Source organism: Nicotiana attenuata, chromosome 7 (assembly GCF_001879085.1).
Source record: "Nicotiana attenuata strain UT chromosome 7, NIATTr2, whole genome shotgun sequence".
In the NCBI taxonomy this organism is placed as follows: Eukaryota; Viridiplantae; Streptophyta; class Magnoliopsida; order Solanales; family Solanaceae; genus Nicotiana; species Nicotiana attenuata.
In genome coordinates this window covers 39,061,016-39,113,819 of record NC_031995.1, presented here as the reverse complement: position 1 = coordinate 39,113,819, position 52,804 = coordinate 39,061,016, and the positions used below count along the sequence as shown (strand labels likewise).

The 52,804-nt window shown below is 41.2% G+C and overlaps 1 protein-coding gene across 2 annotated transcripts; it reads right to left on the bottom strand.

The window, feature by feature from the left end:
• LOC109228961 (1,4-alpha-glucan-branching enzyme 3, chloroplastic/amyloplastic) lies at positions 4,617-34,190 on the bottom strand. Of its 2 annotated transcripts, XM_019394238.1 has the most exons (22): positions 33,799-34,190; positions 33,010-33,081; positions 32,814-32,878; positions 31,607-32,284; positions 29,632-29,804; positions 29,228-29,317; positions 26,953-27,028; positions 17,362-17,469; positions 15,494-15,584; positions 12,598-12,699; positions 12,172-12,274; positions 11,738-11,875; positions 11,569-11,640; positions 11,328-11,432; positions 10,671-10,748; positions 10,470-10,577; positions 8,234-8,314; positions 7,583-7,687; positions 5,832-5,917; positions 5,595-5,649; positions 5,271-5,349; positions 4,617-5,187 (listed from the first exon to the last, which is right to left on the bottom strand). In XM_019394238.1, exons 1-21 carry the CDS (start codon positions 34,095-34,097, stop codon positions 5,317-5,319), a joined length of 2,718 nt encoding a protein of 905 aa, XP_019249783.1. In that variant the 5' UTR covers positions 34,098-34,190; the 3' UTR covers positions 4,617-5,187; positions 5,271-5,316. The 2 variants fall into 2 exon arrangements, with proteins under 2 accessions (XP_019249783.1, XP_019249784.1); XM_019394239.1 differs by lacking the exons at positions 33,010-33,081; positions 33,799-34,190 and having other exon boundaries at positions 31,607-32,120; positions 32,195-32,284.

Genomic DNA, 52,804 nt, shown 5'->3' with positions numbered 1-52,804 from the left:
GGCTACGCGCCGTAGCGGTCATCGTGCATTGCATTGCATCTTTACATTATACTTGACTGATAGTATTTGAAGTTGTTTTGCTGTTAGTTCGTAGTTAGGTGTTGGACTGTTAGTTTTAGCTTTGCTTTGTGGCATTTCGTGGATTTCTTATCTTCAGACATTTTATATGCTTATTACTCACTGAGTCGGTAGTACTCACCCCTACTCCCTGCACCTTGTGTGCAGATTCAGGTGCACCGGAGGCTTAGCTGAGCAGTCTTTGTTTCCCAGAGCTTATCAGAGTTGTTGAGGTAGTTGCTTGACGTTCGCAGGACCTGACTACTATTCCTATTTCAGTTTTATTTATATAAACATTTCCAGACTTGAGTATTTTCATTCAGTTATTGTTATTCAGATTGTTTTAGAGGCTCTAGACTAGTGACCCCAGGTCTTTGGGAGCGTTTTTATCAGACTTCTTGTTTTTCTCAGTATTATTCTATTATAAATATTGGATTATTATTCTAAAACCATTATAATCTCTTTAGATTGTCGGTTTGAGGTTTACGGTTAATTTGGGAACGATTGTGGTCTGGCTTGCCTAGCAATATTGTTGGGCGCCATCACGATCGGGTTTGGGGTCGTGACAGACGACAGTCGAAGCAACGTCCTAACGGCTAAGGCCATCGACATTAGCTCGACCTCGTTCGAACCACGACGGATGCTACTTCGACGACAGTCGAAGCAACCTCCTAACGGCGAAGGCCATCGACATTGGTTCGACCTCGTTCGAACCATGACGAATACTACTTCGACGATAGTCGAAGCAACATCCTAACGGCTAAAGGCCATCGACATCAGTTCGATCTCGTTCGAACCACGACATCTTCTGAAAGGCAATATCCTCGAAGATTAAGTGTAAAACAAACAACAAAAAAGGAGAAACAACAAACAGACGAAGCGACAAAAACAAAAGTTTATATTACAACAAAAATTATTTACATTCGTCCACATGGACAGATTTTGGTACACCCCACAGCCAAAGAAGATGCGGAAGCAAAAATATACAAGCTTAAACTAACTACCACCCCCTGTGGGATAAGCGTCCTCATACCACGAGTCTGAGTCAAGGCGATCGACATCCTCGGAAGCAACATCCTCCCCATCGGGAGAGTCGGGGTAATACCACACGATTCACGAGCTGTGCGTGATTCATTTCGCACCACCTGACCTCTGCCTCCGTCGCTCAACCCTCTGCGTGTAAAGCTCTGTATATATCAAGTCGTGCCTCTGCATAGACCCACATCTCATGGGCACTATGATGCGGGCCCCGGCCAGATGGGGGACGAGACAAGGAGGGCCGAGAATGGCATTCCGCTTCCTCATTCCTCGGAGGGGCGACTTGCCTCTGCAACGCGGTCAATTTGTCGGCATTAGCACTCAGCTCGCCCTTAAGTCTGTCGATTTCCGCCATTCTAACACCAAGCTCGGCGATCCGACTAGCTACCCTCTGCTGCAAGTCGGCATTCTCCGCAGCTACCCCTCGATTCAATTCAAGTTCATCATCCTTCGCCCTGAGGAGAGCCTCCACCTCACTATTACGAGCAACGGCCCTCACTAGCTCCTTATCCGTCTCCTCCAGTTCCGCCCCCTACGTTCCAATTGGGCCTCCCTCTCCTTAAGCCCCTCGCGGAACACTTGGAACTCGGGGTCCTGTCGGTAGAGATCAGCCACTGCTTGATGCTTAGCACGACATTTTTGATACTTCCTCAACATCTTTTTATAGAGGTCCGTCCTCTTCCGCTCATGACGGTCCCTCTCCACCTCCAGGACGAGGGTCTGGGAAGAAAAAAACAAGAGTAAGCATATTTCCATACCCATCCTACAATAAGCAAAGAGAAAAGTAGTAAGGTGATGAAACCTACCTGTAAAGCCATGCCGGCAACCTTCCGAGACAACTCCATATCGTTCATCGCCCTGAGCATCCCACTCTCGGGGGCGGCGCACAACAGGGTAAGCTACGATGCGACCTGCTCGCTATTCAGCAGCAAATTGCAATCCCTAGGGATTGTTATATGACGGTCAGATCCATCCGTCGCCGCCTCCACACAGGTGTGACAACCCAAAAACTCGTTTACGTCCTCAGGGGCAACATCGGAACCCGACTCATTGGCTTCCACGTCAGGCACACCGACGTTAGTCGACGAACCCCCCTCAGCGGGGCGCACCGAACTAACCCCTGGGCTGACTCTTTCCTCACGTGTCGGCCTCCCCGATCGGATAGCATCGGCCATAAACATGGGCGTCGGGGCCGCCCGAGATGTTCCACCATCGTCGGCTTCAGTAGCCACCCTTTTTCCCATCTTTAGTCTTCTCCTTTTTCTTTCGGCGGCTCCTCACCATGAGAAGATTCGTCGGCGGGTTGTGGGGCCGATGTCGACAAAGTCGGCTCCCCTATAGCCACAGCCGTGGGCGTAGCTCCCTGATGGGGTGTAACAGAACGACCCTCCCGAACAGACTCGCATAGAATATCTCGAGCATCTGCGGCGGTAGTAGGACGCATGGAAGTAGGGATTGTCGCCTTCTTCCTAGAAGCACCTCGACCTATGACCACAAAATCACGGTTAGGTAAGGTCGTCTAACCGACAAAGCAAAATCGGAAGTTTACCTGAAGAAACTTGAGGGCCGTAACGTTGCATGAATGCAGGCCAAGTTCGGGTTTCCTCCGCGTGAGGAAGCAGGCCGGCGACCCAGCTCCTTAGACCGGCAACGGGCTGGGGCGGACGGGCCATAGCTGTAATATAAAAGTTAGAACTGCGATAACAACATGCAACAGAGAACTTGATGAACTACAGCACCTACATGTTTTGTTCCATCTTTCTGGAAATCCGGTAGGGTTGGAGACCATATGCTCGGTCCTGACAAAGAAATATTTGTGCCAGAATTTACGGCTCGGCCGGTCGTCGGTTCCAACCACCAACCCCTTTGTACCACGAATCCTTAAGTGCACCATGGTCCCTCTAAGGAAACCGGCTGTAAATAAGTGCAAGAGATGATGAACGGAGATGTCACATCCGGCTAACGCTGCATATTTAGTCAGTAGCAGAAGCACCTTAAGCGTGTACGGCGTGAGCTGAGCCGGGCAGATGTGATAGAATCTGCAGAATTCCTCCGCCAAAGGAAAAAGGGGAAGACCGTAGCCTATCAAGAAGGGGTACTCGTAGAAGGCACAATAGCCCGGCCTGTGAACGTCAACGTGATCCTCCCCCGCCGGGATCATTCTACATAAGCTGGAATGCCGTATTTTGCGCGGAGGTCGTCCAAGTGGTTCTGTCCCGTCTCAGAACGCACCGGAACCGGAATTGCGGAATCCTTGTTGAAATCACATCGAGGCGAAGAGTGCCTCGGCAACAAAGCTTCTACCGTCAGAGGACTGACATCCTCTTCCACTTCCACCTCCCCACCATCGGAGGAGGGCGGCGCATTCGACGGAGCTACCTCAGGAACCCTTTCTTTGGTACGGCGAGATTTGGGCATATTTTCGTTCGAAAAAGATCACGCGAAAAGAAATGAGGAAGAAGAAAAATCCCTGGACAAGAACGAAATGTGCAGGAACGCGAAAATCAATAGAGGAGGGCTGGGAAAGTTCTCAGGAATGACCAAAGTTCTTCAACGAAATTAAACCCATCCCCTATTTATAAGGTTGGGTGGCGCCAGAATTGAGGCGTCAGATTTCAAATCGGCGCGGGAAACCAAGTGCCAAAGCGTCAGTTCTCTTCCGCCTCGAGAATACGCATAATGATGACACATGCGGACGCTGACGTCACCCAAGGTAGAGTGTTTTACTTCAACGTTCTGACAGGAATGATTGCCGTCTCCCACCAGTCACGTCGTATCAAGTCAACAAGTCAAACTCTCCCTGACGAAAACGTTGATTCCGCCCATCGAGGACGCATCTCGTTGCCACCCCGACGAGCGGAGGGACTAACTGTATGGGATCGAATTTGACCCATCACGTCCTACCGTCAACATGACCAACCACTAAATGTTTACGATACGATACGAAGGAACGACCCAGGGGTAAGAGAAGGAACGACCTCGACCTGTCATCGGCTCCGCCATAGAGTACACTGATTTTTTCATTCTCATGACTCGGCTTAGATCCCCCATTATATAAAGGGGTTCCGGGTCTTGTAATAGGGAGATAACTGGTAATAGAAAAACTGATTCTCTCTCCGATCTTTATCTCTGTATCATTCTCTCTCTCTCTTTTATCATTATTATTGTTCCGATTATTGAAACAATCTTAGGGTTTATTATCTTCGACTACGATTTACCCCTTCATCTCTTTGATTGATTTGCTTAAAAAGAGTTTAACATCTTTTGAGTCAAACAATAACAGAATTGAAACAAATGATAAATATAGGCAATATAAAATCGTTGAAATTAAACTTTGTTTTCCATGTAGAGATAGAGAAAGATATAAAAACCCTTAACAATCTTAAAAGACAACTTTTTAGTACTAAAAAAAATTAGAGCAGAATGAATATAAATTGTTCATGTGGTCAATTTCTACTTGATTTGGAATTGACGCATAGTTGATAAAATTTAGTTCAGCCCTACTCTGATCATCTACAACAGATCAAAAGATGCCAATTTAGACATATACATAGCAAATCGATGGGACAGAACAGTACCAGTTCCTTTCTGGCCCTTCATCCTCTATCACATACACTTCTGTAAATATACATTAACAAGAAAAACATGATTTACAAACACCTTCCAGAGATCTTGAATCAATTACTTGGCAGACACAATGTTTAAAGGGATGACTAAATATCCGATGTCAAATTGAAGTTTCTCATCGATTTGAATGCTCTTATATACACTGTTAACTCCAAAAGATCTTATTGGCTACTTCCTCATACAGTGATGATCACCTTTCTCATTCAAAACTTGACTTTGTGGCCCTCATAACCCTAAACTGACTAATGGTTTCGCTCAAGACCTATGAAATCTTAATCTGGTTTGCGATTGTCACTAGATGCTTTTGGCCCCTATGGCAGAGCCAAAATTTTCTTCCACGCCCCATTTGCACGTCCAGATGTCGAAGGCAAAAAGTTCATGATAACTGACTTGCCAACAGCTTGTTCTCAAGAATCACATCTTGGAAGAGGCGCTGACTGATAAGTATAATGGGCAAAGCTCATCCTGTTAGAGGAGAAAAAACTGAATAAACTATACAAGCTAATGTACGCCTAGCATCTGAGTCAAATTGACATATCATAACCTACCTTTCGTTCACCTCATAGTACGAAGCCACTTTGACAACTAGAGCAATCATACTCTAAGAATTCGAGTCAACTTGTAGACCTGCAGGAGTAAAAGCAAGTAAAAAAACATTTGTACATCATGCCCACCGGTAAACAGAGGATGTAAGAGAGCCTGTTTTAGCAAATATATACTATTGACAAGCGCTTTACAAAAAGAAAACTCCCTTTTACAAAACTAGTATCTCTTGTAATACCTTTTAATAACATCGAGATACTTCATAAAAATGTTGCAAGTTTACAGAATCCTACACAATCAGAAGCCTAAATAGGGGGGAAAATTCAAACCTGAGCACTTCTACTTGGTAGAGGCACTTCCAAGCAAAATCTCATTCCATCAGCTCTGAAATGGAAAAATTAAGACATGCCTAATATAAAAGCTGATATGGATATCATGTAGAAAATTCAGAATTTCTTCCCAATATAATTAGAGAATGCAAGTAAGCTACTAGATATTTGTCATGTAGAAACATGGAAACTTCATCTTCCCAGTAGATGTAAAACGTAAATCAAGCGACTAGTTACCTTCTACTAATGGTTCTTTGAACAATATGATCATGTCCAATCAGTCCTCTACCACCATACTTCTTTTCATCTGTATTTAATGTGACCTAAAACAATTTAAGGAACAATAGGGTAAGAAATACCAACACATTATAGTCAGAGAAGTTACAAAATTCATAGATCATGTACGCCAATGAAGATGTCAGCTGTGTTCCTCAATAGATGTACTATTCTCTGAAATTTCAAATCTGTAACTGATGGAAAGATTAAAGTGAGTTGTTTAATTGGAGGAAGGTGTTCGTGAGAGCCCACCACTTCTTTTTTGCTTTTATTTTTCCCAAGTATGAAAGAATTAGAAATGTTTTAAGAGTCACTGTTAAGAATGTTAGCGTTAGGGAACTGTAAATATGACAACAATTTGTTCCTTGTAAATAGAGAAAGGTTTTTCCCACTACTTAAGGTTAAAGTCTTGGCATGAAACGGGCGGCACAGCTGAAGCTGAGCCTCCGTGCCATTAGAGAAATACTGAGATGAGACGATCTTCGCCATGCGCACAGACGTGCCAAGTGAACTGGGATAAGAATAGGCTAGCTTTTGTTCAGTAGGACTGAGTGTCAGACAAGTTATTTGTGTACCACTGTCGGTATGGTCGCTATGGGGGAATTAACCCATGACAGTTAATATCAGAGCAAGGAAAGAGCAAAGTAATGCCGAGGTGATACCAAGCACAGCTGGTGTCACTGCTTGGGTTTGAGCTTACTTGTTCGAGCATAGATGGATTATCAGTTTTGAGATAGTATTAGAGCATAGTGGCAGTTCACATTTTGCTAGGGCCATAGCCTTTATATCAGGTCAAGGAACATGAGATCAAGGGAGAGAATAACTACTTAATATATACATGGTAAGCAGGTATTCTCTACTCTAACTACACCAGTAAACATTCGAAATACTACTAGATACAGATATTCACAAGCCTGGGCAAAATTGAAATAGAACTAGTCACATGTGTAAAAATACAGTCTGCCACATCGGGAACAATTCTGTAAAAAGTATCTACAAAAATCATAGGTGTAAGACAATTGTCTTCATGCATTTCTCATTTTTTTCTCTACTATCTTACATCATAATACTGGGTTGTTGTATCTTACATCATAATACATAGTATATAAATTCAATTTGGTTCTAACAGTTACTTTAATCAATGGGGATAGAGAAACAGCTACACAGATTTGTTCTGGATAGAGAAACAGCACAGATCTGTTCAACTTGCAGAACCCTTTTTTCATATTTGTATTTATCTTAATGTGGAAGTGAGAGATGAAAATTGGAAAAAATGCTCATATCCTCACTCAAGCTAGTGCTTATTCTGATTTACTATGGAGGCTGGCCTAGAAGTAGGGACAGAAACAAACAGCTACATAAATCCTTTTCAACTAGCAAACCCGCTCCATATTGATGGGGGATTGAGAGAGATGAAGATGGGAGAAAATGTATATCTCATACAAGCTAGTGCTTGTTTTAATTTACCATGAAGGTCGGCTTAGATACTTCTCATCTCTGTAAGAACAAAGTGAAAGATGCACAAACATTTACCTCATTATTTATATATAAATGGCGGGGTGACCATATGACAGTAAATACCTATGAGATACCTTTATGCCCGACTGAAATAAGCTCTCATAAACTTGGCCACAAGGAACAGCAAATGCGGAACAAAAACTTCAAAATCTTGATTGAGGCAGAAAATAAAAAAAAGGATAAACGACACTTACTTGATACTCTCCAGCTTCTTCCACACCTATAGTGTATCTTTCATATGCATTGACAGGATGAAAGTTGAACACAAAGAGATTGGGGCCTCTCAAGTAAGAAATCACCTGTTCCAAAGACAATTTTACTCTTTATCTTCGAAAAAGATACTGACGAATGATAACAGTAAGCAGGAGGGTTGATTTAGAGAGAACACAAATGAAATTGGGAACTCATATACTCTGCCAGTTTGTTGAAAAAACTACGGAAGAAGATGCTACGAAGCATGAAAACTTGGGTTTGCAACCCTAAGAGTTCATTTCAAGCAAATGCACCAACGTGCCAACTGATCCATCACTACTATGACATCAAATGTTACTACTGGCATCGACCAAATGTTCGTCATACAACTCATTCGTTCCAGCAACAGGCAATTATTGTGATCCTTTTTTCTCTTGGGGGGCCACAGCCCACAGATAGAGCTATAATATGAAAATCCATCCCTAGTCAGGACCCACCAATAAAGCGCCATGTAACAGCAGCATCATTTTATAATACTCATCAATCAGGCACAACCGATAAAAAAAATCTCGTCAATCAGGCACACCAGAAAAACCAGATAGAGAAAAAATTCATAATGGAAAAATATCAAATGAAAGAGAAATTCTTTGTACCATGGTAGTATCATTGACATGGTGAATGTTGGCAAGACCTCGCAACAAAATTCTCCCATTTTCATCCAAGTCCATCATATCCTGAAAAATGGAAGGAGTGAGAATTCTCTTCTGTCTTTTTTCCTCTGGTTGCAGAACAACTATTATAATTCACAGTGGAATAAACCTCCAGTTCCAAGTTATCTTATCAACCAACTAATTAAGATTATGGAGAGGTGTTATTTTCCACTTCGTAATCACGGTATGCAAAACAGCACAAGTGAGCCAAGTCTCATTCAAGTATAACAGACAATAATAAAGAAGGGAGTAGCCCTAGAACCTCATTTATTATTGCACAATTACGAGGACTGCCTTCATTGCCCATACTGTATATCTTTTCTATACAGGAAGGTTGCTAACGTGTTTATTAACCTAGAGAAGGCATATGACAAGGTCCCTAGAGACGTCCTTTGAAGGTGTCTGGAGGTGAAAGGTGTGTCCGTGGCTTACATTAGGGCGATAAAGGATATGTATGATGGAGCTATGACTCGGGTTAGGACTGTGGGAGATGACTCAGAGCCTTTTCCGGTGGTTATGGGGTTACACCAAGGATCTGCGCTCAGCCCGTTCTTATTTGCTCTGGCGATGGACGCACTGACACATCATATCCAAGGAGAGGTGCCATAGTGTATGTTGTTCGATGATGATATAGTTCCAATTGATGAGACGCGAGGCGGCGTTAACGGGAGACTGGAGGTATGGAGGCAGGCCCTGGAGTCTAAAGGTTTCAAGTTGAGTAGGACTAAGACGGAATATGTGGAATGTAAGTTCAGCGACGTGACGGGTGAAGCGGATGTGGAAGTCAGGCTTGACTCACAGGTTATCCTCAATAGAGAAAGTTTTAAGTACTTAGGGTCAATAATCCAGGGAGATGGGGAGATCGACGGGGATGTTACGCACCGTATTGGGGTGGGGTGGATGAAACGGAGGTTAGCGTCTGGAGTCCTGTGTGACAAGAATGTGCCACCGAAACTCAAAGGTAAGTTCTATAGAGCGGTGGTTACACCGTCCATGTTGGATGGAGCTGAGTGTTGGCCAGTCAAGAATTCACATCCAGAAGATGAAAGCAACAGAAATGAGGATGTTGAGATGGATGTGTGGGCACACTAGGATGGATAAGATTCGGAATGAAGATATTAGGGAGAGGGTGGGCGTGGCTCCCGTGGATGACAAGATGCGGGAAGCGCGGCTTAGATGGTTCGGACACGTGCGGAGGAGAAGCCTAGATGCACCGGTTAGGAGGTGTGAGCGGTTGACTTTGGCAGGTACGAGAAGAGGCAGAGGGCGGCCTAAGAAGTATTGGGGCGAGGTGATCAAGCAGGACATGGTGCGGCTTCAGATTTCCGAAGACATGGCTCTTGATAGGAACATGTGGAGATCGAGCATTAGGGTGGTAGGCTAGGGGGTAGTCGAGAGTTCTTCCCTCTTTGTACCGGGTAGTCTGATAGAGTTTTGTTTAGGTTTGTTAGCGGTCTATGTTGTGTTCACATTGTTGTTTTGCATAGTTTTGTGTTATTGTCCTTTCACTTATTCGTGTTGTTATTTTCTTTCTTGCATCTTTTGTTGTTACATGCCTTTTCTCTTGTTTCTTTTCTGATATTATTGTCTCTTATGTTGAGCCGAGAGTCTCCCGGAAACAGCCTCTCTACCCTTTTCGGGGTAGGGGTAAGGTCTACATACACTCTACTCTCCCCAAACCCCACTAGTGGGATTTTACTGGGTATGTTGTTGTTGTTGTTGTTGAAGGTTGCTAATGAGTGGAAGCCGAACTATATTACTCCTTGATGGAAAACAAGGGGGAAAAGCACTATGTGGCATCCAACAAAATATCTCTTAAAGAGTACACGCAAAGGGAAGATAAATTTAGTGACAGTCATTTGCTAAAGCCCAACTACTAGAGTTGCCTTGCATTACTCTAGATCAGATAAATTTAGTGACAGTCATTACTCATATGGTCTATTTTTTCCACACAGAATATTGGAAAAAGTCTGTCAGAATTAGTAAAAACCAACAATGATGTATCAAAGCGGAACAAATTTACTCCTTGAGGGGGAAAAGGGAGAAAAAGCAACAAATAGAATACAACAGAATATCTAACAAAAAGTTGACCTCAATTGCAATATACGTTTAGTGACAGTCGTATAAGGGGAGAGAGGGGGGGGAGCACATTTTGCATAGTTAAAAGTTCAGCAGTTACCTTATCAAATGAGAACAATTGATTATTTACGTCATTTTCCAACAGATCCCACTGACGGTTAGCTAGTGAAAATGAGAAATTGTTGTTTGGCATGGGAAACTCAACCCTCTGTTGCAGGATACAAATGACATTTGTTACTAAATATACAGTATCATTTCTGCACCTGCATAAGTCACAAGTGCAGGAAATAAATATTCTCACCTTTGGGTGACCAAATTCATTGCCCATGAAGTTGAGGTATGCATGACCACCAATTGTAGATGTAATTAATCTGATCATCTATTTAATAAAAGAAAATCCAACTCATAATTAGACATGCTCAAATGCATGGAATATCACACAACCATAAGCAGGTAAGTAATCTAAACTTGTGCTGAAAGGAGGAAAAATAGCATAGTGTATACTTTAGATAAATCCATCCTCTTGTTCATTAAGGAGTTTATCCGAAGGACTACTCTGCTAACCAGAGAATCAAAAATATCAAATTCATAAGCTGATTATTTTTTCCAGAGGTTTAAAGACTAGTTTCTTCCAAGCACATTTAAGTTTTACATGAGTGCAATCCTTATCAACCACAAAATCAAGAAAAGACAAGAATTATACAGAGATTATTTTGACCTCAAGTAGGAGGTAAGCATGTAAGTTCATTAAAGATACTCATTTTGGCTGGATTACCAAAATAGAGTGAAAACAACATAATTAAGAGACGAGTGTAGGGTGGCTGATCATCATAAAAGATCTGATCACTAGAGGAGAACCAAGAAATGTCAAGTAATTAGCTTTGTCTAACAAGCAGCCTCTAGGTAGTACCAGATATTGACTTTCTACATGGACCGTAACCACAAATCAGGAAATTACCTTGTGCAACGAGCAGCCTCTAAGGAATGACTCTTGTGATATAGGAGATTTCTTCGAGGAGTTACCAATCAGTATTTCTGCAAATGAGCGACCTCCAGAAATGGACTAGAAGAGAAGGAGAATTACAACCAATAAGATAATTTTGATTATAGATTCAGAAATTTACAGTATGAAATAAAAGAAAGGAAATAAGAGATAAGTCATAAATTCTACATGATAAAAAGAGACAGATAGTAGCTACCTGGTTGTGATTTTCAGCATACAAAAGCATCTTATCAACATTTTGTCGGCCGCCCACTAATGTGCTAACAATCTAAATTAAGACAACCAAATTAAATACCACCAACTACCATGGCATTCAAAGCTTGAAAAGGAGAAAAATCTTGTTAACCAATAATGCAAGGTTCAACCTTACTCATGGACCATTCATGATCAGGAGTATTTTCAAGTAATGCAAGCCACATCTCCGAGGCAGAAAGATTCACAAAATAATCAAAGCCCAGTCCACCTTGAGAAGTTGGGTCACAAAGTCCCGGATACAGTGTTGCCTACATAACAGAAAGAGAACTTGTCACAAGACAGTACAGGTCTCAAACTAGCCATAAAGACAAAGGAGTAGACTTGGACAAGTAGAAAACTAAACAATGAATTCTCTTATAAAAAATTTAGAGTTCTCTTTTCAAGAGATATCTTCATTTTTAGATAAATTCTTTTCAGGAGATATCTTAAAACATCAAAGGTATACTCCACGCAACAAAATTCAATAACAAAGGATTTCTACCTCCTAGAAACCATCTGATTAAAGCAATGAACAATTTCAAGATAATTGAAAAGGAGCACTTACATCCTCGGCAATCGTGATCACATTTGGGTGAAGAGCATGCAATACTTCATTTGCTAATATGAGGTACAATAAGGCCTCCTTGTCAACATACTGGTTACAGTACCTGCAATGACAAAGCTTTATGATTGTCAAAGAAAGACTGCTCAAGAATGAAATATGCTCATAATCCATCCACCAATGCACATCCTAGTCACATATATTTTTTGGATTTGAGGTCCTTCTATAGCTTTCTTCTTTAATCCACATTACAGTCTCTAGCACTTCCTTATCAAAATAGAACGAGAAAATGCTTGTAAAGATTGTAAATATATGAACTCATATATATCTCACTAGTGAACACACAAAAACTATTAACATGAGACAACTGGCCTGCATAGGCAAGTCGACAACGTAAGTGACTGATAGGATGTAACTTGTGATTCTTACTCATCCATGTCACCAGTAAATGAAGCAAATCCATTGTGTGTATACAGCATGGATGAGAGTGAATGAAAATGGAATCCATCAACATGATACTCCTCCACCCACCTGAAAAAATGTCACAGTATAAGCAAAACGCCAAGAAAATAATTTATTGCGCAATCATGTCAAAAAGCATTTGGTTTTGCACTGACCAGGGAAAAAAAAGAGAGTTTTGTGAAAAATTGAGTTCGAGCATGAACGTAATAAAAAGAAGGATGGTGGTCTGTACTTATTGTACCTTGGGTACATTTATCAGGTCCAAAATACAACAAACCTTGACTTCTAACACTTCACCATACAAAGTGAGAAACCAAGATGAGCTTGTATTGTAATAAACTAATGCTATAAACTGAACGCTATTTCTTTTTCCATTTGAATAATGCCAACAGAATAGTACATGATGAATAATGCCCAAGGAATTATATCACTTGAACATGTTAGAATAAAACTAAATAATTAAACGTGTGTACTCTCTCTAACAGCTTAACATGGTCTTAAAGACACACTCATCCCTATTCTTGGTTTACCCCATCTTGAGCCACCACATGTTATACTGTCCAGTGTCCATGCTCTAGATGTCCAACGCTGAACGTATATGGGGAAGAGAGGGGGTGTTACAGATCCACATTTGTAGAGGATATGAGTTGTAGTCTTGTTATATGGCCTTAGGCATTTGTAGTCTTGTTATATGGCCTTAGGCATTCTCTTCACTTTGAGCCGAGGGTCTATCAAAAACAACCTCTCTACCTTCACACGGTAGGCGTAAGCATCTGTGTACACACTACCCTCCCCAGACCCTACACTGGATATGTTGTTGTTGTAGGCATTCTCTCTACGTCACGAGCTAACGCTTACAGTTGAATTAGAACCAAGACCATTTGCTTAACATAGTATCATGCAGAGGTTCTAGATTGAAGTCTTAACACCACTCATTTATTAAAAAAAAAAAGTGCCATAAAAGAAAAAAATTGGTCCACACGTGAGGGGAGTGTGATAAATTGAAAGTGTGTTCTCACTAGCAGCTTAAGCTTAAGCTTTTACTCCCTCTATTTCATTTTATATATGAGAAGTTAAAGTTAAAGATTACAACATAGAAAGGTGTCATTCTTTTTGGAACATACTAAAAAGGAAATAGTGTCATGCAAAATGAAATAGTGGAATAGATGAGATGCCCAAACTTCAACCAAACTGAATCGCCTTCATAGTACCACTTAGTTACCTATCACAACAAAAAAAAAGTACCACTTGGATAGTACCTCCACAAGAAAAACTAACACGTTGCTACCCTAAGAAAAACTTGATAAAGAAAAGGAAGAAATGTTGACACTGTGGCGCTGCCCTGAGATTGATTTGGTGCTCCCATGAGCCAATAACATATTGGGCACAATCGTGAGACAAACTGTGGACTCATGAGACAAGTTGATATAGAGTACATGTATGTTGCCACCTTGATCAGTTCAGTGGAAATCCATGGTTGTACTATTGCTGTGGATCTATGAGACTTGACTAAAAAGAGGTCATATATGCTATCAGCTTGACCAGAACACTAGCAATTCCACATGAAATTAATAAAGTGATGATGTGTCTCTAATTGAGGATGACAATGCTGACTTGGCGGCTGAGTTATCACTGACATGTTGATTGTCATGACACAATTCTTCAACCAAACCTTTTTAACCTCGCTCTTTTCTTTTCCTTTTTCCTTCACTAGTACTATACTCTTAGAAAATGTGCAAAACAATAATAAATGCATCAACTTCCCCCAAAAATTCAGATAGGACCAAAAGCTTATTTTACCTACTCTATTTTTTTTTTTTTTTGTCCTTTCTGCTTTGCGCCATATGTTCTCATCATTGTACAAAAATTTCCTGCAAAAGCTTTATAAAACTAACTTTACCCATCTTAACCTTACCAATTATAACAAAAGTTAACCCAATTTCGACTACTATTGATAAAAAAGAGCCCCACTCACAATTTCTTTAATCCTGGCCCAAATTAAACATTTGATATCCCAAACCCAGGTGCCTTTTATACCTACTCTTTATCATATTTTTCCCATTCTTTAAGTTTCCTGCTTTCATAAAACTAACTTTTCTCATCTTAAACTTTTACCAGTTATGGCAAAAGTTAACCAATTTCCACTACTATCGAAATAAATAAAGAGAGCACCACTTACAATTTCTTTAAAACTGGCCCAACTTAAGAATAGCTAGTCGGTAGTTATTCATATTCCTCCCCCTCATCTCCTCTAACAATTCAACCTCATACGCTGTTTTTTTTAATGTATTCCTGTCCAAAGCCTGGAAATGAATTCTCAGATTACAGATTTGCTTCATGAGCTGCCAAGTCTATCATCTCTGCTTAATTAAAGCAGAATTTTCTTTTTTCTTTTTTCTGAATACGAGTAGCAGGAGCAGTTTCTTTGAGAGGAGTGGTACCTTTTCTAGCTTCATGTGACACGATGGAGGATCTTTGTATCGCAAACCATAGGTAAGGGATAGAGAGGGACAATTGGATACAATCTGACTTTGAGCAAAAACGATGAAATTTTGTCTGGGAAGCGGCAAGAGGCCGTTTGCAGGTAAGCAGAAGCAATTTAGGATTCTACAAAGAATTAATATGCTAAGAAACCGTTGTGATAATTGACCGAGAACTTTTTTTTCTATTTCCCACCTGATAAAAATAAACTACAATATGAACAAATATCCTATATACAGGATCGTGGATGGCGGTGCATTTGTTGCACCTCATGATACATTTATTAGGTGGCAAAACCTTAATTTCCAACAGATCTTAAAGCTAGCTATGAAACTGAGAGAGGAGCATACATAGGATAGAAACCAGATAACTTTATACTCACCAGTTCAGATTTGAAAGAAGAAAGTGTAGAACATCAAGATCTCCATATTTGAACATCCGTGTGCCCCAGAATTTGTGATTTCCACGTTTACCTAGTTATGCAGTAAATATGGAACTCAGGATCGAAAAAGACATTCAAATATATCAAAAGTATTTAAAAAATAATCATATGTAGACCTTTAATCAAGCTAGTGAAGAGAAACTCCAACTAATTAGAACTTCCATAACATAATGGAGACAACAAAAATAGTATTTGTTAGACAAACTAATTTGGAATAAACAGTGAATATGGCATCACAGTTGTGATGTCAATTTTTGTTCGTTCAAGTTAGAATTTCAAATAAATCCCCAACACTCCTCTTGTTCTGTTCTGTCGTGACCAAGCTTGAGATGAAGTTCAAATTTTTTATGGCCTTATGCAATAAAAGTGTACTTGTTTTTTGCATAAATATAAAAAAGGTAAAGGTAAATGATGGAAACAAATAGAAAAGGAACAAGGTTACAACTTTTTATGGAAGATCCCGTTTCTACTTTTTATTTTATATACATTAATGGTTTACTTTCTTTTTATGGTAAATTTATATATACACACAAAATATATATGCACATTAATACGTGTGTGTGTGTGCGCGCGCGCGCGAGTGCCCACAGCTTTGTTTATGAAGAGTGGAAACATAAATCTAGTTTGGAGGAAACTAAAAGTAGCCAAGCTATACACACCTAGGCACTGAGCGTAGCCTAGGTACCTAGGTGGCCATCCGTGACAGCAGTGACTCAATATATAACCCCCAATGCATATACAACATGAGTAAATAGGTTCTCATAGCCTAGGTATGTCAGGAATTTAGGATATTAAATCACTCGAAGTGAAATTTTCATATAGTTAACCAGACACGTATAGAGATTGTTTATGTTCTATTGCCACGCGGTACACGTGTGAATGACAAGTTTAGGTGAACGAAAGCAAGAAAATAGAAGTTTTCAAACAACTAATAGTCAATCGCAAAAGAGTACAAGGTGAACACAAAAACACATATGTGAGCTATTCCTTAGCTACTGCACATAATAGGGCAAATGAATACCTAACAGTACTCTAACTACACCAAAATTCTTGAAGATCAACGACAATGCGAATGGCCACTACATGCTCTTGCATGGTGCATGATGAACACATGTCACCTAACTACACATTTGATTAAGCATGCCAATGCTGCAGATGCCTGAACTGCACATGGCCAGTTGAACAATTAGCACGCGGTCACATGTGTATATACACAAGCCACAACCAACTGTTTTCCCATTTAACCACAACCAGCTATTCATGGTCTTATGGGCAACAATGATGGATCGAATTACAGGTTTTCAGCATATCTATTTTCAGATCAGCCATAGGATCTTCATAGCAATAAAAGAGGGTATGAGAAGATTGTGACTAGAACAGATTCTAAATTGGGTGACCAATTTAATCTCCTATACAAATACCAAGTTTCACTTAATCACTCCCTTATTGGATCTAAGATGTTGTTATTGAAGACCATGAAATCTTCTTCAATGCACACTTACGTATACCACCAAAGAGGACAGTAATTATGCAACAAATATTTTGAGCTAGTTATGGATCCCCTCTGTAGAGCTCAATCCTTCTTATATTGATATAGCAGGTGTCGGCCTAGCCAGCAATCTTTCATGGAGTAGTTTCAAATAAATACTAGTATTACAATTAAGTAAACCTTAAACAAAAGACACATGCATAGTTTGGATTAGATAAGATAATCCTCCCCAGAATGATGTCAAATTTGTAAAGTAACCAATAAAGAAAAACCAAGGTTCGTCAAGTACTTCTAAACATTTTCAATTCTAAGACTTTACCAGTATGGAAATAGCAGTCATTTGTTCCATCAAAAAGAGATAATCCAACCATTTCGTCTGCTGCTGCATAAGAGTGCACAATCTCCAAAAAGACAAGCAGTCCAAGCCCTGCGCCCACACAAAAAAAAAGGAACACAATTAGAAGGACCCTGAATACAAAGTAAAGAGAAATCATAACAAGGAGGTGGGTCCCAATGTTATCTGAAATATCCATTGACGTAAACAGACATCATCTATAATCATTATCAGCACACACAAGCTAAAATCAAGGAGAGGCATAAGCTGGATAGGACAATATTTGAACCAAGATTTTTAACCAATTTAAGTTCCCATAAAAAAATTATTTTTGGAAAACCAGAGTGGACAACTGCATCACTACTTTGAACTGGGGAAGGGAAAAATCTTAATAAGAGAACTTGTCTTTGATAATCCAATGTGATAAAATTTAAAAAGGTAGTTAAATAAAGTCAAATCTTAAATATCAGTCCCTGTATTAGGTTTGACTAACCTATGAGACAATATAATAATGTAAGTGCACCTCCACTTAACTTTGGTACAATTGTTATTCGTAATTAAAGTGAAGAAAGGTACCTACCACAACTATGTCCTCTTAATTTAACCCTTCTAAAGCTCTATTTCAAAAAAGTTGTTTAATAAGAAGCCAACACTAATCCCAGAAAAATAGACTTCGACAAGAAATGGGTAACCACTCTCTACATCTAGATGGTAAGTAAGTATTTTATAGCTAAATAGATAAACCTAATAGGATTTATCCTATAGAATACATTCCATAATATTTTCCTTACTCAAGTTCAATTAATCTAGAGACATTTTCTCTTTATATTAAACCTGCCCCTCAAAATAAAAAGTGAGAAAACCAACTTAAATTCGTTTATTTTGGAAACATAGAAAGTTGTCGCTAAAACTGACAGGAATAGAGCACAACCAAATATAGAAGTGGTGCTGGATTCTTCTTCCGAAAAAGCCGAAGGGAATAGCACAGTGAAAGAAAGTGCTTCTAGCATACAAACGGAAAGGAATCTACTCTCAACCACGGGAAAAAAAGTATGGTATTGGTAATCCCCTACATCATAAATGTAGCTTGAATTGGGAGAACAATGACAAGAAAAAGTATAGAGGAGGGCATTGATCACTTTATAGAGGAGGGTTTCGACTGCATAAAGAGAGACAAGGCGCCGGTGACAGAAAGAGGAGTCGCATCATCAGAGACAAAAGAGTTTGAAAAATAATATTGGTTGGCGAGTGGTCTTAGGCAGAAGCTACTTGAGACTCTACCAAGATCGTAAAGGCTCTTTATACCATGTTAAATTACGTGACAACCTCATCTAAAATCCCAAACTATTAGAGTGGGAAGGACCTTTATTTATTTAATTATATCTTTATACCTTTCCCTAAAAAAATATTAAAAAAAGTACTATTTTGGACTCTTCTCTCTCTTTCTCTCTCTGCGCTCCCCCCCCCCCCAACGGTCACAACGAGACCCCGCCCCAGCCCAACGGTAAGAAGCAGTCAGCGTCCACCACCACCCCACACCGACGACGACCACCACCACCCCACGCCGGCGACCACCCCCACCAGCTGGTAAGCCCCCCCTCCTTATCTCTCACCTCTACCCACCCCATCTCTGTCGCCCCATCCCCCCCCCTCCCCCGCCTTCTCCCTCTCTATACGCTATCTCTCTCCCATACCTCCCCCACACCGGCCACGACCACCGCCGGGCAGCAACATCGATCCCCTTTCCCCTCTTTCTTTTCTTCTTCATTTATAAATCTTAGCTGCGTGTAAGCCCTCCCACCCCCCAACCCCCCCACACCCCACACACACACTGTTTCCTCTGCCCCTTTCCCCTTCGTGTCCCCTTTCTCTTCGTTTTCTTTTTCGTGCTTCTTTGCTACGGCTGGGGCTTCACCAGTGGTAGCGGTGACAACCCCTCCCCCTTTGTTTGGCTCCGTGGTGTTTTGCGTGTATTTCAGGTTAGGGCCGGTGGTTATTGGCAGCGAGCAGGACGTGCTTGTGCAAACAGTAAAGAGCAGCCCGGGCAAGTGTCAACAAGAGGCGGCGGGAGTCGGACGTGAACGCGCCCAGGTGGCCACAACACCGTCGTGTATACCGAGACAATTCCCAGGTTCTACTCGCGGGAGTTGGTACCTCCCGCTTTCCTGTTTTCCTCCCTTGTGCTAGTTAAATTGATGCCATCTTAGTTTGTATTAGTTTAATCACCGTATTAGTGTGCCTGTAGTTGCATCTTGTCTTCTTCTAGTTTAGTCTGTTGCCTAGTGTGTGTTAGTGATTTCCCTTATTCTGCCGTAGGTATAATGGCTGTGGTCAGGGATGGTCAAGTGAGGTCATGTCCTCGGGGGGAGCGGGAGGTGGGGCAGTGGTTAGGGGGTGGGTCAGGAAGCAAGGGAGGTAAGGGGAACAAGGGTGCCTATATGTCGAGAATTGGGTCATGGAATGTAGGTACATTGATGGGTAAGTCTATAGAGTTGGCGAAGATCCTCCGAAAGAGGAGGGTCAATATAGCGTGTCCAGGAGACTAGGTGAGTAGGGTCGAGGGCGAGGGATGCGGACAGATATAAGCTTTAGTACTCCGGAGTCCGGAAGGGTAAGAATGGAGTGGGTCTCTTAGTGGATGGGGATCTTAGAGTCTGTGGTTGAGGTTAAACGGGTGAATGATAGATTGATGGCTATTAAGTTGGTGGTTGGAGATTGCACCCTTAACGTCGTTTGCGCTTACGCGCCGCATGCGGGCCTGGATGAGGAGGTTAAACGGTGATTCTGGGAGGGATTAGATGAGATTGTGCGCTAGGTCCCGCCTGATGAGAGGCTGTTCATAGGAGGGGATTTCAATGGTCATATTGGGTCGACCGCTAGGGGCTATGGTGAGGTGCATGGAGGCTTCGGTTTTGGGGAGAGGAACGGATGAGGTACTTCGCTGTTGGACTTCGCTAAGGCATTTGGGTTGGTGATTGCGAACTCTATGGCTGTCCAACAGGACGGGACGGCCCGTCCCTTCCCGCGTCCCGTCCCGTCCCGTCCCACTTCAAGTTAAAGGGGATGGGCCAATGTTAAACGGGGCACGGGATGGGACGGGGCGGCCATTTCGTCCCGTTTGTTCCGTCCCGTTTCATCTTGTTTCGTCCCGTCCCGTCCCACCTGGATTTTTTTTTTTAAAAATCTAGCCGTTGGGCAACGGCTTAAATTGCAAAAATAGCCGTTGCCAACTGCCAAAAACGGGCAAAACACCCCCTATCCCCCCTCAAACTTTTAATATAACTCCTAAGTTTATTAAATTACACTTTGGCCCTATTTTCTACTATAAATACCCCCATTCTTCTTCATTGGTTCCCACAAAAAATCAATCTTCTCTCTCAAATCTCTGACATTCTAATATTCTATCTATATTATTCTCTCAATTTTGTTACTATCAACTATCAAGTATCAACTATCAAGTGATAACTTTCAAGTTTCAAGTATTTGGGCAAATTTTTGGAGCAACTTTCAAGCTTTAAATTAATTCGTCAAGTATTTGGAGCAATATTTTGGGCAATTTCTTCAAGTTTCAATATTTAATCACGGTGCACTCGTTCCATCTCCTAATTTTAATATATAATTTTTGCGTATCATTTTAGTGCTTAATTTTTGTGTTTATTTACGTGTTCTATTTTCGTATTTCATTTGTGTGTTTAATTTTTGTGTTAGCTTTTTTTAATTTAAATTCGTATTTAAATTATGGCACCTAAAAATGTATTTGGCATTTTAAAAAAAAGTAGTAAAAAAAATAGTAAAGGTGAAAGTAGTATTAATCCTAATCCTAGTCCTAATCCTAACCCTTCTCCTAGAATTAGAAAACATATAGATGAAATGACTCATGTTGATGAAACTTCATTTTCCCAACCCCCCGCAATTTATGATGTTAATGTCGGAGAACAACTAGATCATGAAACTTTACAAAGACAATTTGGCAATGATATTTTTTTTGAGGATGAAGAAAATGAGGAAGAAGAATTAGATGAAACACCCACTAGTCCCGCAACACAAGCTCCAACTCAGAGTCAATCTCGGTCTGGAGCTTTACCCCTGTACCCCCTATAAGAGGTAAGCCTAAGGCTGAACGTCCCAAAACATCACTTGTATGGAAATTTTTTAAACATGATAAAGTCAATCATCATGCTATATGTGAAAAATTTAAGCAACAATTTGCACACACAACAAGTGGTGGGACGGGGGGTTTAACTAGACACTTAAGAAAGGATCACAAATCTTTATGGATACAAGCTAACATAGAAGCCGGAAAAATTATAAATCCTACCATCGGTACTGACACTCCTAGTGGATCTAGTTCTAATCAAATTCAACAACAACTTGACCCTGCTTCTGGTCATGTTTTACGCCCCTATAACAAAGATAGACTCGTGAGAACTTAGCAAAAATGGTGGTTGTCTGTGGCTTACCATTTACTTTTCCTTCTCACCCTGCTTTTGTGCATTATATACAACAAACTTATAACCCTGATTTTCAAGGTTTTCCTAAGACCACGGTTAGAAATGATGTTTTTAAATTTCAAACCGAATATCTTCACTATATTCGTTGTGTATTTTTTCACTTAGATTGTAACGTGTCTATCACATCTGATATAGGTCGTAGTCCTAATGGTTGTGATTATTTAACTGTTACATGTCATTGGGTTGATCATCACTGGAACATGCAAAAACGTATTATTGGTTATAAATTTGTTGATTCAAAACACACTGGAGCATATATTGCAACTACTGTTCTACAAATACTTGATTTTTATGGACTCATTGATAAAGTTTTAACTATCACCTTAGATAACGCTTCTGCTAACACAACCGCAGCAAATAGCTTAAAATCTAGACTTTGTCCAATTATTCTAGCAATTTTTCATGTTAGATGTGCATGCCATATTTTTAACTTGGTTGTAAAAGATGGTCTTAATTTATTTTCTGATGCTTGTAGTAAAATACAACATGCTTGTGGCTATATTTTTCATGCTAATAAAGCGAAGTAGAATTCGTGAATTTGCTCAACANCGGAGGACAATCTAGAGATTTCCGATTATTCAGAGATCGATAATCAGAAGAAAAATCTGGTTTTGAAAAATTAACCACTAGGGAGAAGAAGAATACAATGAGATACTTAGCACTGGGAGCGATGACGGCATGGAGCTCATGGAACATCAATCAACATTGCCAATTCCAGCAGAATGTCCGAGAGATATTATTGATAAGTTACAAAGAAGCTATATAGGAGCTTAAAAATATTAGTATGATAATTTGTAATTGGCTACTAAGAGGCCTAGTTCAAACAGAACCCTTCCTAGAAGGTGGCTGCGTAGATTAGGTGCTCTTCAAAAGAATTATATTTGTATTTGAGATTTGAAAGTTCTATTAATAAAATAAAAGGCTCTAAGCGTTTTTTTTTATGAATTGTCTTAGTTACTTAATACTTTGAAATTATATTAAACAAATTATAACTCTATTATAAATTTATAATTACTAGAATATTTCATTACAAGTCTTTTTGTTTTAATATTTTATAATTCTTTACTTAGTTTTCTAATTTTCGTTTTAACATTTAAGTTAATTAAATAAGTCAAAAATCTAGTCGTTGCAAACTTTAAAAACATAGTAATTTTCAAAAAACTACACGTTTTTTTTTTAAAAAAAAAATACACTTAAGGCCCACGATTCCCGTTCCGTCCCGTCCCGTCCCATCCCGTTTGTTAGCGGGACGGGATGGGCCGACCGTTTCGTCCCGTTTGTTAGAGGGACGGGATGGGCCGATCGTTTCGTCCCGTTTGTCCCGTCCCGTTTCGTCCCGTCCCGCCACCGTCCCGCTTAATGTCGTCCCGTCCCGTCTCGTTGGACAACCATAGCGAACTCTAGCTTTCCTAAGAAGGAGGAGCATTTGGTGACTTTTCAAAACGCGGTGGCAAAGACTCACATTGACTACCTCCTCCTCAGGAAGTGTGACAGAGGGCTGTGTAAGGATTGCAAGGATATTCCGGGTGAGATACTCGCGACGCAGCACAAACTCTTGGTGATGGACGTTGGTATTATGTTAAAGAGGAGGAAAAGGTCTGTCCGAGGACGACTGAGAGTCAGGTGGTGAGTCTTGACAAAGGATAAAGCCTAGGAGCTGGAGGGGCGGTTGTCGGCTATGGGAGCCTGGAGGAGTAGTGGGGATGTAAGCACTATGTGGTCGACGACAGCAGACTGTATAAGGGAGGTTGCGAGAGAGGTGTTAGGGGTCTCGGCGGGCATCTCTGGCGGGCACAAAGGAGACTGGTGGTGGAATGAAGTGGTCCAAGGTAAAGTGAAGGCGAAGAAGGTGGCGTACCTAAAGTTAGTAGGGAGCATAGGTGAGGAGGAGAGGCGAGCGTGCATGGAGAGGTATAAGGTAGCTAGGAAGGAAGTTAAGCTGGCGGTCACGGAGGCTAAGACTACGGCTTATGGTCGTATGTACGAGGAACTGGGGGAGAATGGCGGGGAGAAGTTATTCCGGCTGGCCAAGACGAGAGAGAGGAAGGCTCGAGATTTGGACCAAGTGAGATGCATCAAGGACGAAGATGGTAGAGTACTGATGGAAGATGCCCAGATTAAGAGGAGATGGCAGAATTACTTTCATAAACTTCTTAATGAAGAGGGGATCGAGATATTATGCTAGGTGAACTAGAGCATTCCAAGAGTCACCGTGACTTTGGGTACTGCAGGCGCGTCAAGGTTGAGGAGGTTGTGGGAGCTATGCGTAAGATGAGCAGGGGCAGAGCGACCGGCCCGGACGAAATTCCGGTTGAATTTTGGAAGTGTGTGGGTAGAGCAGGCTTGGAGTGGCTGACGGGACTGTTTAATGTTATTTTTAGGACGAATAGGATGCCAGATGAGTGGAGGTGGAGTACGGTGGTTCCATTGTATAAGAACAAAGGTGATATCCAGAGTCGTAATAATTATAGGGTATCAAATTACTGTGTCATACCAAGAAAGTTTGGGAGAGGGTGGTTGAAGCGGGGGTGAGGAGGACGGTGTCTATATCCGACAACCAGTTTTGGTTCATGCCGAGTCGTTCTACTACGGAAGCTATACACCTTATTAAGAGACTGGTGGAACAGTACAGGGAGAGGAAGAAGGATCTGCACATGGTATTTATTGATCTGGAGAAAGCGTATGACAAGGTTCCTAGAGAAGTTATCTGGAGATGCTTGGAGGCGAAAGGTGTATCGCTTGCCTACATTAGGGCGATTAAGGACATGTATGATGGGGCTAAGACTTAGGTTAGAACAGTAGGAGGCGACTCTGAGCATCTTCCGATTGTTATGGGGTTGCACCAAGGTTCTGCGCTCGGCCCGTTCTTATTTGCCCTGGTGATGGACGCGTTAACACAACATATTCAAGGGGAGGTGCCATGATGTATGTTATTCGTTGATAAATAGTCTGATTGATGAGTCGCGAGTCGGTGTTAACGAGAGGCTGGAGGTTTGGAGACATGCTCTTGAGTCTAAGGGTTTCAAGCTGAGCAAGACCAAGACGGAAAACCTGGAGTGTAAGTTCAGCGCTGAGTCGAGGGAAGTGGACGTGGATGTGAGGCTTGAATCACAGGTCATCCCAAGTAGAGGCAGTTTACCTTGGGTCGGTTATTCAAGGGGGAGGGGAGATCGACGAGGATGTCACACGCCGTATTGGTGTGGGATGGATGAAGTGGAGGTTAGCATCTGGAGTCCTGTGTGACAAGAGAGTGCCACCGATACTCAAAGGTAAGTTTTATAAAGCGGTGGTTAGACCGGCCATGATGTATGGGGCTGAGTGTTGGCCTATTAAGAACTCACATATCCAGAAGATGAAAGTAGCAGAGTTGAGAATGTTGAGGCGCATGTGCGGGCACATTAGGATGGATAAGATTAGGAATGATGATATTCGGGAGAAGGTGGGCGTGGCTCCCATTGATAACAAGATGCGGGAAGCGAGGCTCAGATGGTTAGGGCACGTTCAGAGGAGAAGCCCAGATGCTCCTGTAAGGAGGTGTGAGCGGCTGGCTTTGGAGGGCACGAGAATAGGTAGAGGGCGGCCTAAGAAGTATTGGGGAGAGGTGATCAGGCAGGACATGGCGAGGCTTCATATTTCCAAGGACATGGCCCTTGATAGGAAGTTGTGGAGGTCGAGTATTAGGGTTGTAGGTTAGGAGGTAGTTGAGTCTTTCCTTAGTTCGTACCTTTGTGAGGCTAGTTTGGTAGGGTTTTTGTCTGAGACAGCTAGTGGCAATGTTGTGTCTTACTACTCTTCATAGGGACGAGTCTATTTACTGGCTAGCGCTTTTGCTTTGCACCTATTTTCTGGTTTTCATGATGTTGTTATTTTTCTTATGGTATCTGTAGGTGGTACTGATATTGTCTCTTTTCGTCTTCTTGAGCCAAGGGTTTTTCGGAAAGGGGTAAGGTCTGCGTACACACTACCCTCCCCAGACCCCACTAGTGGGATTTTACTGGGTCGTTGTTGTTGTTGTTGTTGTATACCTTTCCCTAATGTGCAGCGTTGTTCTTTTTCACGGGTTAAGCAGTGAAAGTTCTTTTTGATAATAGGTGTGTTGAGATTGAAACAAGGATCTTTGCCTGCTCAAGTAATATGTAAGAACAGAAAACTTCCTCTTGACTTGATCTATTAACAACATAGAAGAAGAATCTTAGTACAATATAGTAAATAATCATCTTATATGTCTAATAAGGTAAGTAAATGTTTTATATAACCAAATGCGTGATAGCCTTACATACAACCAGAATATTTTATAATATCATACTCAAGTTCAATGAATCTAGACACGTATTCACTTAACATTCAACAAATAGGACCATAAGTGCTACCTTCAAAGGATCTCATTCGATATGTTGAATGGCATATACACCAAAAGATGCAGAAACAAAATGTCACTTGATATTACCAACCAGCCAAATATACCTCCAGTTTTGTCCAGACGTCAAGCTAAAAAAAACCATTTTTCTGAGAAGTCAAGACAGATCTTAAGCAAGTTCTGCAGCTTTAAACTAATAAAATGTCACTGAAGAGATAACAAATACGAGGGGAAAAGGTGTTTATGTAGTTTAGTGGCCTCTGGCTGTTATGAGCATGAAGAGTACTGGAGAAAAGATGGAAAACAGGGCTCCTTAGTTAGAATTGCATTATACAATCCAAAAAGAGTATAATAGCCAGGAAATTCTGAGACTGCTAAAGAAGAGTTGAAAGCAACACGGTGGTACTAATAGAACTCTAGGAAAAGTTAATAGGTTTGGTAAAAACATGCAAGAAACCAAATGAAATGCATTAAGCTATGCCATTCTGAGCAGAAGAAATAGCGACTAAATGAACCCAACAGAAAGTAAGCATAGATGATAGACCAACCAGTCAATCAATAAAATATGCCTCAATCACAAATCATACAAATTATATTAGTCAGAAAAATAAAAAGGAAGGAGAAAGAAAATAATATGCAACATAAGTAGTCACTAACAGCTTAGCAGGACGTAAACCATATTTGCCCAGGTCAAACGTCAAGGATTACCATGTGCTTCATCAACCAGGCGCTTGAAGTCATCCGGTGTGCCAAAACGGCTACTAACAGCATAAAAGTTTGTCACCTTTACATAAGAAATGGTGAAATCATATTGATGGTGAGGCAGAAATATTAGTCATAAAGATTCAGGAGGTTGTGAATCTATTCAAGAAAAGGTTATATGATGATGTTCAGTAAGCTACTTCCTAATAGCTAAAAGAGAGAGGGATATAAAGATGCAATCCTTCAAATGCATAACCTGACAATTGATCAATTAAACTGTTCAACTAACACTGTGTTCAACTGTTCATGCAGGATTCGTGAAGTTATGATCTGTTAATGTTACCAAACTTGAGGATCAAACATCAGGATCGGTTTATACATCCGATGTATTCCACATGGTAATTGAATACAGGAAAGGGCATCAATCTGATTATTTTGTCTGAAACAGAGTGAAAATTTCCCAGCATCTAGCTGCCTCACAATTTCCAACACATAATCGAAATAAAATGCCGTATGTTGCATTTAGCTTACTATTCTAACCCTTCGTAAGCAATCTCTTAATTTTAAATACAAATTTATGTGTTTGGTTAGGGGATGAAAAAGAGGTGTTAGAAGATGGAAAATTAGGAGCACTAGTTATTCCCCTTGTTTGGTAAGGAATAAAGTGTTCTTTCTCAACCCTCTAAAACTGGGCGTACAGGCACTTTCACTTGCCTCCAGCTGTATGACACCACCCAAAGTAAATCATCAATGCTTCCTCTAAGGCAAGTAAAACCAATAAATATCTCTTTCCTTCACCTCCCCCCCCCCCCCCCAACTAGAACTATCAAGCAATTTAGGGAAAGAGTTGAGTTTGGATAAAAGAATCATTGGCCGACGAAAAATTCAATTCCCCGAGGCCCCTTCACTAGTGACACCCCATTTCCATCCCTGCCATCACCACTCACCCCCTAAATCCTCCATATTGATCCTTCCCCACCACCTTCAACCTGTCACCAACTCCTCCCTCTAACCACCGCCTCTCCTCAATATCATTTCCTTCCATAAAATCCTATCTTCTACAAAAGCCGAGACATACCCACACAAATTCTTCCATCACACAAATACAGAGACAAAAGCCCACAATTGAAAGATTAATCCTTTCACCAATCCCGTTTTCATTCCCCAACGGTCTCATACTCACCACACCAGAGACACATACACAAGCACAGTAACTAGTAAGTTCACATTTCCATTGTGCCCTTCCTTCACAGGCCATTACCTGTAGAGGAACCCACCCATAAGAACCAGTGTTGTCAAAGGCTCATTTAAGGCACCCTTAAGCCTTGAAGCTCAGAAAAGCTCAAGGAGGGCGCTTCGCCTCGCTTAAGCTGTGGTTTAGTGTAAACAAGGCACTGTGGTGTGTGCCTCAATGCCCATGAGTTCTATCTTGAACTTAGTAGTACTAAACAACAAATATTATCAGCAAATAAGTGTATTAGTCGCTGAGGAAAACATTAGGAGTGAATTTGTTTCTTTTTTCTTGAATTACATATGTATTTTTAATTTTTTTTCCTAGCTGCGCCTTTTTTACTAAAGACCGCACTTTAGTAGCGCTTAAATCCCCAATCGGCTTGGAGCGCTTTTTAGAGCTTTTTGCTTTTGACAACACTGATAAGAACCAGAAGATCTTCAGTGCTATTCTAGCCTTCATTTCCACTTTTGACTGCGTCAGTCCGGTAACTGTGGTTCACGACATAGGCATTCTGTCAACTTTATTTTATTTTGAGCTCTTAGATCCTTTCTCCTTACCATTTAAGTCTATTTCTCAATCTAATCATTTAGTATACCTTGTATATACCAAAAGAAAATGATTAAATGCCTCTGTCAAGTTTACCCAAAGGTGGCAAATGAAACAACTTAATAGTGTAAGTTAAACACCAAAACATTGTAAGAAAGTGTGGGAGACGATGAAGGAGGAATATATTCAGTCCTGGCTATTTGAGAATCTTTTGTTTTTCCTTTTTCCTTGTTTATTCTTTTGTTAACCTCTTGGTGATATTCAATGAGAAGTTCCTGGGGAAAAATTCTTTTTTAAGGAAGCGAGTCTCAGTGCAAGAGAGGTGTTGTCACCAAGTTCAAGCCTTGTGACCATGTAACAAATCCAAAAGGAAGTACACAAAATCCTAATGGCTTGGCTCACATTTTTATATCAGGAAGCACAAAAAAAGTCCAATTTTGAGAATGTATCATGTGTATTTTTCAGGGATAGAGAATTGACGAGAAACTATTCTTAACTCACTCTATATCCAACAGTGAAATAATCCTTGTGCTCAACAACTCCAATTAATTGTATTGCATTGTATCCAGCTTCTTTTGCATGTGGAAGAACCTGGAATGACAAAAAGAAAAAATATTAAAGGAAGTCAACCTGAAAAGACAGAAAAAGCAGTAAAAAAATTATCCACACAAATGCACAAAAAAAAAAAAAAAAAAACACACTCCTCGACATAGAACAAAATCATTCTGGTAAAACAGACTTTCTTTTAAAGGATATGGAATTAGTTCAGATCTAACAACCTAAACCAGAGGCTCAAAGACAATCATATTTCTAATTCACAGAGGCTCTATAAGATTTTTGAAGAGTAACACTTGCAAAAGTTTTGATGTCAACACTAATTGGAAGATAGAGTGTAACGCAGTCACCTTGCTAATAAAATCACTGAAAGAAGAAACTTTTGGTTCCTGGCTGCAGATACCGACGTGACATTCATATATGCGCAATGACTTAGGCTTGAGAGGATGCTTGTGTTTCCACTTGTAAGCATGTTCCGGAGGTGGTTCCCAATGAACTGCCAATGCTTGCTTCCCGTCGGCATCTGCGAATGAGCAAAGGAAGTTCAGCAACATCAATACAAATCCCAGAAAACAAAGAAGGCCTTGTTGGCTCAGGGTAGCAAACAAAATACAAAATGAAATCAACATTATTGATATGAATATGTTTCCAGCAGCTCTTTTACAGCAAGCATGGAGATTCAATTAGAATCACCCACTCAAAATGCCCATCACAAATGGAGCCTCGCATCAGGTGTCCAATGTGATAAGAATGTTCCATCAAGACTTAAAGGTAAGTTCTATTTGGTTGTTAGACCAATTATGTTGCATGGGGCAAAGTGTTGACCAGTCAAGAACTCACACGTTCAGGAGATAAAAGTAGCGGAAATGAGGATACTCAGATAGATGTGTGGGCATACTAGGAGAGATAAGATAAGGAACGAAGATATACGGAGCAAGGTAGGAGAGGCCTCTGTGGTGGACAAGGTGTGGGAGACGAGGCTAAGATGGTTCAGGCATGTGAAGAGGAAGAGCACAAATGCCTCAGTGAGGAGGCTGGCAGTGATAGGTCTAAAGAACAGAAGAGGTAGATCGAGGAAGAATTGGGAAGAGGTGATTAGACAGGATATGTCACATCTTAGCTCACCGAGGATATAACCCTAGATAGGAGAGCATGGAGGCCGAGGACTAGGTAGAAAGTTAGTAGGTAGTCGAGCGATTTCTCTCCTTTCTGTGGGAGAGCATGGTTCTAGTTTAGAGCACTTTATCTGCTCCCTCTTCTCCTTATGAGTATTAATATTATTATATTATTATCTTATTTTTTAATTTTATATTGTTGTTGTTTCATTTACTTTGGTTATCTTTACTATTTTTGTTGTCAAAACTTCTTTTTTTCAGTATTTTCGTCTTAGCTTTTTTACTTTTGTATTTTTCAAACTTAGTTTGAAAATGCTTTTCTTGAGTCGAGGGTCTACTGGAAACAGCATCCCATCTCACACAAGATAGGGATAAAGTCGGTTACACCTCACCTTCCCCAACTCCACTTGTGGATCACATTGGGTATGTTGTTGTTGTTGTAATTAAATGTTCGGTTGTCGAGATACAGTTTGCATTTTTGAAGGATCCGACATGGATGCGGCAACACATTTGGAGGATCCGAGCAACATAGGTACCAACAGATGTCACCTTCCCCAACCCCACTTGTTGATCACACTGGGTATGTTGTTGTTGTAATTAAATGTTCGGTTGTCGAGATACAGTTTGCATTTTTGAAGGATGCGGCAACACATTTGGAGGATCCGAGCAACATAGGTACCAACAGATAGAAGCATAGAGTGAAAGGACCAAGGCTACTAATTTTATAAATTGTCGCATCTAAGGATGTGGCTTAGTTGTTAATGAAACCGGAATGAACCATAAGAGACCAAGGTTCAAATTCCAACTGAGGCAAAAACTATAGGTAATTTCTTCCCATCATTTTAAGCCATGGCGCTAATACCTATACTAGTGGGAGGTAGCTAGGTAGTTGATACTTGCTGGATTAGTAGATGCTCGGTGATGTATATATATATTGTTACTTGTCATATTTTATATATATATTGTTACTTGTCATATCTACAAATAAACATGCGTTGTGCGGGAATATAAAATCCAAAGAATGTACTCATGGATTTATGTGTGTAACTGAGAGATCATTTAGGCAGATAAACAGAATACACCAAAAGAAAAATGTTCAATATTCTACATGCTTCTCTCCTTTTACTTATACTAGCAGCTAATTGCATATAACCAGTTATGGAGATAAAAAAAAAAAGTATGTAAATACAAATAAGCAGTGCTTGTTTACCTGGAATGACATAAGTAGCCCATGCAGGAACTCGTTCAAGAGGACCATTTGGTGTGTTAAAATACACCCTGTATTTGCTTCCATGAGGTAAACCAGGCATATATTTCTGTAACCAAGCTTTCCTTCCCTTTTTAGTTTCCAACCAGTAAGCAATAGGAGGCTGCTTCATACGAAATTTCTGAAACGATTCGGGATCACCTATAATATTGAAAATATCATATTCTTTTCCGTTATCTATCACATCATATGAAGGCAAATTGCTTGCTGGGTCATTTTTGTGTTGCTCTTTCCAGGATTTGTATCGTGTCACTGCATCAGGCATTTCTTCTAGTTCCTCTTCCGTTTGGGGTCCATTTGGGCCAAACATTTCCTCGTACAACTTTGCCGCCACCTCATAACGTGACTTAATGAAGCGATCTTCTCCGGGTTCCCAATACTCATCATTTGCTTTTTTAAAGATTTCTTCGATGGTACTGCCATTGTCACCTTTATCATAGTCATCCACATAATTGTACTGTTGAAAATACAATTTATCAGGTTCTTCTCCTTGACGCAATTTATCTTCAAGAATAATAAACCAATACCCACAATCGTCATGACCAAAATGACCCTCTCTGGCACAATTATCAGTTGTTGACCACCCATTAAAGTCACCAACTAGAGCACAGTAGCGAGCACCTGTTAAACATCTTGGCACTTATATGTCAAAAACCATAAAAGAAAAAAAAAATAACAAAGAAACAACGAAAAAGACAAACAAACAATTCTTGATTACCAAGAGCTAAATCCACTCCCCTGCCCCATCTATAAACCCAGAGCTGGAATATAACATTGATGAATTATTTAAGTTGATGCATAAATGTGTACTTACTTACTTTACATGGGAAATCTCCCATCTGGTTTTCTCTCCAGTGATATCACACCATAGTCTAACCATGAATCACTAATTGATGGACCGAGAACTCTAAGTCCATAATGAAAATTAGAAGATACCAAATATTGAGCAATTTTCAAGATATCATGTAGTGGATGGATTGAACAATGTTTATGTACTTAGTACTTGCAGAATGGCCAATGTAACTAAAAATAAGCACCAGATCAATTGCACAATGTAGCATGAATTATGACATACAGAACTACACATTAAGATGACATATGCTGATATATAAAACACATTAAGATGACAAATTCTTGTATCGAATTGAACCTGGAGCCCATTCCAAGAAATCCACTCGATGCTGCACATTGCGATGCATACCCAGTAATTCATATCTATGAAATAGACATCCAGAATCAGTAAAGAGTTTAAATGTGCAAATGCAAGACGCATTCTTTCATAACTTTAGCAAATAGGCGGAAGGTAGAATTATTGTCAATGTACGAAATTGGCGCATAAAACTAACCCAGTAGACATCTCCTTGAGACTGAAGTGACGAGTCAATATTTCATCCTTCAAGTCCTTCAATGATTTATATCTGCAAAGCAGAATGCGTAAAAGAATAAAACACCCTGGAAGATTATTGCGCATATAAAATGGTTCAAGCATCAAGTAGTAGCGGGAACAGTCAAAGTAAACTAAAAAGTGGCTGCTCGTTACTGTTTTGGGTAAGGAGCTTCTAGCATGTCTAAAAGATCATTGAAATACTCCCTCCTCCAATTTGACGTAGTTTGACTAGACACGGAGTTTACAAAGAAAAAAGGAAGGTTTTTGAAACCTATGGTTTTAAACATGCTACTCCCGCCGTTCCAATTTATGTGTCAAAGTTTGAATAGGAATAGAGTTTAAGAAAAAACGAATGACTTTTGGAATTTGTAGTCATAAACATGTCATACAATCTGTGAGTGGTTATACGACTTTTGAAACTTGTGGTTTTGAATATTCTAAAACATTTGTGTGGCTCACTAAAGATAAAATGAGAACTTTAGGTTATATTATTATCAAATTTCAAAAGCTCCCATCTTTTTTAACGGGACTAACGAAATGTTGCCACACAAACTGGACTGGAACGGAGAGAGTATAAGGTTATAAGAATATTGAAACTTGTAATCTGAAACATGCAATAACATTTGTGTAGTTGTAGAACTTAATAATAAAATTAAATGTGCCATTATTTTTTGCCCCACTAATAACGAAATTGTGTCATATAAACTGGAACAGATAGAAAGTAAAATTTAAGGCATTGCAAAATAACCTTTCACGGAGAAACTGAGCGAAAGCTTTATGGGTAATGCCGTATTTGGTGAGGAACCCAACAGGGTCGATGCCTTTCTCCTCGTCGGACTGCTTTGCCGGGCGTTGTTTGCGCCGTTGTGGCGGCGGCTGCTCGGTGGTTGAGCACCTACATATGTTCCTCTGCGGGAAGGAAACTCGAGGCCGGCGGCAAACAAGTGTAACTTGGCGAAGGTTTCTGCTGCCGCTTTGAGAAAGAAAGTTAAGCCGAATGTCGCTCAAAGGTGAAGAAATTGGAATTGAATCCGTCAGAGAGAACATGGTTGAAGCTAATTAGTACTAATTCCTATGGCATATAGGGGGGAAGAAGATGAACTGGTTTTTTCGCCTTAGTGATAAGAGGCGAGTACTGTGTCAAACTATGTCAGACGGGTGAGCGGGTTCCTATATACTGAAGTTAATAGAACGTAAACGGCTACTCCGACGACGTAAACGGTAACGATTTTTTATTTGACAGCAAGTTAACTGTAAGTTTGTGGCTAAACTGGCAGTGTGTTAGTTCGACTTTTGTTACCTCAACAACGCAACATTCACTTTGCATAACATAATCTGTCCCGTAATTAGATAAGTTCAATTTATGTGCATTGATATTGGGAAATATACTAATTTGAACATTGAAGAATAAAGTTTTTTTCATACTATTAATAGTAAGTTGATTAGAAATTGTATGGGTCATAATTCAGGCCAAGATAACATTATAAGAAGTATCCTCGAGAGAGATTTAAGTGTAAGAACAACACTTTGAAAAAGATTCATTCTTCACTCAATACAAAACTTTACTTTTCATTAAGATTCTCGTCATATCCGAGAAATCCTCGATTATTTGAGGAGCCATCGTTCAATCATTGTCAGGTGGAAGGTTCTTTTATTTCACCTTTTGCTGATTAAATTATTTATCTTAATTACATGAGTGTCATTATATTGTTATTTATTGAATATCATACACACTACTACTGTTCTTGATAGTAAAAAAGACATTTATTATATAGTGTCATTATTGTCCTCATAAACGCTTTTCAGCTATCTTTTCTAATACCAAGATCTGAAAATATTATTCTTAACTAAGATTAACCTTTGTTTAACTGAAATTAATTATTTGAACCAAGATTTACATTTTTGTGTCAAACAGAAATGTCTTTAAATTGTATATTTGGAGGACACTCAACGATTATATAAAACACAATCTTCTGTTTATTCCTAATATCTCTTATGTGATTTTCTTTTTTCCATGCCTAACCAAATGAGTCATTTCTCATATTTGACCGGCACTCATCGAATATAATGGTATGTTAGTTTGGGCACGAACCTGCTTAAAGAAAGAAGACAAGTGAATATAAATAGACAATCACGTGGTACTGGCCGTTTGACCAAAAAGTATTAACTTCCGGTTAAACTATTAAATATTATGTAATGACGGGTTAAACTTGTCACGACCCAAACCTATGGGCTGCAATGGACACCCGGTACCTTACTCAACCAAGTACCAACATACATATCTTTTTTTATCGTACTCTCATTGGCAAATGGGCCAAATGGCTAACCAGAATAAACATAAGGGAATACTCAATATAGGGCGACCCAACCTGATATAGAAACTTACACATTTGACATACGAGCTTATAAGGCCAACGTGATCCTTTATATACTCAAAACATAGGCGGACAAGGCCATACAAGTATCTGTATACACGACATCTGTCTACAAGCCTCTAAGAGTACATAAATATCAAAAAGGTCGGGATAGGCCTCGCCGTACCAATCAATACATGTACTAATCATACTGACCAAATAAGCAACTCCGGAGCAATGGCGCACCAACACCTTCCGCTGAGCTGATAGCCTTTTTGGAGGACTCTCAACCTGTCTATCAGGACCTGTGGGCATGAAACGTAGCGTCCCCAGGCAAAAGGGACGTCAGTACAAATAATGTACCGAGTATGTAAGGAATGAAAATCAGTAAAATATAGACATGTAGAAACATAGAGTAAAAGACTCGACCTGTAAGTCTGGATAACTCTGTATATTATGAAATACTTATAGTATCATGCATAGGCGTATGAATGTCATGTCGTGCATAGGTACATCTGTTCATAACATCATCAAGCCTCTGAGGGCATGCCATCATATCATCTCGGCCACTATGGGCAAAATCATCAACGTATACCAACTGATTAGGTGGTGGTGCATATATAACGCCATAATATTTTCTCATATCCCATATACATATATATACATACATATATACGCATATATAACGCCATCTGGTCATGGGTCAATGTACATGTAAATAAATGTAATGCATGAGAAGTACGTTAATAAAATCTCTCGGAGTGTAATAAGACCATTATGCCTTGGATTAATATCCTGAAGTAAACTTTTTTCAACTTGCGTATTTTCTGAGACCCATGAACAGACGATAGAATAATAAGACATATGGGGAATCAAGAACATAGGCACCTCTAATACTTCTATGAATAGAGTCATTTATGGAAGTTGTGCATTTTCTCGTTTCATTTGTATCGTATGGATCATGCCAAAAAGAAAGAAGGGATAGCCTTAACATACCTGAGTTGATTCTCTTGACAATGCTTCTAACACACGTCTTTTGTGATAAAACACGCAACAGCAGATCGAAGTAGGGAAAAATCCGTATGATATTCTTGAGAAAGATTATACCGGCTCCCTTAGAATTGCAAATCTCGTTGCTATTACGCAGTATAACTTCGTATGAAATTTTGTTGAAGAAAAATCACGTTGCCAATCTATCTCACTTTATAAAAGATTCATGTGAAATCTTGTTTAAGAATTCCATCCGTACTTAGCAAGCCAATCTATACCATTTCATATTGTAGGAAAAACCTTTAAGGTCATGGGTTGTGGTCCCCATTTCTTTGGGATGACTTGGCCACCAAAATCCCTTAAATTTTGCCACCTAACTACATGAAATAAGAGTCACAATTTGTCTTTGATGAAGACTCATTTTGCTGCCACGTTGGTTAATGTTTATCCACCCCAATAATTATCCACCTATCTCTTGATTAACTCGTTAATCTCTCACTAACCAATAATTAATCAATTACCCACATAATTAAGAATTATCTCAAATTACTTACAATACTACTTACTTTTAACATATTTTATTATACACCTTACTATTATGGTCACATCGTACCTTGTATGGTACTAATCCATAAATACCGGGTATTATATCTCGGACTGTATTTTATCCCAAATTGTCAAACTTTGACGAAACTCATTTCCTTTGATTCGCTTATCCTCTCACCTTCACGAATTTACTTATCACTTGTTTGAAAAAGCGTAATACATATAATCCCAAAATAATCTCATTCTCGAACTTACGTCGATTAACTTACGACGAAACTTTAACGTACAAAAATACGGGATATAACATCTCATTTCCGAGCTTTCATCAATTAACTTATGGCGTACTTTCACGTATGAAAATATGGGGTGTAACAAAACATAGTTAGTGATAATATCTCTAGATATAGATCTTGAAAGCATGGATAGTATTGTATGGGTCAAAATTTGAGACAAGAATCGTCGTGGGAAGAGACGGCGAAAAGTTACTTGGGACTGTCGCATCCATACCATGCTGTAACGACACGCACGTCGGCCATGGCCGAGGTCATATATCCAGAACGCTTGGGAGGCGAATTGGATATTATGGCATTTTGAGGGGTCAACCCGTAATACAATCAAACGACTTAAGTACTATGGTTTATGACAGTTGGGTAGAAGAGAAGACCTAGTATATAAACTAAGTGAGAAGAAGAAGGATAGGGGGCAAAAAAATAGATACACACACAGACATGCTCTCTGAAAGGAGGAGAAATCCGCATCTCTCTTTCACTCTCTTCGAAGGAGGAGGAAGCGAGGAAGCTCATATCCTCAATTCATATCATTAGTCTCACCATAACAAATGTATGGGGTCCTACCTCATTAAAGATCGGTGACCCTCTCATCTATGTATTTTTCATGGTTGTTCAATGTTATGAAGATCATCATCTTCTTCTTATATAATGGGATTTTATCGATGTTATAGTTAAATCTTATGTTTGCTTTGTTCGCTGACCCATGTCTTCTATCTCAGATCTAGGGCAAATTATCTTTGGCTAAGATTTACCTAAAATCTTCATATTTAATTAGTTTAACAAAAAGCTTAACACTTTTTGGTCAAATAATTTTGCGCCGTATGTGGGGACTTCTTAGCCAAAAATTTAGTTCCCTCTAGATCTGAAGTCAACTAGGGTTTCACTCCCCGGTCGTCGCAGCCTCACCCTTTCATTTGCAAATACCAACTTGAGAACTTCGTAGGCAAGCTTTTGAAATAACCAAACCGATCAGGGTCAGATCTTTGCACGAAATCAAAATTCTGTCTGATATCTATACAAAATCTGCATCTTGCCTGTAGCGGTGGGTTTGGCACATCGTATGAGTACTCAAAGTGGGATTACGGCCACTACACACTTAGCGTGTCCGCAATCCTATTTGCTATATTAACGTTATATACCAATTTATACTTCCACCTCTTAGGAAGAGACGATGGCCTACTGTGTGATTCTTTGAAATAACCGGCTTGTCCTGCCTTATCTTTGTACCCATATGCACAACGTAATTTATGTACGGAGTATAACATGTTTCCCTTACTAGGCTCTTGGTCTTGAAGTCTTGGCTCTCTGAACTCAGGCTCCGCAGATCGCGCAGAATGGACCGCGGCCGCGGAGGTCTCCAATGCGGTCCGCACAATAATGACCGCGGACCGCGATGACTTGAACCTGGGCATATTTCATCTCTCTGAACTTCTCTTTCGCGGACCGCACATAATGGTAGTGCGGTCGGGGAGCCTTCACCACGGACCGCATATAATGGAGTGCGGTCGCGTTGCTTGAAGCCTTAATTTCTGACTCTCTGAATCTCTCTAGTGCGGACCGCACAAAGAGTAGTACGGCCGCACTAGGCATGTTCTCCTGAGTTTTGCCTTGTCTTAGGTACTTGAGCAGGTTTCACTCCTTTTGAGCCGATGTTTGACATTTCGTCACTTTGTCGATCAAACCTGCAATCAAGCATAACTTATGAGCCTTTTGGGACTATTTTGTAAGAATTTTTAATCAAAGCATAAGCAAGAAGGAGCATGAAACGCGTCAAAATCCATAGTTATCAACTCCCCCAAACTTAAGCTTTTGCTTGTCCTCAAGCAAACAAAACAAGACCCACCCCTTAAGGGAAAATCCAAGAATTTTCAGCTATCCTAATGTAACCTCAACATGCATCAATTGGGACTAACAATTTCCCTCAATACGAATGCATCATTAACAACATTTAACCTTTGAAAAAACCATGGATCAATTGTGACACAAGAGCATCAAGAGTTGACTCAACACATCAACGAACTCTTTCAATTACTTTAGTCATTGTGGAACCCACACTCACACATCCTCAACTCTCCCTAAGCAAACCTCACCTTTTTAGAGTATTAACACACAAATCGAGGTTAATGGGAATTCACTCATCTCTCTCAAGAAAAGGTTACAAGTCCGGCTCTAGGTACCATATGCTTGCCCTTTATGTAAGTATCCACTAATGTAAGCTTCATTCAACTCAAGATCATATAGGGCTTTTGTGGAGTCATTGTGAAGGCTTTTGGTTCAGAGTAGGAAATGTTTTGGTCTAAGTGAGTTCCATCTTCCCTTAAGCACTTCTTTTGATTCATTTGGCACAATTCACTTGACTCTTTGAGTCATTTCACCTCTTTCCAAGAGGTTAGAGAGACCCATTGTCACTCTTTCTTATGCATTTCAATTCTTTTCTCCTTTTTCAACTTTCCTCACCTTTCTTTCTTTTACTTTTCTTGAATCCCTTTTTATTCTTTCTCACATTGAGCATTCTTTTTGTCTTTTTGCTTTTCTTTCTTTTTCATTGCCTTTCCTTTTCTTCATTTTTGTGCCTTATACCACTTTGTTGTCATCCTCGTCTCTCCCCCCAAACTTATACTTTTGCCATGTGCTCAAGGAAAGATCGGGTGCCAAGAGAGTGTATCTTTTAGAACGGGTATAGGCTTGTAACATGGTTCTTGAAAGAAAAAGGTCTAAGGCTCAAAAGGGTTAACTAGGGATCATATCATTGGTAGGCTATGGAATTTGTTCAACTATCATTTGGATCAAGGAAAGCCTATAATCACATCCCAAGTCAAATTTCACTTAAGATTTCGCCTCAACAAACATTCAGGGCAAGTTCTAGACCAATGGCTCGGGACTTGGACTTGCAATTCGATTTCTCACCACACAAACTAAGGGATTGCTAAAGACATCGAGTCGGGGGCCCACAACGACCTTAGATACGATTTGAGCACACAATGGTACGAAAAACTATTTGATGATTGTCGGTCAACACAAGAGTCTCAAGGCCGCGACTTTTACCATCCTAAACACAACAATTTGTCTTTGACCATGGGATCAAAGGCAAATGTGCTAGGCCCAAGTGAAGCTTTGCTTGAGGTACCCTTAACTACAAACTACCAAAACCAAAAAACAAAAACGGACTCAAACCCTTAAGAAGGCTGTCACGCCATCTATCATTGGGAAGAGCCACCCGGTTCACACAAAACTCCACCTTTGGAAAGAACCGTGGCATTAAGAAAATCAAAGGCTTATTAAAACGTCCAAAACAAAACAAAAGGCTACGAGCCTATATAAGAAGCTAAAAACAAATTTATTTTTTTTGCGAAAATAGAAAATAGAATGAATATGTACAATAGGGGATTTGAATATACAACGAGGAATGAATATATACAATAATGTAACTTTATATACAGACCAAAGGAAAGATTAAAAAATGCGATAAAAGTAACTAAATGTAAAATTATATACAGACCAAATGAAAAGCAAGAAAGTATAGAATGAATCAGTATTATACAGTCATCCAACAAAAATATAGGGCGCACCCCCTCAAATAAAAGCCGGCATTGTCCCCAATGCCAACTAAACCAAATAAGCACCAAAAATAATAAAAAAAAGGATATGAAGACTCCCTAATCCTCGTCTGTCTGCATAGGATCATGAGTGGTCCCTGGGTCCTCTGTGTGCTCGGGAACCTCAGACTGGTTCCCAGTATCCTGCTGCTCAGCTGCTGGGACCTGGGCCTGGACCTGGACGGGCTGTGGATCTGGTACATCCTGTGGCTGACTGGAGGAAGCCTCTGGTGGGTCCGCCAACTGGATGATGGCATCATCTGCTCTAGGGATCTTCCTCCTCTTATTTGGAGGCCTCTATGCCTGCTCTGACTGTGTATCTGCTACTGGCACCGCTGCTGGAGGTGGGTCCTCAAACAATAAGTCTAAAAGAAGCTGGTCTGCCTTTAGTCTATCCACCTCCGCCCTCAGCTCCTTCACGGACTCCCTGGAGGCCCGTGTCTTGTGCAGCTTCTTGTGCTCCTTGGCAAGCTCCTTTAGAGCCTTGCCATGTGAATCCACTGCCTTCTGCCAAATCAGCTGGGTACTGAGGATCTTCTCCTGGTTGTCAAGTATCTTCTTCAAGGCATCCTCTATAGACTGTGGGACATGTGCTGGCTGAGGAGCCGACTGAGCTGCAATGGTGGAGGTCAGGGTAGACAACTTGGATGAAGCAGTATACATCCAGTTGTTCAGGCTCTGAAGCGTCTGGCTCAGCCGATGGGCAGTGATAGGATGGGCCCGGGAAGATGGAATCTCCGGGCCAGCTGAGGTAGAAGGACCTGGAGGAATGTCGGCTGAAGTGGAAGGTCCAGGAGGCATATCTGCAGTAGTGGAGGCAGGCTCAGAGGGGGCCTCTACCACAACTGGCTCTTCAAACCGGCCAGTTGGGGCAGAAACATGGGCTTTGTAGTTCTTGTCCTTGGGGTTGTCTGGCCTCTTCAAACTATACCATGAGAATCGAGCCGTAGCCTTGACTTTGCTATCAAACGGTCTCTTCTCTACCTTCAAATCTCTGAAGTACATGGTCAGGGTGTTGGGGAAAGGGTAGTTCCGGTCGGTCTCGGAGCCCACAAGAGAAATGATGCGGGACATCACATTTCCCACATTGATGGGGTACCCTGCCATGATGGAAGCAACTAGGACAGCCCGGTGGAGAGGTAGAGTCTGATCATGGGAAGTGGGGTCTAATTGGCTACATACAAACGTCTCCCAACCCCTCGCCTCAAAGTTGAGGGTCCTCCGAAGTATCTTGACCCCAGCGGTCAACCAGTCAGGAACTGTCCCCGGGATTGCCAGGAACTGAGCTAACCATGGGCGGACCTCCTCGCCCATCTCCAGCTTTGCCATGTAGAGGGACTCATCAACATCAGTGAACCCCAAATAATCATTCAGAGACTTTCTGTCGAATAGCACCTTTTTGTTTCGAACCTTGGTCACTTTGGAACCCTTGACGGTGTGGGCCACATTACAGTAAAATTCTTTGACCAAGTGTTCATTTGCCTCCACGCAGTCATCTAGAAAGTGCTCCCACCCCACTCTTGTTCTGAACTATCTCTGCACATTTGGATTGTGGGGTAGAAGGTCTCTATCTATCAAGCTCCTCTCTAAAATCACTTTTCTTACCAGCCACCACTCCCTGAATTTGTGGTATGCCACCTGGCTCACGAATCTGTCTTCCCACACTTCGGGTTTTCTAGTACGGGCAACCCCCCCAACCTGAGGCTCACCACCCTCTGGTACCTCATCATCTCCCTCACCTCCGCCAGCACTCTCCCCGGGTAATGAAGATATGGGGGAGGTGGAGTCGTTCCACTACCGGCTGTTGAGCCCTCAGATGAATCAGAAATGACATTAACTGGCCTTCGGATAGTGGGTGATGGTGGAGGAGAATCATCAGTCAATTTGAAATTCGTGGCGATATGAGTTGGCACCGAGTCTGAGGAGATGTCTTGGGATGGCACATACTCACTCCCCGATTGATCATAGGCTCTGTCAACTGCCTTAATTGCTTTTCTCATCTTCTTTATATTTTGACGAGCCTGGGGAGTGAATTTACCCAATCTCTACTTCCCTCCCCGGGAGGAATCACCTCTCTCGGGTTGTTTTGAGCCTTTACCTCGTAGTTTAACCATTATCTGCAAACACAGCATCTAACATTGTTAGTATCAATAGAAGCAGTGAAACATATGTGCAGAATGAATTGCAGAACAGAAGCAGACAGTTGCAGACACAGTTGCAGAACATGGCCTGTGCGGACCGCACAAAATGGAAGTGCGGCCGCACTGAGGACACCGCGGACCGCACAAAAATGACTGTGGTCCGCACAGGTCTAAGGTCCCAATAATAATCTCTCTGAATCTCACCACCGCGGCCCGCACAAAATGGTACCGCGGCCGCGGTGGGCCAGTGCAGACCGTACAAAATGTAGTGCGGCTGCACTGGGCTTAAGGTCAACTTTCAAAAAAATCATCACCGCGGACCGCATAAACACGACCGCGGTCCGCGGAGGGTGCCCAGATATGGCACTGAGTTAGGGTTCTTGGGTTTTGCATTTTAGTTCAAGTTTTCACCTAGATATTGTCCCTACTCAATTACCCAGTTAATTATGCTCACCAAGCACACAAAATTTAACATTTAAACTAAACTAACCTAAAAATTGAAGAAATACGGGAATGAAGAAGGATTACAAGCTACAAGAAATGAAACTAAAATGAAATTAAACAATTAGACTAAAAGGAGTTAGGTGAACTGCTACCAGAATTTGAGCAGGAAAGAATCAACACAAAGCAACGATTAATCACGAGCAAGGAAGAATAGTCTCTTATGAGTCTATTCCTACCAGCGCGGCCGCACAAAATGGACCGCGGTCCGCGCTGGGTTTGTTTAGAAGAAATTTGAGAAGGCAACCTCTGCGGTCCGCACAAAACAGACCGCGGCCGCAGAGGTCCACCGCAGTCCGCACAAAATGCCATGCGGGCGCGGTGGAAAACTTCAGAGAGTCCTCCACTTAGCCTTCACCAGTGCGGACTGCACAAAGTGTAGTACAGCCGCAATGGCAAATTCAGAGACTGATCATTTTCTTCACACCGTTTTGCACTGCATCAACACAATCCCTGCAACATCTCACAACCAATTAGCCCAAAAATCAATCCTATACTACAAAGAAAATCAAAGAAAACAAGAAGAAAAAGACATGGGTTGCCTCCCAAGAAGCGCCTAATTTAACGTCGCGGCACGACGCGAGTTACCATCACATCATTTGAAATGAACAACACCCACCATATGGCTATCATCAAACTTCCCAAGATAATGCTTGACACGGTGCCCATTCACTCTAAAGACTTCACCACTTTTGTTCTTCAAATCTAGAGCACCAAACGGGGTCATACATACAACTTCAAATGGTCCACTCCACTTTGATTTCAGCTTTCCCGGAAACAACCTCAGGCGAGAGTTGAACAAGAGGACCAAATCACCAACTTTGAACTCCTTTCCACGAGCATATTTGTCATGAAGGTACTTCATCTTGTCCTTATACAAGGACGAACTAGAGTATGCATGGAACCGGAATTCATCAAGTTCATTGAGTTGTTCAACACGAAGATTGGCCGCAACATCCCACTCAAGATTAAGCTTCCTCAAGACCCACATGGCCTTATGCTCCAACTCCACTGGTAGATGACATGCTTTCCCAAACACCAACCGGTACGGTGACATACCAATTGGGGTCTTGTAATCGGTCCAGTAAGCCCATAGAGCATCATCTAACTTTTTAGACCAATCGGTCCTATTGTCATTGACAGTTTTGGATAAAATGCTCTTGATCTCCCTGTTAGAAACTTCAACCTGGCCACTTGCTTGAGGATGATAAGGTGTAGAGACTTTGTGGTTGACACCATACTTGGAAAGCAAAGCATCAAAAGCTCTATTACAAAAATGCGATCCTCCATCACTAATGATTGCCCGGGGTGTACCAAACATTGTGAAATGCTCTTCTTTAGAAATGCCACCACACTCCTAGCTTCATTGTTGGGCAAGGCCACGCCCTCAACCCATTTTGACACATAATCAACCGCTACAAGAATGTAGGTGTTACCACACGAGTTAACAAAAGGGCCCATAAAATCGATACCCCATACATCAAAGATATCCACTTCAAGAATTGTGTTTAGAGGCATCTCATCTTTCTTGGAAATCCCTCCCGCTCGTTGACATTGATCATATCTTTTCACTAGATCACTTGCATCTTTGAACAAGGTTGGCCAATAGAAACCACAACTCAAAACTTTTGAAACCGTCCTCACCCCTCCATGATGGCCACCATAGGGGGAGGAATGACAAGCCTCCAATATACTCAATTGCTCTCCCTCCGAGACACACCTTCGAATCACCCCATCCGTGCAAATCTTCAACAAGTATGGCTCATCCCAATAGAAGTCCAGACTATCCCGTTTGAGCTTCTTCCTTTTGGTTAGAAGAGAGCTCACACGGGATGATGCCAGTCACAAGGAAATTATCAATGTCCGCAAACCATGACATATCACACCTTGACACAGAAAGTAGTTGCTCATCGGGGAATGTATCATTGATCTCCAAGCCATCACACGGTCTTCCGTCCTCCTCCAAGCGGGATAAATGATCCCTAACTTGGCTCTCACTACCTTTCCGGTCCACTATTTCCAAATCAAACTCTTGAAGAAGTAATACCCATCTCATCAACCTTGCCTTGGAGTCTTTCTTGGTCATCAAATACCTAAGGGCGTCATGATCGGTATGCACTATGACTTTGGCCCCCATAACATATGGCCGAAATTTTTCCATGGCGAACACAATAGCCAACAATTCCTTCTTCGTCACCGTGTAGTTCCTTTGAGCTTCATTCATTGTCTTGCTCGCATAGTACACCGGATAAAACATTTTGCTCACTCTTTGACCTAACACTGCCCCAACCGCAACGTCACTTGCATCGCACATGAGCTCGAAAGGCAAGCTCCAATTGGGTGCGGTAATGATTGGAGTAGTGGTCAACTTATGCTTTAGAAGTTCAAATGCCTCCATGCATCTCTCATCAAACACAAACTTAGCATCTTTCTCTAGCAACTTGCAAAGGGGATTCACAACTTTTGAAAAATCCTTGATAAACCGCAGGTAGAACCCAACATGTCCAAGAAAACTTCTCACCCCTTTGACAGAAGTGGGGGGAGGAAGCCTTGAAATCACCTCAATCTTGGCTTTGTCTACTTCAATCCCATGCTTAGAAATTTTGTGACCCAACACTATACCCTCTTCAACCATAAAGTGGCATTTTTCCCAATTAAGAACGAGATTTGTGTCTTCACATCAGGCCAAGACTCTATCCAAATTTCCCAAACACTCTTCAAATGAATCACCAACCACACTAAAATCATCCATAAAGACCTCCAAAATGTCTTCCACCATGTCGGTGAAAATAGCCATCATGCATGTTAGAAGGTCGTCGGAGCATTGCACAACCCGAACGGCATCCGGGAGAAAGCAAATGTACCATATGGGCAGGTGAATGTGGTCTTCCTCCGGAGCAATTAAGATTTGATTATAACCCGAATATCCATCCAAAAAGCAATAAAAGGCTCGCCCCGCAAGACGATCAAGCATTTGGTCGAGGAATGACAACGGGAAATGATCCTTGCGGGTCACCTTATTTAGCTTCCGGTAGTCCATGCAAACTCTCCACCCGGTAATGGTCCGAGTGGGAATAAGTTCATTGTTGTCATTTGCCACCACGGTCATCCCACCTTTCTTCGGCACATATTGCACCGGAGAAGTCCAAGAGCTATCGGAGATTGGATACACCACACCCGCATCTAGCCACTTGATCACTTCTTTCTCCACCACCTCTTGTATTGCCTCATTGAGCCTCCTTTGATGTTCCAAGGAAGGACTTTCATCATCCTCCAAAATAATCTTGTGCATGCAAAATGCGGGGCTTATTCCCCGAATATCCGCCAGAGTCCATCCAATTGCCCTTTTTCGCCTTTGAAGCACCGCCAAAGTGGCCTCAACCTGCATGTTAGTAAGGCAAGAAGAAAGAATAACGGGTAAAGTTGAATTAGAGCCCAAGAATTCATACCTGAGGTGTGGAGGAAGTGGCTTCAAATCCAACACCGGTGGCTCTCAATTGATGGTTTGGTTGGTGGAGTTTTTCGATTTTCAAGATCCAAAGACAATTTTCTGGGCTCATAGGAATAAGAGCCCATCCCATGTAATGCATTGACACACTCCACTCTGCTTGCATCATCATTAACATCAAGATTTAATAGCACGGCCTCAAGGGGATCCTCCACGTTAATCATAGCACTTGTGTCATCCACGATCACAGCTGTGACAATGTCCACAAATGAGCACACCTCGGTGCTATTGGGTTGCTTCATGGATTTACACACATGGAAGACGACCTTCTCATCACCCAGTCTGAAAGTTAGTTCACCCGCTTCAACATCAACCAATGCCTTCCCGTTGCAAGGAAAGGTCTCCTTAATATGATCGGGACCTCATAGTCGACCTCACAATCCAAAATCACAAAGTCCGCTGGTAGGATAAATTTGTCCACCTGGACAAGCACATCATCAACTATACCCAAAGGTCGCTTCATTGATCTATCTGCCATCTGTAATCTCATGGAAGTTGGCCTTGGTGGCCCAATACCTAGGGTCTTGAAAACTGAGAAGGGCATTAAATTGATGCTTGCCCCAAGATCACATAAAGCTTTGGCAAAGTCTGCACTATCAATAGTGCAGGTGATAATGAAAGCACCGGGATCCTCTAGTTTCGGGACCATTGAATGTACTATGGTTCTAACTTGGTGGGTCATCTTAATAGTTTCACAGTTCATTGATCTTTTCTTTGTAACTAAATCCTTCATGAACTTAGCATAACCAGGCATTTGCTCCAAAGCTTCCACCAAAGGCACGTTGATGGATAAGCTCTTCATCATGTCAATGAACTTTTTGAATTGATTCTCACTTTTCTGCTTGGCTAACCGTTGAGGATAAGGCGGAGGTGGCCTAGGCAAAGGTGCCTTGGCTTTGGGCACCACCGGCTCGGGCATGTCAATCACGTGTTCCCTAGACGAGTTCACGGTATCTTGAGTTTCCACCTCGGCCTTATTAATGTCAATCCTCACATCATTGTTTACCTCATTCTCAACCACATCTTCAACTATCAAAGGTACATCATTTTCCCGCAACTCAACATCATCATCCACAACTTGCTTATCTTTCGAGGCATGCACATCACCGCCTCTCCCACTTCTTGTTGTAACCGCCATCACATGATTGTTTCCACCCTTCGGGTTCACTACCGTATCACTTGGTAGAGTACCCTTAGGGCGAGTATTTAACGNTTGCACCGGAGAAGTCCAAGAGCTATCGGAGATTGGATACACCACACCCGCATCTAGCCACTTGATCACTTCTTTCTTCACCACCTCTTGCATTGCCTCATTGAGCCTCCTTCGATGTTCTAAGGAAGGCCTTGCATCATCCTCCAAAATAATTTTGTGCATGCAAAATGCGGGGCTTATTCCCCGAATATCCGCCAGAGTCCATCCGATTGCCCTTTTTCGCCTTTGAAGCACCGCCAAAGTGGCCTCAACCTGCATGTTAGTAAGGTAAGAAGAAAGAATAACTGGTAAAGTTGAATTAGAGCCCAAGAATTCATACTTGAGGTGTGGAGGAAGTGGCTTCAACTCCAACACCGGTGGCTCCTCAATTGATGGTTTGGTTGGTGGAGTTTTCATTTCAAGATCCAAAGACAATTTTCTCGGCTCATAGGAATAAGAGCCCATCCCATGTAATGCATTGACACACTCTACTCTGCTTGCATCATCATTGACATCAAGATTTAATAGCACGGCCTCAAGGGGATCCTCCACATTAATCATAGCACTTGTGTCATCCACGATCACAGCTGTGACAATGTCCACAAATGAGCATACCTCGGTGCTATTGGGTTGCTTCATGGATTTGCAAACATGGAAAACGACCTTCTCATCCCCCACTCGGAAAGTTAGTTCACCCGCTTCAACATCAACCAATGCCTTCCCCATTGCAAGGAAAGGTCTCCCTAGAATAATTGGGACCTCATAGTCCACCTCACAATCCAAAATCACAAAGTTTGCCGGCAGGATAAATTTGTCCACCCGGACAAGCACATCATCAACTATACCCAAATGACGCTTCATTGATCTATCTGCCATCTGTAATCTCATGGAAGTTGGCCTTGGTGGCCCAATACCTAGAGTCTTGAAAACTGAGAAGGGCATTAAATTGATGTTTGCCCCAAGATCACATAAAGCTTTGGCAAAGTCTGCACTACCAATAGTGCAGGGGATAGTAAAAGCACCAGGATCCTCTAATTTCGGGCCATCTTGGTGGCTCATCTTGATAGTTTCACAGTCCATTGATCTTTTCTTTGTAACCAAATCTTTCATGAATTTAGCATAACCAGGCATTTGCTCCAAAGCCTCCACCAAAGGCACGTTGATGGATAAGCTCTTCATCATGTCAATGAACTTTTTGAATTGATTCTCACTTTTCTGCTTGGCTAACCGTTGAGGATAAGGCAGAGGTGGTCTAGGTAAAGGTGCCTTGGCTTTGGGCACCACCGGCTCGGGCATATCGATCACGTGTTCCCTATACGGGTTCATGGCATCTTGGATTTCCACCTCGGCCTCATCAATGTCAATCCTCACATCATTGTTCACCTCATTCTCAACCACATCTTCAACTATCATAGGTACATCATTTTCTCGCAACTCAACATCATCATCCACAACTTGCTTGTCTTTCGAGGCATGCACATCACCGCCTCTCCCACTTCTTGTTATAACCGCCATCACATGATTGTTCCCACCTTTAGGGTTCACTACTGTATCACTTGGTAGAGCACCCTTAGGGCGAATATTCAACGATTGAGAGATTTGGCCTAATTCTCTAAATTTCGGATAGAGGTATTGTGGGAAGCCAATTGAGCATCAGAATCTTGGTTCTTCTTCATCATTTGTTAGAACATCATTTCTATTCTTCCCATATCATTTCCCGAAGAACTAGATCCTTGAGATTGAACGGAGGTGGATTATTCGATTGTTGGTACATTGGGGGCCTTTGAAAGCCTTGCCCCTGATTGCCTTGATTTCTATTGTTGTTCCACCTGCCTTGACCATTGTTGTTCCAATTGTTGTTATTACCATTCCAATGCCCTTGGTTGCCTTGAGTGTTGTTCCCCCAATTACCGCCTTGGTTGTTGTTGTTCTAATTACCACCACCTTGTTGTTGATTGCCTCAATTTCCTTGGGGTTGCCATTGTTGTTTGAAGAGTTGCCTCTATTGCCTTGATAGTTGTTAACATATTGTACCTCTTCATTTTGCTCATCATACCCATCATTTTGAAACCCATCACAATCATCATCAAATTGCTCAGAATTCCCTTGATTTTGTTGCCTTCTTTGCCTTCTCTTGTTGGTAAGCAAATTAACACTTTCCATAGCATTCACTTGGCGAGGGTTTTGGACTTGTTGCAACTGTGCCTTAGCCAATTGATTCATAGTAGTTGTCAACTCCGCTATAGCCTGCCCATGGTCGTGTAACTCCTTATGCAAATGAATAACCGTAGGGTTACATTGGGGAACATTGGCTCTACTTTGCCATGCGGAAGATGTATCCGCCATCTCATCAAGAATCTCGCAAGCTTCGTCATAAGACAACTTCATGAAATTACCCCCGGCCAATTGTCTGACTATGCATTGATTTGTAGTATTGATGCCCCGATAGAAGGTTTGGTGAATCATCGCCTCGGTCATATCATTATTGGGGAATTCCTTCACCATTGTTCTAAACCGCTCCCAAATCTCATGCAAAGGTTCCATGGGTTCTTGCTTGGAAGCCAATATCTCGTCTCGAAGTGCCGCCATATGCCCGGGTGAGAAGAATTTAGCAATAAACTTATCCGCCAACTCATCCCAAGTTGTGATGGAATGATTGGGGAGTCTCTCTAGCCAATCCAATGCCTTTCCCCGAAGTGAGAAGGGGAAAAGTCTCAACCTAAGAGCATCTTCGGACACATTTATCTGCTTGCTACCCCAACATGTATCCACGAACCCTTTTAGATGTGTGTAGGCATTTTGATCCGTAGCGCCCGTGAAATACCCATGCTGCTCAAGTAAAGTCAACATCACATTGGTTATCTGAAAATTGCCCGCCCGGATTCTGGGAGGGACAATACCACTTGCATAGCCTTGGTTCGGTAGCACCCGAGGAACCGCTCTTGGAGGTGGCGGAGGAGGGTCTGGAACGTTGTCATTAGCATTGGCCTGGCGGCCTCGTCGTGGTACGGGAGGTACAAGAGGCACCTCATCGTCTCCAATATCCTCAACCTCCTCCCCCGCAAGCACATTTCCAAGAGGGTCATTTGCATTTAAAGCCATTTTGGTACCTGTAGTAATCACATACACAAATTAGTAACAAAGAAGGAAAGAAGAACAACACACAAAACTAACTAAATAGATAGCCAAAACCGTTAGCTCCCCGGCAACGGCGCCAAAAAGTGATCGCTGCCAACTCCGCACCACTAAAAAGTAGCGAGAGAGGGTCGCAATAGCTTTTACACGATTTATGGGTCGGGATCTAATCCACAGAGAGCTAGGATTGGAATTGAGTATCTATTTAGCTTAGGATCGCGTGTATGTTCTTAATTGGTCTTCTATTCATTTTTGGATTTTCTTTATGATTCTATTTTTTTTTATCAAACTACTAATTAAAAATGCAACTAGATTAAACTAAGAATAAATTGCTAGAAGTTGCATCTAATGGTTTAAAAAGGCACTAGGGTAATGACCTTCACCTAGGTGGCTAATTGACGGGTAATTGCATCTAAGGCACGATTGACATGATTGGGGAAATATGTTATAACCGTTGCTCAATACTACCCACTCTACACCTCTCGGTAGAAAGAGTGGTTTTGCCCAATTGACTCTCTCAAGACCAATTGGGTATGCATGATTGCCCGAGCAACTAGGGTTCAAGTCGGGTAATTACTCTCTCGAGGTGTAACCCTTTAATTGGGACTATCAAATCTCTTGAGTCCATCCCAATTCCTTGTTGAGTCACTTTTGGAGACTTAGGCTCTCTTTCTCAAGAAGAGCCAAGTCAACTTAGCACAAACTAGTGTTGGCAACTACTAATTCATAAATTAAACCGTAAAATTGACCCAAATAACAAACACCCATAGTCAATCTAACCTTAAATCACAACACCCATCAATTACCGACACTAGGGTTGAGCCACAACCCTAACTAATGGGTTTAGCTACTCATGCTTGAAGATAAAATCAAAGAAATAGATGAAGAGAAAGACGTAATATTAAATTACTGAAGTAAAGATAAAGATTCAATTGCTAAAACTATGTTAAAGTGCCCAAAATGGCTACAAATTAGCTTCTCACGAGCGCAGCTTATCTATCTATAATTAAAAGCAGAAGAAAAAGCCTCTCATGAAGCCAAATGGCAAAACAATAAAATGACACATGGCATGTTAAGACATTGCCCCTAATTATTAGGAACTTGAATTAGGAAGTACAGTATTTGGAGTAGCTTTCAAACCATTCATGAGTAAACCGTACCAACTTCTGTGCAATTTTGTTAATTTAAATTTTTTTTAAATTATTAAATCATTGTATTTGGAAAAAACCGCCGGCTTCCTCAAAAATCAGTTCTAAACCGTTCAAACTCTTCCAACTTCTGTGCAATTTTCTTATTTTAAAATTTTTTTCAATTATTAAATCATTGTATTTGAGAAAACCGCCGGCTTCCTCAAAAATAGGAGTGGCCTTCAAAACCTTTCAGTTCTAAACCGTTCAAACTCCTCTTCAATTATCTCAATTTTTTTGTTTTAAATTATTAAATAATTTTATTTGTTAAAACCTTTTACTCCTACAATATTAGGTAATTACTTTTACCTTCA

Excerpts from the sequence above, each read along its gene's own strand:
- LOC109228961 (XM_019394238.1), bottom strand. The coding sequence starts at position 34,097 with ATGTTCTCTCTGACGGATTCAATTCCAATTTCTTCACCTTTGAGCGAC. Across the intron at positions 29,318-29,631 it reads TCAGTGATTTTATTAGCAAG|GTTCTTCCACATGCAAAAGA; the intron begins GTGACTGCGTTA and ends TTGTCATTCCAG. Across the intron at positions 12,700-15,493 it reads CTTCTTTCAAATCTGAACTG|GTGGGTGGAGGAGTATCATG; the intron begins GTGAGTATAAAG and ends ACATTTTTTCAG.